This window comes from Pinus tabuliformis, chromosome 7, assembly GCF_031772625.1.
Source record: "Pinus tabuliformis cultivar Carrire ecotype Pingquan chromosome 7, CPIR1, whole genome shotgun sequence".
In the NCBI taxonomy this organism is placed as follows: Eukaryota; Viridiplantae; Streptophyta; class Pinopsida; order Pinales; family Pinaceae; genus Pinus; species Pinus tabuliformis.
The window spans coordinates 1,283,544,514-1,283,616,602 of record NC_142293.1 but is presented as its reverse complement, the minus strand read 5'-3'; the positions used below and the strand labels follow the sequence as shown (position 1 = coordinate 1,283,616,602).

Genomic DNA, 72,089 nt, shown 5'->3' with positions numbered 1-72,089 from the left:
TGTCCCTATTATGCTAGTTACATGTAGATTTTATGGTATCAACTATGAATGGATCTCAGCATGTTTTTACTTGTATATGAATGGATAATGTGTCTATGACCTAATAGATGAATATGCAGCAAATGAAATGAGGGAACAATGGTCTATAGCGATTCTCAGATAAGTATGAGATCCTGACACTTAATTTTTTTCACCCACCCTAGAAACACCCTCTGTGGATCCCTTTGAAAACTATTTTTTATTCCTCATTTTATTCTTTTTTATTCTTTCTTCTTTTTCTTCTTCATTTGAAATTGGTTTTGTGGTTTTCATTATGTCATTTTCTAGAGCACCTAGGGTTGGATACAATAGAATATTATGTGTTGTAGAACACCTAGGGTTGGATATAGTAGAAATAGGTAATTCAAAATTGTACACACATAGAGAAATGGTTGCAGATAGAGGTAACAAAATGATAGAGCTATAAAAGAATCTTACCACAAATAGGAAATGTAATGGGTAACGATCAACATGGAATTTTAGACCTAGCAACATATATGTGATAGACTCTATACAATGCTGAAGGCTATGGCCAGTACCACAAATTCATGGCTTTGAATGTTATTGTACTCATGACAATTTAATTTTAATTGTTAATAATTTATTCTTTGCCATTCAATTTCACCTTTTGGTTGAATTTTCCATCATTTCGTACAACTTAGGTGGCTTTGATTCCCTTTCTTGATTCAAACTCTCTCTTGATCTTGAGGTTCCTCTGTTCATTTAAACTCTCCTCAATACTACTCAAACTCCTTGCTTAAATGTCAAATGTTATTTTTATAAGGGTAATTAATATGTAAAGGCACTTCTATGTTAGTATGCCTAGAAAAATGTGCACATGGTTCTCCAAATAAAATCAATGATTTAATCAAGCTAATTCCTTTGAATATTTTGGATACATAATTGGCTTCTAAATATATTTTTTACTTTTTCTATTTTTCAGAGTTAGACCAAAATGTTTGAATTTTGATGTGGATGGTAGAAGGACCTAATTTGGAAACTTTATAATAATGTCATTAATGCCAAATAGAAGAAGGTTTGAAAGAGGAAGGTACGAAAATACCCAAATTCAAAAATTGAGCCCAATTTTGAAATTTGTACAAAGTTTGGCTATGAAGTAATGACGGATCCTCAATTCAAAGATTAGGCTTGATGTACAAATTAAGGTATAGATGAGGAACAATGTTTGAAAGAAGAAAAAAAATAAAAAATAAATAAATTGAAAAATGTATCTTGAAAGCAAAAGAAGAAAATAAGAAACATAACTCTAAATTTAAAATATAACTCAAATATAATTGCTAGTAACTAGGGCCCTAATTTTGGAATTTAGCTTGATTTGGAAATATAAAAGGACCAAAATGAAGAAGGAAGAATGATCTCCAAATTGGGCCTAATTTTGAAATAGGGTGGTGAATAAGGGAAGAAACGATCTTATTTGGAAATTAGTTGTGGTTTCAAAATTGGACGAAGGAAAATTTCAATAAGTTCAATGTTTGAAAGAAAGTAATCAACATTTAAATAAGTGTAAAAGATCAAAGAAAAGAGTTTGAGGAGAGGAGAGAAATTTAAGGAGTTTATGGACATGAAAGAAAGACCAAATTTGAGAATCAAGTTTTATAAGGAGATCAAATAATGCTATGATGGTAAAGGAAAATAAGGGTCCCAATTTGATAATTATGGATCAAGCTCAAAAAAACATGAATAGAAGAAGCCCAATTTCAATATAATGTTTGATATAAAAGAATTACAACAAAGGAAATTGAATTTAAAGGGATGAAACAAAATCTCATTTTATGAATAAATAGTAAGGAAATAAACAAATCAAAATTAATTAAGTAAAACAAGAAAGTTTGTCTAACTTAACTATAAAGACAAATAATTAAGGTGCAAGGTGAGACAAACTAAGCTCAAGATAACTTAAAATGATATCTTTTAGCAAATAAATCAAAAGTTAGGGTCCCCAAATTTTTCCTATGGGGTTTTTCAAGCTCAACATGACTTTACACTAGTTTTTTCTTCAATCAACTTGTCTAATTAAGTGCTTCATTTGGAAGTGAATCTCTTTGGTTGCTTATATTATTAATGATGAATTTATCCACTAATTAAAATAGAGTTGATTTCAATTAAATTTCATTTTGACTTCTATAAAAGTGAATCATGAAAATATTAAATTCATAGACCAGAAAACACCCTCACCACATGCACTTTCCAAACTATTAAAATTAAAATAATAATAGTAAGAATATATATATTATATATATAATTCAATTCATAGTAATAATGAAATAAGTCACAGTAATAATAAAATGAATCCAAATGTAACGAAATTCAATTCATAATAATAAAAAAATAAATGTGTATTAAAACAAAATTTATAAAGCCAAATTTCCCAGCAAATAACCATGAATACCACAAAGTGATAGGGGTATTTGTCTTCCCAAAAATATGTTTGTATACAATATACCAAATAAACACCCATTTGTACGGAAAAACACAAAAACAAATTAAAATGAAAAGAAAATGGAAAAAAGTATAAAAATAACTAAATAAAATGAGGAAGAAAAATAATCTGTAATGGCAGAAGGGATATGCAGAGGGCACACAATGTGTGTAGGTCACGACCCTTGGTGAGTGGAAATAAATGAAGATTTGCACAATAATTTTATATGTGAATAGATACCGACCCACACATATATATTTGTGGGATTCTGAATGGCTACCATGTCCTCCATGGGGCTCATAGACCTTTGTAGGATTTGAACCTTGACCCTATGATAGCCACAACCTCCTCAGAAATAGGGGGTTTTCAACAAGAATAATATGGTTTTCAAATTCATGATGAACTTGAGGGAATTAGAACAGGTGCTGTTCAATTTGGTTCGTATTTGCACCTTGTTGGTAAGCAGCGCTGCTTTTATTCAAGCACTCCATTTTTGGGATTCAAATGTGCTGGTTCAGAGAAAATGGAATTTTCATGCCGTAAAGTACATTATATCTATGGGTTCCAAGCACCTGCTTTGGTTGCACATCATGGGTTTCATAAGACATCATGGGGTTTGAAAACTATGATGTGTGTTTAAGAAGAAGAATACTAGAGGAACACAACAAGGTTTGTCTTGATGCAACATGGATTGTTTTATTCTTTGCAAAACATTATGGGGAGAACTAGTCAGGGTTTCTTTGTGTGCAACTTTTATTATTTATTTTAATAGATTTGAGCGAAAGGCTCATTTATTAAAGATAAAAGACTAGAAAGGAAAGCCTTATTATTTATATATTTATTCATTCTTAAGTTCAAATTCTATGCTTTCAAGGATTTTTTGGGGGTTTTGGGGTTTGTCGGAGTAGGGATTTTGGAGTGCATTTTGTAATTATTTTTATGGGGTGCTTGTGTGATGAACCCTCCCACAAGGGCTGCATATTATGCAGAAAGATTTGTGGAGAATGGAGCATCCTTCATTAACTAATCTTTGTCTCTGGCGTCTTGGTGGTTGATAGTACCCGCTGCCATTGGCCAAGTCGTTGAGGGTAGGAACACAAACAAGGGGGATTATAGGAATAAATTGAGAGGAAAATAGAACAATGGTGTTTACTCATCTCCATTGCTTTCAAACGAAGCCAAAAAGGAAATATTCTATCAAAACCATCAACATTAGTAGCATCATCCTCTTCATTCTCAGCATTTGCAACCACAAAGGAAGTTCGTTCCCAACACCAATTCTAATCCCAGGCTTGGGAATGCCCCCAAGCACATCAAAGGCAAGAAGGCTATTACAAGATGCAAACCTGAGTTACTATTGTTGGTGGTTATATCAAAGGATGGTTCCCGCATTTGGTCTATTATTTTGAGAATATTGATAAGGTCAATAGGCTTGTTGTATCTCTTTTTATGAAATCACTATGAGAAGAATGATTTACTCTTTACATAGTAGGATAAAGTATTGAAGGAAAATATGCATGTTACAATACAAACCTAAAAAATTAGAGGTTGATTTGAGATTTAATGTTTTTATATCATGACTTCAATTAATCATAGCATGTTAACATAAACTACTCCAATGTGGTTCTATGCCTCACCCATCCACAAGTGGCAAACGAAAAAAATGTTCATATAGATAGATTCATCAGGTCGTTATAATTCCCTATCGATAAAAGAACGTTGGTGGGTGGGGTGGCCTTTGGCTCTAATGGAAAAGAATGGTTGTGGTGAGAGGAGGAGTAGATTCATGAGGTAGGGGAAGGGCAGTGGAAGAAACGATGAGCAGGGATTTCTCTGTCTTATCCTACTATACGATATGGGCAAATCTATAAAAGTTATATCTTCTGACTGGTTGAATTATTTGATCTTTTAGTCCATCTACATGGACAAAAGAATTGCAAGAGTGAAGTAACCTTTGAAAATTACCACAATTTTAGTGAAGACACCCACTTTAATGTGTGGGTAAACTTTTGTCAAAATTGGTAAAATTTATATTCACATGTACCTACTACCTGCTTTACCGTTCGTGTAGAACATGGTAAATTGAGTCAAATTTATTTTTAATTATCAAGTATTCCCATTAAATATTTTAAATTTATGTAATTTTTACCCATTCTGCATGGATTAAAAATGTTTAGAATGTCTGATCATGGCCACTTTTGAGCAGATGTCTTGAATCAAGATCATATAAATGGAGTTTAAATGTTACAAAATGATTCTAATTTATGTACATCGTTTGTTCAGAACATAATCCTTTTGAAATTTCAATGGTTCTCCTCGATCATCTTCCATACGTCTGGCTTCAAGAAGCTTGAAAAAGTCAGGAGGCAATATGGCAAAAGGGATGAGTAGTCCAGGTAGATTAAACTTGTCCATGTCACTATCTTTTGGTGTTAGAGCTCACAATAGTGGATTGGAATCCAATGGAAATGCAATGAAACATTCAAAAGAAACTTATGTGATTTCAACTGCTATGAATTTTGTTCAAATGGGTCTGATTTCTATCCACTATCCTTCAATCACACACTCCACCTAGATTGCATGGGAAAGCTGCAATAAGTGTGGTGCAAACTTAATCCAACTACAATATCAGTTTTGAATACTTGAGAAAATTTTCCATCCAGCTAACTCGTTGTTAGAAGTGTATAGAGTTGTTGTGTAGACACATGAATTTATTAAAAGGATGAACACCATCATATCCAAGTTCATCTAGACCAGTCAACAATAAATTGCATCGCACAAGAGAGTTGGCTTATTTTCATGTTTCCTTGCGATCTTAAAGGGTGCTCCATTAGATATTTGAATCCTAATTTGCAGTATGTCGAGAACCTTTTCTTTTGTCATTTTGTATTATAGTCCCCTGTTAACATGTATTGAGATAGGCCTGTTCATGAAATGTAGATTAAAGTCCACAAATATATTTTTACCATTTCCGATGTATGAATGCTTTCCATTTCTTACCATAGGGATATATGTTGGGCAATTAACAATTGGCTATTGTGTTATTCTGGCCATTGATTTCAGAGGAGGCTAGGGTTTACCTTCAAAACCTAGAGTTCCATTAATTTGGTCCAGCTTTTGTATATTACATTGACATGGAATCTCTCAAGCTGTCTGAAAGAATTCAAATCTTTAAAATTGGAATTTTATTTCATGGAGTGTAGTTATATGATTAACCAATTTTATGTTGTTTCATATGGTTGGATGTTCCTAGTGAAGTTAAAATTGCAGTTACATTAATAGATTTTAAACGCTTGCATTGATTCTAGAAATTTTGGGACTAATTTAAAGAGATTTTAGTTTCATGTTTATCCTTAGGTCCATGCTTGACTTCTGAATTGTGCAGTTTGCACATTGATTTTAACATCCTACCAAATTATTATTCTCTTTTATTTGTACGGAGTGAGGACTATTACATTGTTGCATCTACATGTTTTAATAGTCTTGTTCTCATTGGCAATTGGCACTTTCCAGTATAACAATTCCTAGGTCTTTGGATCAATTTCAAGAGCTCCAATATGAGTTTAAATCACTAGTCCCCATGATTCCAAGACATATCCCATTTTCTTACCATAGGTCTTTTCCATCGAGGGATGGACAAATCACATAGGAGATCGTTGAAGCTTAAGGTTGCTGGGTATTGTGCATTGGGTGCTAATTACATTGGAGGAATACTTTTGGGAACCTACTTAAGTGTATGATGGGAGAAGAGGATAGATTCTCAATAAAAGATGCAAATCAAGAAATTTCAATTTTGATAATGCCAAATAAAAATAAATTTATTGACTCCACAATGAACTAATGAGTTCCATTTTAGAGAAATACCATGGATAGAGTGAGACCTATAGTGATGAGAAAAATAATCAAATGTTTCCCTTAACCTACAAGTTCCAGATATTTTATTGTGCCCCAGCGCGTGCCAGTTTCATGTAACAAAACTATCATCCTTCCGAAGAACATATATTTTGTCATTAGAACTAGCCTTGTGAAACCTACAAATCTCAGTTAAAGAACTTCCTAGATGACAAAGATTATTGTTGGTTTGGAAAATGCCATGGACTCTGATGTTGCAGCTGTTATTGTGCTTTGTCATCTATTTGTTTCTACTTCAAATGGAACTTTTGTCGTTCTTGTCACATCTGCATACTGGGAATCTAGTTATTCTATCATCCTTTTGAAGCACATACCATTTTGATATTAAAACCCACATTGAGAAACTTACAGATCTCGACTAAAGAACTGCCCAGATGACAGACTGTTGTTGTTTAGGAAAATTCCACTGACTCTAATGTTGGGGCTGTTATTGTGCTTTGTCATCTAGTTTTTTCTGCTTCAAATGAATTTTTTTTGGTTCTTGTCACATCAGCATACTGGGAACCTAGCATCTGGAACTCAAAACTTTGTAGAAGTTTAGACTATCCATTGTGGATAAAAGAAAATCACCTGGATGAGATACATGAGACACTTTTCTGTATCATCACTTGATAGTGTCTATCCATCCAAAAAACCATATTAATATACATATTTAGGATTGTTCATTCCCCTGAACCATATGTTTAGGGTTACCAAGGGAGCTCCAGGACCTGCTGTACAAAATGTTGACCCAACATTGGAACTATCTGGAAGGATCAAAGGTTGAAGATCAAACCAAGGTGGATAGCCAAAGTTTCGAATAGGTTTACTCACAAGTCTCCTTTTAAACCTTGGTTTAGGGATGGTCTTCTTGGAACTTATACTAGTGGTTGTCGATGTTGATGTTGTTGTACCCTAACATATCAGTCACTAACCATGATGATAAAGCCAAATATATCACAAGGTTCTACTGATATTTTTGGTTGATTGGTGTTTCCCTAAACTTTGGTAAAATAAATATCATCTCAAACTGGCAACTTGAGGATGCCAATGACAACAGTACTAACAAATACTCCACCCATAGGCAGATTTTACAAATAGAAATATTGAGAAGGAATATAATTTGAACATGTGGAAACAAATTGACTTTTCTCTTAGTACCAGCTGGAATATCTGAATTGAACATAGATCCATTCCCTTGAAAATGATGATCAAGTTTCAATTTCATCATCCCATTCAAATGAGTGCTTTATGGTCTCTGTACCATAGGGTTTGAGTTGTTTTATCTACCGAGTACACACTCTATAGATAGAAATATGCAAATATGGTTATACTCGCATGATAATTCACAAATAACATGTTGTAGCATTTCATACGAAAACTTTTAAGACAATTGGTTAGGCCAACAACAGACATTCCTATACCAGTTGATGAGTAATCAACAGAACTCGAAAAAATCCCAAACAAATTAGAGTGGAGTTGAATATGCCAACAAAGAATGGAGGTTCTTGCAGCCGACGATGTAGAATACCCATAAATCTGCAAAGGTAACTCCAATAGAGGCAAAGTGAAGAATTTTTGCTGGGGCTCTTGAGGTGCAGGTGGTGAAATAAAATTATGAATTCTTGCAGATGGAGTAGTGTTCTATATTGAATTTGAAGTAGTTGATCCCGAAAGCTTTTCCATTATAGTGGGACTAAAGGAAATTACTTCATCTTCTTCTTTACCTTTCACAGTGGCAACTCCTGCAGCATGGGACACTAGATTTTGTAATGAAGGAGCCTCTTCCTTTGTACAATTTGGTCCAATATGTTGTAGAAAATTTTCAAGTTTATTTAATAGCATTAGAGACTTTGGACATGACAACTTTAGAGTTTACCTCCATTTTCCAAGAACCTCTCTCGCAACGCCAAACTCAATCAAGTATGCATCAAAATATATTCCATACCTTCCATCTTCTATTGAATCTACAACATCCTTCCCAACTACCAGAATCCTATGGAATTGTGTTCTTTTTTTACTTTCTACCAAGCGCGTTGTCAGAATGCAACTTAGAGAAATATGAAGCAAGTTGTGCTGGGGAAAATCACAGAAATCCCCAGTTCAAAATCCTCCCCTAATGCAATACTCGCACTTCCACCTCAGGACATTTATCATTTTCCTTAAAAGGGACATATGCAATCTCACCTCTCAAACTATCTGCATGGGAGTCTTCTTAGTGAACATTTCTAGTGTCCAAAAGTTTGTTCAGAAAAACACCAGTCCTTATAGAAAAAATGACCTTGTACTGGCTTGCTTCTCTTCAATATCATCATTATTGGTTACAGTATCTGGTTTGCATGCCAACCTTCCATAAGTACTAGAATTGCTGGAAAAAATGATCTAGAGAAGATATCCTTGATATTCTCACATTTGCTAATAATAGACACTCCAAATTCAAAATCGCCAGTAAAAGCATTCTAAAGCATGAATCAATGTAAAGTTCCTACATGCAACAAACTTCAACTTTCACTTTTTCTAACCTTATGAGCTGTGATGATTATAGTTGTCACAAGTCTAGAGAACTACAAGCTAACATAGCAAATTCAAAAATGTCTTGTCAATCTCGGCAATGCTGACTTGTTTTATCTTCAGTATTTCTCCTCCTTATTTCTGTTTCTTAACATACAACTTCACATCCCTTTGTTCTCTCCCTCTCCCAACACCATTTGTTGGTGTCTACTTAGTCATATATGTTTCAAACACATGGAGAAACTGAGAATAATGTTGACCATCCTGGAAATATGCCAGTCAAATAGATGCCTCAATACATGCAAAGAAATAAGGCATTGGAGCAAACAATAAGCATGCATACACTATTCTTGGATAAAGGGAATGTGAGCAACATAATTTAGAAAGATAGATAAGGTAAAGAAAAGATAATTTTATTAGTGTCCAGTAAATGACCAAAAGAAAGGTAAATGGGAACAAAATAAACAATCAGTGATACCATTTATAGGGGTGCCCTAAATTACTCCGAAAACACAAAGAAAAAACAGCACGACCAAAGAAAACATGAATTAAATGCTACATCCAAGAGTGCAAGAAAGTATCTGGAAATTTGTAAGACCGGATGAGGAGGAAGAAGGTGAGGTGGAGGGGTATCCAACAAAGTCAACTATGAAGATGAACCTGATGCACTATTTAATGATGTCAGTTGGGGAGAGACCTGGGCTAGTAGGACCTAGTTAGATGATCCTATGAGGCATCTCAAAAGCATGACCAAATCTTCCCCTGAAAGTCAGAGCCAATGAAAGGAATCTCATGATGCAAATCTAGTTCAGGCCGGGTATCAATCCAATTTGTCAATTGTGCAGAGAACAAGCTTGTTAAGTTTCGGTGTGAAAGGCCAGATCAGTTCTGGGATGAGAAGCCATGAGAGGTCTTACAGACCTAGTGTTATTTTGTAAAGGGAAAATGAGACTCACCCTTAAGAATATAGTCAAGCTGATCTTCAATGGAGCTTCTGAAGGGAATCTGGGAAATTCTTGAGGAGAAGGAATGCAAAGAGACGGGGAAGATTTTACTTCTACTATATAGGTTTAAGGGAAAACTCCGATAATGTAACTGAAGCAAAAGAATGATCAAGGGGTTAAAACTAGCCCTTGAAAGAGGTTTTACCACCCTTGAAGTGAAAGGGAACTCAGGAAGAATATATGTGTCCCTGAGTTTTGGGAATGGGAAATGACAGGAAACAGGTCTCCAGAAATGGGTATGATGAGCATCCAAAAGTATGGGAAACTTTGGTGTAGTCTATGTAGGAAACTGTAGGAAATTGGGAAACACTAGAAAACAGGTTTCAGAAACAGGGACAACATTTTTCAAGCAATGTGTACCTAAAACCTTTGCTATAGTGCTCTTCTTTTAACTTGTATACCACTCGCTTTTGAAGAATTGGAACTAAGAAGAGTTTTTTAACTTTTTCCATGTTAAATGACCTTTATCTTACATGTATGGTTACACTCTATCAGCACTCTTAGTTTAGTGTTGGGGGTCTTTTTTTGTTTTTTCTTCATTTTGGAGCTTTCAAAAAATTGAAAAGCTACTGGAAACAACGAGTCATTTCAGAAAACTTGGAAATGTCCCTAGATGTTTCCTGAAACTACTGAAAACCATAAAAAACTATTGATCATCTTTCAGGTACTACTAAGTAATAATAGTTTCTAGTCATTGGGAAGTTTTGGAAACCATCAACAGTTTCTAGAAAACAATTCACTAGAAATAATCATGAAAGAATCAGACAAAGGGGTCTTGGTTCATTGAAGGTTGAGTGGAATCATTTTGGAAGCTCTCAAATTTAAGAATAGTTTCACATCAATAAAATTTACCCATTTCCCATGTTACAAGATGAGGGCAGTTGATTGGTTAGCTAATAAAGGGATAGACTTATTGGAAAAGGAAGGAATGTCCCAACTCCATACTCCATGGTGAGAATGCTAGTCTAATGGAGGGAATAGAATTTATTAATGATGAAAAACTAGATGAATATAATTATTAAAGATTACACATCCCCTTAAAATTATAAATAGCACTATTATCGAGCATCTTTCCATGCTTTTGTTCATAAAAAAAATGCAGGGATTGAATTGGTACCCTGCTTTAGCAGGAAGTGTGTACAGTGATTCTCATTGTTCTATTTGGACTTTGTCCCCTACAGTTATCTATCTACAGATTTCTCCTCTCAGCATATCCATCCCCGAGTTTTTTCTTTGCCTCAGAGAAATGGAAGATTACACGGATGACCCCTAGCTAGAGTCGTTGGTTCTGAAGAAATAAAATGAATTTATTTTAATTAATTGGAAAATGTAACTCACCAACTCAAGTGAGAACTCAATATTTAACTCTCATTTGAAGGGGAATTTTATTTTCACATATATAAGAGACTCGGTCGCTCCACTCTATTTTAAATAAGGGGCGAATTGAAAAAAATGAAAATATCTATATATATATGTGTGTGTGTGTGTGTGTGTGTGTGTGTGTGTGTGTATGTATATATATATATATATGTATATATAAATATATATGTGATTGATTTTAGCCCCTAACTACAATTCATATTGTATAGAAGACTAAGTGGAGATTGAAAAAAGTGAATGACTTGAAGTTTCGTAATGGTGTTTTTTGAGTGTATCGAAATAAACAAAAATGATGTGATGAATGAGGAGCAATCCAAATAGCAACTCACTCTTGTTTATTTTCAGTTGGCTTCACCCAAGAACCAAAAACCATTTATAGTTTAGTTAAGCACCAATTAGGATGGCTTAGCAAGTATAGTAAAGCAAGAAGGACAAAACCATACTTACATTTTTGTCTCTTTGGCTCTAAGAACAAGACACTAAGCACATTGATTGGACCATCATACCTCCTAAGATACATGTTTCAATTTCAAGCTAATAGCAATAGTTAACAACTATATGTTTAACCATTTGCTTGTGAAATATTATATATAGCTTAATTTTTCCCGTGACCTTCATGATTTATATATTCTACTCTATAACCACTTCATAAGAACTTTGAAGTTTTTTCCCATAATTCTTGTTGGATTAAGTGCCATATGTTCAAAAGATATGAAAATAACATATCACTTAATGTGTTTCTAGCTTACTACAACAAAATAATGTCCTTTTCAAAAGTGTCACAAGTTGGTACTTGGGTTAGTTATATGAACCATTTTTTAATATTTTTTAATTTGGTTTATTTATTCTTAGTTTTTAAATTGTTTTAAAGGATACGATCAAGATCCTCTTTCACACAACCATATATTATAATCGACCACCTATTATTGATAGTCTATTACAAACAATCACCTATTATTAGTCTAGATTTGCTGATAGTCTATTACTAGCAACCACTTGCTATTGGGACATAATAGGCAGGGAAAATTTTAAGGATGGAAAATAATCTTGAAGTTTAAAAACAATGGCGAATCACCCTAGTCCTTAATATGAAAACTATAAAATGTTTAATGTTGTATTTGTTAAATTATTCAAATTCATAATGATTTATATATACTCTCTATATAATATTGGTGATTTTAGAGGTAAAATAATTTTACAATGTAAAACTTGGGTAAGTTTTATAAAAAAAATGGAAATTGGAAAATTTGTTTTTTGGAAAAGTCATGGAAAAATAGCCCACTTGCGAATATTAGCCACTAAAATTTTCCATGATAATAGTCCACATCTCACTATTCAAAAAAGACTCTCTATTTTCCTTATACAACATATACACCTTGTATTATTTTTGGTGTTTCCTTCAACCACTTTGGATTTTCAAAATTGGAACAAGGGTCTCTTAATCCATTGATGGTTTTGTTATTTGGCCAACCTGTCCTTTAGCACCATTTTCATTTCCAAGACTGCACATCCTTTTGCATGTATTTCAACTATTTATATTTCTGCGTGCATTTGAACCGTGTATATATATATATATATATATATATATATATATATATATATATATATATATATATATATATATATATATATATATATATATATTCGAAGGGTCAAAAAACCCTAAAACACTATCAATGTGCCCTTGCACCTTTTGGTGAAAATACTAGTAACTTAATATTTGTTGAATGTTCTTTTTTCTCCCGATTCTAAAGATCCACTTAGACACTTACACATTTACTATAAATGTAGTTTTCAAGATTGCCATAACTCTTCACGTAATTCTTTAAAGTGTGCTAGCCGAATGGAAGAGTGCTTGCCTTAAAAGCAAAAGGTTGGTGGTTCGATTCCACTATTTGCTAACATGAATTAATCAAGGATTTTGTAGTTTATTTTTAATTAAATGTTTTTTATATCGATTTATTTCAATGGTGAGATATTTATGGATTCATTGTTTTATATTGTCTCTGGAGAGACAATAGCTAGTATTAAAGACATATTGTCTCTAATCCAAGTGTTGTCTCTAGAGAGATAAAAATGAAATTGTCACAAGAGAGACAAAAATGAAATTGTCTCCTAAGAGACAATAATTCTTGTGTTATATATTGTCTTTATAGAGAAAAATTTTTAAGACAATAATCTTTAAGACGATATTTTTGAAGACAACAATCTTTAAGACAATAATTTTGAGACACCCGCTTAAAGATAATATTTAAGACAATACACAAGTTTTTTTTGTCTCAAGTTAAGACAATTTACCCAAAAATTGTCTCAAATATTGTCTTAAAACCCCCCTTTATGTAGTAGTAACACGTGCCACACTACCTGTCTTACCTCCTCCATCTACGCATCCACCTTACACTGATCTCACAACACATCTACCACCATGAGCTCCCAAAGATGCTCTCATCATACCCCTAGCATCATGCCACCCTGCTTGGCACTCCCCACACCCGTATCCCTCGAATGCCATCTTATGCTTAATGCTGAAACCCCACTGATTGGGAGAAGCTCCCCTCTACATGGGCTAGAAACAAGAATTACACGACACAAGTCATATAGTGAATGCTAATGAAGATGTTGCCTGGATAGGATTGACAACGTTATGCAGAACCTCTGGACAAGTCGTGAACCAAAGTGCGTGAGACACCCACCCCAATTAAACACACAAAAGCCTTCCCCCCTGAACTGAAAACCACCACACACCTGCTAGGAGGGAGGTGAGGTCACCCACTAGCAAGAACCGTGCCAGCTAGACTGATGGTTCTTCCACTTCACTAATGGGGGAGCAACTTCAGAACAGGGGTGTGGCTAAAAGAACTTGAGGCCAAAGCACATATAGATGAGAGACAAACCTAAGCCAATTAGGAGCCAAAATGACCTCCACTAGACATCCCTACAACCTCCAAGTCTAATTGCTACTCACCTAGTGATGTGTCTCAAAATTTGAGGGTAAGACCTCAAAAAGAGAAAAAACGGTAAGATTACTAGTGGACAAAAGACCCGAAAGGAATCCCAAACATATAAAACACCCAGGGAAAAATCTATCATGCAATGTAGGTTTGGACACTAAGACCAACCATATTACCATGCAAATTTCCCTCAATCAGCTGACAAAAGAAGGGAACCATGCACAAAAAAAAGAACTTTAATATTTTGCTAACTTTTCATGGTGGAGGAAGCAGCGGTGTTGTTTTCTCCACCACCCCCAGACCACTCGAGGGCTGAAGAACTGAGAAAGAATAACATTTCTCATGCCAAAATCTACTAGCCTCCACACTATCAATGCAGTCTAACATTCCATAATGCAAAATTTCGTCATCAATCAACTTGACCAACACACATTCCCATGGAGGATGAATGAAGGCTCACAGATCGTCCCAATCCCCTCACCATACACCTTACAAAATTAGAGGACTTGTGATATGTTCTCCTTCTAGTCTTCTTATGTAAAAATTTCACATGTGTTGAACATGTCTCAAATTTCATCACACCCACAAGGGAGTCATCCTTTTTAACCACTATCTGGCATAACTCATTAAGTTGATTGTTTCGAGAACTAAAAGGCTAGTCATAAATAAATTCTTGACTTTGTTTATCACTTCCCCAGTTGGCAAGATTGTTGGCTACCTCATTCCCATGTCTTCGCGCATGTTTGTTGACTACATACTCAGAAGAAGATAAAAAGTAATGGATTTGCTCACCACTAAGCTCTAAGCTCTAGTTGTTGATCAACGTTTCTACAGGAGATCCATTAATAAGCTTTTGTAACAATGAGACAATTTTTTAAGTCTATGGAGGCCTACAGATTAGCTAGTCCCATCTCAGCAACCACTTGGAGCCCTTTCTCTAGAACTATAAATTCAACAAAATTATTTGTGGTACTACCACATGAAGCCATGAATATTTTCACCAACTTCTCGTTGTCGTTCTATATCAAGCCCCTGAAACCAACAAGGCTAGGGTTCCCCTTGGAAACTCCATCAAGGTTTACCTTAAAGAAATCAGGTGATAGCCAGATAAAAGTGTCAGTCGAGTTCCCCCTCATGGAGAGTGGGCAAGCGGACCTTGAGGCAATTAAGTTTGGACCTAGATATAGTTCCTTAAGGATTTCAATCTCATGACCCTTAGCTTTCCAATCCTCCTCTCACCAACAATTAACTAAGATGGATTCTTTGATATTACACTTTATCACTTCCCCAACCTGATCGGTCCTGATGACCTATGATCTAAACACTACTTGGGTCTTGCCTTTCCATAGGTTCCAAACAACGAAACCCTCATAGAGTCACCAAGATCTATTTACGATGGAGTTCTTGAAGAGATTCCAACATCATAATCCAGTGATTCTCTCAGACTATTCTTAGACTGATCAAATTCCCCAAATAATGTTACAATTTTATTCAAAAGGTCTAGTGCCAAAGAGAAACAATTAAGAAGACGACTCATTATTTCCTCTGCGCTAGTAGAAATATGACAGCAAGTAGGACCATAGAAGCCTTTTTTCAAAAGCTTATCACAAGTGAGAAGTTTGCCATGACCAATAAGATAGAGGAAAAGATAGACTTTTGGTGAGACCCATGAGTAACAAATCCCTTTCCAAAGAGGATCTTGCACTGGATCTGCTGAGGTGGAGGGAATGGAGTAAGCTTCCTTAAGAGAGAACATACCCCGAGGGAGATGACCCCATCTAATTTTATGAAGCTCTCCATTATTTAATATATGGTGTTTATGGAGAATCAAGGAAAAAGCCTCCCAAGTGTGAGGGGGGTCGTAATCCGGCCAATGCATTTGAGACCTCAATTCTCTCCATTTTTTGTCTTATTGTTATCCTCCTAGAAGTCTTTAACTCTCACTGCTCCTATATGAAAGGTGAATATTTTAATTCCCTAGAGATATTCTTCTTGATTGAGATTGGGGTGTTCCATCTAGGCCTCCTCCCAAAATTTGGCCTGATGACCATTCATGACTTCCTAGAAGTTGTGATCATGAATTTTGTCCCTATTCGCTTTTGGAATGTTCAAGATAGAAGAACCTCCCAGCAAGTGATGATGATCAGACAAAGGTGTAGAATTCGTAACAAGCCATATTTGTGAGACCAGAGTGTATTCCCAATTTCTTGTCCACCCTTTACCCATCTCCACCATAACTTGGCACCTATGACTTTTAATAATGTTTCTGGATCTTTTAGGCCGAGGCCACCATGGGTTTCTTGTCTACATAATTTTTCCCACGCCACCAAAGACCACATCCTACCCATATGCACTCCCAACTAGAGTAATCTCCAAATTTTGCAAATCATGTCCTTATAGATACTTCATGGGGCTGGAAGGGATGAAATATGATAGACTTCAAGAGCTTGGAGAGTTTCCTTCAAGAGATTTAATCTACCAACCGAATCCATAACCTTGAAGGATGAGCTAGAAATATTTTGATCCAGAAAATTCAAGAGATCGTTCTGGCAAGATGATCTTAGGGAGTTAGAGACCAAGGGTATTCCAAGGTAAGTTCTTGGAAGTGAATCAATGTAAAAAATGAGGGTCCTTGTAAAATACCTTTGGACCCTGTGATTGGTGTTGAAAAAGAAAATATTTGATTTTCCCCATTAATGACTGCTAGAATTCCTTGAGGAGGAAACTGAATTTCTTGGGTTCCCATAGAGCATGTTATCATCAACGAATTGTTGATTTGATAGAGGATAAGACTCCATAGATAACCTCAAGCCCTAGAGACACCAAAACTAAGAGGCTAATTTGATGAGTTTCCCCAAATCCTAAACTGCAATTATGAAAAGTAAAGTGGAGACGGGATCCCCTTGTATCAAACCCCTTGAGCTCAAGAAAGGTCTCGAGGTAGACCCATTGACTATAATTGAGTTGAATGGTGTCTCAATCAATGATTTTACCCAATCTATCCATGGATGAGAGAAACCAAAAGCATCAAGAATAGAAAGGAGATACTCCCAAATCAAATGGTCATAAGACTTACACATGTCAAGTTTAATAAGCATACCTAGAGATCTCGACGATTTCAAAGAATGGAATACCTCATGAGACACTATAATACCATCCATAATCTATTGGCATTCCACAAAACTTGTTTTCTCATGTCTGATGATAGTTTTCATTAGGGGTCTGAGACGCCAAAGTAGAATTCATGAAATTATCTTATATACAACATTGCAAAGAGAAATTGGCCACAATCCATTTGGGTCTACCGCGACACATTTATTTTGAATGATCATGTGGAAGGTGGCATTAAGTTTCTACCAGATGCTTTGGGATTGATGGGATTCCTCAACCAATTCATGAATTTCTAGCCCAAGGAAGCGCCAACTAGCTTTAAAGAAATCTAAGTTGAATCCATCAAGACGTAGAGCTTTATTGAAGGGAGAGAAAAAAATGAACTCTTCAAATTCTGAAAAGGAAATCTCTCTCATGAGGGCCTCATTCTAATTCGTTGAAACTAGTTGACAGATATAGTTTCTAACTCTGGAGATGGCCTCACTTCTCTCCACCCTTAGTTCTATGAAAAGAGTTTGGAAATGGGAGATCAGCTCCTCTGAAATCTCCTCATAATGGACAAGTCATTTTCCTCCCGAGCCATTGAGATAGAATATCTCGTTAACCTATTAATGCTTTAACATAGTTCTATGGAAGAAATTAATGTTGCACCCCCCCACTCTAAGCCATCACACTCTCGAATTTTTCTCTATAATATTTCCCTCTTCTCCCTTACCTTCTCCAGAGCGATTATGACTTGGACTTACTAAGATTCAAGAGACTTTGTCTGGCCTTATATGATAATCGTTTGTTGGATCGAATGCATGTTCTCCTCGAGGCACTACTTTTCTTTGGGAATATTACTAAAATTAGAATGATTCCAAAGTTTTATCCTTTTCTTGCGATCCTTTAGTTTCAGCTGGAAAGTTTCCTTGTGAATTCACCTTGATACCCTGATATCCTTCCACCATTCATTTATATTTGCTATGAAATCAGGCCTTTCAAGCTAGAATGCCTCATAGCAGAAAGGCCTATTCTTCGAGGCCATTCTCAACTCAATTTCAAGACAGACAAGCCAATGATATGATCCCAAACAAGGAAGAATATAAGCTTGAAGATAAATATCCTACTGGAGGATATCATCTAAGATGAGGAAGCGATCCAGACGTGATGCAATTTGGTGATCACCCCCTCAATTATTGTTCCATGTGAAGGGACCATTAACAAAATCTATGTCTTGTACTTTGAGAGCTTGAATAGTTTCCTAAAAGGAATGAGAAATAGGATCTAGTTGGCGAACTCCTCCTTTATTTTCGTCCAAGTCCTTGATCATGTTGAAATCACTTGAAAGGATCCAACTATCCTTTCCCAAAATTTCTTTTAACTTTTGTAAACTACTAAGAGAACCTGACTTTACCCCTCAAAGAGTAGGTCCATAAACCTCTGATAGCCAGATATTCATCGAGGAGCTAATACTTTAAAATTGTCTCCAAAGGGAGTTGGGGAATGTGATCTAGCACCCGAAGGAGATAGATCTGGTGTCCTAGATAATAGCCAACCCTTTTGAATGTCCCTTGGCATCTAGCACCATACATTCTACCGAGGACCGAACTCTAGTCATGATTTCACTTAGCCTCTCCTGCGTCACCTTGGTTTCTTAGGAAACAATGATATCCAATTTTTCTTGTTGAATTATATCTCTTAAGTACCTCAACTTACCTATCGAGTTGAGGCGCATTGTATTCCAAGAGATTACATTGATTGAGGAGGAAGTAGGGAGCCCTCATAATACTCCATGATGACATTGGCTAGTCCTCAGTTCAGAAAGATCGTCCCAACTTCTCTAATCACCTCATTGGTGGGTTTCCTATGCTTCTTTCTTTTCACAAACCCTAAATTGGACTCGACACACCTAGAAGATGACTCCTCATCATGGATCGCTAGGGCCAAGTGTCGAGAAGATTCCAAAATGACTTGATGTTTTTCCCATTCCTTGTAGATATGGTGGAATTGGCCTAATTTCTCTTGGGGGATATCGTTACATCGTGCCTCAGTGCAATTTTGTAGAAAGGCTAACAAGATTCATTAATCGGAATTGAGATGATCCCTTTTGACTTCATGCTCTAGGGCCTACTGAGTTTGAGCAAGGACTTGTTGAATATCCTTGCTATTTGAAAGCTCCATATTCATTACATATGTTGCATTTGAAGGGGACATGCACATACTCAAGCAGTTGGGACCAAAATTCATCTTGGTATTCAATATCCACTGATTTTGACAAGTGTTGGGAGATGTTCATGTAAGCACAGATTCTAGTAGAGGACAAATGCCTTTGGGGTTTTGTGATCTCAGAGAGTTACAGAAAATTACCAATGGAATTTCCAGTCGATTTAAATATTTCCATATCCCAGAAATGCTTTGGCAGAGAGTATAGCTGAATCTAGATCAGTGCTGCCATAAATTTTTCCTTCTTCAGATTATAACAGGGTTTCCAATGCCTCATGAATAGCGCCACACTCCTCATGAAATAAGGCTTTTTATCTAGAAATTTCTTTCAATCTTCTAGATAATCGAATCTCACAGTGAAGAAACCGTTTTCTCCTAAGAAAACATTGATTGGAGCTTTTGAATTCCATTTGAGTTGTATCCATCCGAGGATATCAAACTCCTTTGGCCAGATACCCATAAATTTGGATATTATCATATTTTCATCCATGTATTGCCAGGACTGTTCCAGAATGTTATTAGGGATCACTACATGTGTGTGCCCCTCAGTTTGGATAACCGTTGTGCTCCCAACACTGGTGAATCCACGTGCTTTCCTTTTTGCTACAATGTGCTTCTAGATGGACCCAAAATAGGATGATGACCAACAGTTACAGTGTTCTTGAAGGATGGGGTTGACATCCCTCCCTTCATGCGAGCTGACATATGCCCAATTAGCCAGATTTCAACTTCAGGGCAAACTCTAGCTTCCGTAAGCAAGATGAAATCTGATTTGACAACAAGGATTCAAAATTTTCCCTTAAACCTTCAAAACCCTAGCAAAGTTAAAACACTATTAACCAAAACACTTTAAATTTATAACTTTTATATTATTAATTTATGGGGATGATGTTATATTATTAAGAAACCATAAAAATACTTGTGATAAAAATATAATCATTCATATAATATTCACGTTTTCTTCTATGGTAATATCACTACTATTATTAGAACTCTTGTGTAGAGAAACAAATAATGATGAGAATACATTTCCTTTGTTCTATACATAGTAAATGAAGAAAAGAATAGTATGAAAAACAATTTTATGTGGTTTTTGTTTGATCTAAAGTTATTTAAAGAATCCCGAAAGAATGTTATATATTCTATAAATAGTAAATGAAAAAAAATAGTAAAACAACAATTTTAATCATAAAAATATAAACGAATACTAATAAAAATTATTTACTCAAATTAAACAAAGGTTATCCTTCTCATGTAGAGTAAGGAAACCTATAAATAAATCTTAACTAATAATACATGTAAAAGAAAATTTATATACATATATGTACATTACAAAAAAAGATAGGAAAAGACATGTAAGAAGGCATGATGCTATAAAATATAAAATGAAAATACTCAATGCAAATATAAACAAATTTTTTGTTCTCAATCCCATGAAACTTTATTCTATATATGTATATATCCATAGAGCTTATAATGTTTGTCTAACTCCATAATATTATTTATGAGTATAGAATGATTGAATATCCATAATGCATTTTGCATGCAAAGTCAAGGCGATGCAACTAAAACCAAAAAAAGAAACAAAAGACAAAAAAAAAGAAAAATTACTATGAAATGTTAGTATTAAAGGGTAAGCATACAAAATCTTGGATGATCACCAATTCCTCTTTTTTTAAAAGTTATGCCTTTACTATGGAATCTTTCTGATTGGCTGAAGAATAATAAAAGCTAAGATATAAAATATTAGTTAGCTGATATGAGATTGTCTTTTCCTAATAATTTGTGGTGACTTATATTAATTCAAGATTACGCTATAACTATCTGACATCCCATATATATAGATATATATATATATATATATATATATATATATATATATATATATAGATACATACATAGATATATATATATATTTGGAACTGTTTCACAAACTTTGTAATAATTTAGGATAGAGTTACTAAGTTTGAATTAAAATATAAAAAATTGCATTAAAAAATTGCCACTCGAGAAAAAATGATAATATACATGCCATGGTCACATGCCTTACTTACTATGTTATTAACTCTACTTCTCTCTATAATTTTTTTTTTCATTTATGTGTATTCCCATTCAAAGTATCGGTGGTTAGATATGACTGAAGTGGATTAAAGAACTGTATTTTGATTTGGGTCCCTGCGATCGTGTGTATCACAGGGAAGAGATCCATGCTTTTGTGAAACAATATCAACAAACATAGCCAAACCATACAAAATTTATATTAACTAACAATTTTCTAAATTTCATTCATTATCTTTATCAAAATTTTAATTTTTTAAATCCTTATTATCAATAATATGATGGTTTCACAAAGTCTATTTAATCATTTGATTTATCCTAGATAAAAAGTAAATTATTTTCTCAATATATCAGATGTCTCAAAAGACCATCTCATAATTAAAAAAAACTAGAAAATTTAAACCTTATGAAATAATTAATTTCTTTAAATTTACTAGAGAATGGAATTTAGAAAGTTACTTTTCATTATAATAACCATTACTAAGTTTGCACATTTACACATTTACACTTACATGTTAAAGCGTTGAAGAAACTGTTGGAAATAATACTGAGAAGGGCGCTGAATCAGTATTAGCAAGTCAATAATATTTCATTTCCATAATTAGATTTATATATGCTACTTATGTTAATTAAACTTGCGTGTATACGTAGATGTATATAAGGCAACTAGCGTATACTCTTCAAACTTATAACTTAGTTAATTAATCATATGTTGATCTTTAATTTGTGCATCATAACCATATAAATAGTAACGAGGTATAGTAAAATAGAATAGACAATCACACCCATGAACACAAGATATAAGGTGGAAACCCAATGTGGGTGAAAACCACCTGCTGCAATCGTCTCTATATTCATTTAATAGGAAACTTCCTTTTACAAATTTTTTACTGGTGCAGACTTATGACGGTACATAGGCTTCTACCTGCAGAAGGTTACAACCTTCTCTCGTTCTCCAGCTTCTCCTGGAAGGGAGCTACAACCCCCTAGCTCTTGTACTAGCTGTTGTGTTTACTAGTACGTAGTTGTAGGCCTACAGAAGGCTGCAACCTTCTCTTTTCTTCCAGGGACCACGTTTCATAGATTTTCAGACTGGATCGATCAATAACATCAATCAACCATCAATTATATCTGCATCAACCAATCTCCTTTGCACCAACAAAAACTAAATCAATCAATCACTTCTCAGAAAGATGTAACTAGAATACGGTAACAGTAACCAGAACCCAAGCCAGAACCCAGAACACTGCAACAACAAACACAAGTAGCTAAAGCACTTTTAATTAGGTATACACTACTTCAATGTGTCGAACCTGCATAGATACACACTTTCCTCAAGGAAAACCTGCGTACAGATCTGCAAATCAATTTTAAGATATATATGTTGTTTTGACATGCAGAACCAACATGTATACGTGCCTTTTCTAAGGTGAACCTGCGTATAGATCTATAAATGATTATTTAAACTTTGCAACAATTCAAGGCTTCAGTTATACCCATATCATCATATTTATAGTCTACAACATGTGCCAGTTATTTATATAAAAGCTCAAAACACACAAAGATACTTCACTTCAAGCTTTAAGATCTTGGCCCATCATTAGATCTTATCCTTCCTCAAGCGCTAAGGTTCATCCTTGATTCAGATCCAGCTGTGCACCATAACCCAATAACCTGTATTCTAGATCTTGCTCTTCATTAAATATTCAATGCGTGAGTGCCTTTGCCTAATGATCTTCTCCTCCTTTTATAGTCTTAGGCCTTACTCAATACCATAGACCAAAACCACTTAGAACCAATACCTTTGACCAAATACATGGGGTCAACACTTCGGACATGATACCTTGGACCAATACCATGGATCAAAATACCATGGACCAAATACCACAGACCAAAACTAAGTTTTCCAACATGTACGCGCCTTTCCTTCTGTGAAAGTGAGTGTGTATGCCATACACGCCTTTTGGTCAGCTAACCCATGTTTACATGCACCTTGGTCAACCTACGTATACCTTTCTTTCTTCATTCTGAGAGTCAAAACTATGATCAGTCATTTGAGTGAGTTGCCATCAAGGACAACACCTATGTCATAGTGCCAAATCTGGTCATAATGCCAACAATCTCCCCCTTTGGACTTGATGGAAATCCCAAGTAACTCTCCTGCTTTTTCATCAAGGACAAAGCGTTATGATCCCCTTGAGTACATGCTGAATGCTCTGATATGCTGAAGAGTGATGATTGAGCTCCATGCTCCCACCGTAAAATCAGCAAGGTCTACAAAAATATGTTCTAAAAGAAGAACATGACTCTATACATCATAAATGACCTTCCTATTACAAATGACTCATACATACATCCATCTCCCAACCAAGTGGGGATATACCCAGTTTGACTCATTCACCCAACGAAGTGGGGATATACAAAATGTTTATACATGTCAAAACAAGAACATTATATCATCCATATCATGCTTAGTGAGGAACCGAAATAGGTTGTTTCATGACCTTGAAATTAAAAGATATACATGACATAGAGACCAAATATCTGAAACAAGACATTGATAGTTATTAGTAACTATCATCAGCAGCATCTGTCAATCACCATCGAGACCAGCAACCATGATCTCCCCCTGAACATGTTCCACCTGCTTCAAAAACAATTGTAAATTTGTACCAAGATCTTCTAAGATATTGCCAACAATGCATTATTAGAAGTATATGCTACCCCTGTGCCAGATGATCACTGTCAGACCCATATCAGACTCCTTTCATCTCGAGTCTAGCCCATTATTTTTCTTCAAACTAACATATACGCGATTGTATCCACAATAACCTGCATATGTACACAGATACGCTTCATGAAACTCGCGTATAACCACTTTTCTCTTAAATAAATAAGTTTCAATAGCAAGATGATGCATCAACTACTCCCAGCTTCTGTCTGAGATATTCAAATGTCTCTCTGGTCAGTGGTTTGGTGAATATATCAACAACCTACTCTTTGGAGGGAACATGCTCCAATTTGACCTTTTGTTCAAGCACTTGTTCACGTAGAAAATGATATTTGATGGGTATGTGCTTGGTCCTAGAATGCATGACTGGATTCTTTGAAATACCGATTGCACTTGTATTATCACATAGAATGGAGATGGGTGGAGTACATGTGATCTGAATGTCTTGCAATGTTTGCATCATCCAAAGGAGTTGAGTACAACAAGATGCAACAGCCACATATTCTGCTTCAGCTGTAGATAATGCAATTGAACTTTGTTTCTTGCTGAACCAAGACACTAATCTGGAACCCATATGGAAAGCACCACCACTAGTGCTTCTCCTGTCATCCACACTTCTTGCCCAATCTACATCTGTATATGCATGAAGTGTAAGATTTGTATCCCTAGGATACCATAAACCAAAATTCTGAGTTCCTTGAAGATATTTGAAAATCATTTTGACTGCCTAAAGGTGTGATTCCTTTGGATTTGCTTAGAATCTTCCAACTATTCCCACTATATGCATGATGTCTGGTCAGGAACCTGTTAGATAAAGCAAACTGCCAATCATGGATCTGTAGTTTGGTTGATGTACTACTGCTGATTCATCATTTGAGCTGAGACTGTATCCCATTACCATGGGGGTACATACTGGTTTAGAATCTTCCATGCTGTATATTTTCAAGATCTGCTTGAGATACTTGTTTTGTGACAGAAAAATACCATCTTTCTTTTATTGAACTTGTAGACTAAGAAAATATGTGAGCTCACCAAGCAGGGACATTTCAAATTCTTGTTGCATTACCAAAGCAAAGTTTTTACTCATGGCTTCTTCATTGCTACCAAAAATGATATCATTAACATACAAAACAAGTATTAGCAATTTATTATTGTCAATATTTGTATATAGATTTCTATCAGCTAATCCTTTTGAAAAACCTTGTTGATGGAGGTATTTTTCAAGATGGTAATACCAAGCTTTTGGAGCTTGTTTTAGACCATAGAGAGCCTTTTTGAGTCTGCATACAAGTTTTTGATCATTTCCAAGAATGAATCCATCTGGTTGCTCAATATATACTTCTTCTTCTAAGTCCCCATTGAGAAAAGTAGATTTTACATCAATTTGGTATACTTTGAATTTCTGAAAACTAGAAAGAGAAAGGAACATTGTTATGGCTTCAAGTCTTGCAACAGGTGCAAAAGTTTCTTCAAAATATATACCTTCTTATTGAGCATACCCTTTACAAACAAGTCTGGCCTTGTTTCTAGTAACTTCTCCATTTTCATTCAACTTGTTTTTAAATATCCATTTGGTTCCTATGATATTCTTATCATGAGGTCTAGGAACTAATTCCCAAGTATTATTCTTTTCAATCTGCTCAAGCTCTTCATTCATGGCCTTGACCCAACATTCATATTTGCATGCTTCATTTACATTTTGAGGTTCGATGGAGGAAAGCAATGCTAGATAGCTTGAAGCTTCTGTAATAGTTCTTCTTGTCTGCACACCTACCTATTTCTGTCCCAAAATTTGAGTCTCTGGATGATTTTTCTGAACATACCTGGATGGAGTCTTTTCTTCTGCCATTATCTGTTCTTCTGGTGCTTCATTGGATTCTTCTTTGGAATTAGTTTGATTTGATGTGGAAGGATAATCCTCATCTTCTCCACAATCTTTCGTTTTTACCTTCTTTGGATTTTTGCATGCTTCATCAACCACAACATCAATACTTTCAATAATTTTCCCAAGTCTTTTATTATAACACTTATATCCTTTACTTCGAGAAGAGTAACCAAGGAGAATGCCTTCATCTTCTCTGGGTTCAAAGTTGCCAAGTTTTTCATCAGTCCTTTTGATGTAACATTTGCTTCCAAAAACTTTGAAGTATTTTACAGTAGGAGTCTTACCATACCAAAGTTCATGTGGAGTTTGAGTGTTGTTTACCCGAACATTTTATTTTTTGAGAATAGTGATGGCAGTGAGTGCAACTTCACCCCAGAAGGTTGTAGGAGTTCCAGACTCATCTAGCATAGCACGAGCTATTTGTTGAACAGTTTTACTCATCCTTTCTACCACTCCATTTTGTTGAGGAGTCTTTGCAGTGGAGAATTGCCTTTTTATTCCATGTTCTTCACAAAAGTTAAAGAATTCATTCGAGGTAAATTCCCCTCTTCAATCAGATCTGAGACATTTGATTTTGCGATCTGATTCATTTTCAACTAGGGCTTTGAAGGCTTTGAATTTTTCAAATGCTTAATCTTTATGCTTTAGAAGCCCTATCCAACACATTTTGGAAAAATCATCAACGAACAATATAAATTTTTCCTCTCCACGAGGTGACTTTTTCCTTGATGGACCACATAAACCAATATGAACAAGTTCAAGAGGCTTACTAGTTCATCCTTCCTTTTCGGGGAATTGCGGCCTAGTTTTCTTACCAAATTACCATGATTTGCATAATGTATTTTCTGGAATGGTGATATCAGGAAGATCACGAACAGCCTTGAATTTACTTGCTTTTCTTATTTGAGAGAATCTTAGATGCCCCAATCTTCTGTGCCATAACCAGTGTTCATCATTTTTTCTTATATAGCATTGTTGTTGTCCTCCCTTGAGTATATATAAGTTTTTTGGAGTTCTTATACCTTTGATGATGGTTTCTCCTGTATCAAGCTCACGAACAACACATCCATTTGATCAAAATACTACTTCATTTCCTTGATCACACATTTGACTGACACTCAACAGGTTATGCTTTAGACCATCAATAGACATAACATTCCCAGCTTTAACTTTTTCTTTTAAAAGAATAGAGCCTTTACCTTTTATGACAACAGGAGTGTCATTTCCAAATGAGACCTTCTTTTCCTTTTCTAAGGCATTATATGACTGAAGTTTTTCTTTATCACCTGTCATGTGTTTCGAGCATCCACTGTCAATGTACCACTGATTTTCTTGTCCTTCTGCATATAGGGCTATACCACATCTTTCTGTTTGTGGTTCTTTCTTTCTCCATATTTTGGAATTTAATGCAGTTTGCTCCTTCTGAGATGTTTGCCAAAATTTACTCTTGCATTCAAATTCTTCGTCACCGAAGTTGTTGCAGATAGGGCATTCTATTTCATTTTCAGGAAGAGAAATGTTATTGTAGGTCTGTTTCATGATCCCCGTCACATTCCTTTGATTTCATTCTTCTCTAGTCATGATGGTCTTGTAAGCAACACATTGAGCAGCTTTGTGTCCAAAGTTATGACATGAAAAACATTGGCCATTAAAGAAGTTCCTGCGATCATCAAATCTACTGACCTGGTGATTGTAGTTGTGATTGATATTTATTCTTGAGGTAGATTGAGTATGATTTACCTGAGGTTTGTAGCTTCTATTCATCCTTGAAGTAAATTGAGCTTGATTTACTTGGTGATCTGCTTTATGCCTTTGTTGTCGATTGTCAAAATGTTCACTGCTCTTTGCTGCATCAAGATAGCTTTTAGTGGAGGTTGACAACTTCTATGCTTAGGATGCTTCTTCAGTATATCCAAGATTTGTCTTTATCAGAGGAGAATGTTGTAATTTGATAATTTCATTTAAGGTTTCTGATCCTTTAGCAAATCTAAGATTGAGATCTTTTGTTTCCTTAATATCCTTTCTTAGACCCACAATTTCACATTCTACATTTGCATTATGTTTTTCTCTTTCAGCAAGTTGGAATGTCAAAGTATCTATAATCATATTCTTTTCTTCTAAATAGACTTTGAGTTTAGATATTTCTTCATAAAGGTCATCTTCATCTAAAGAATCCAAGAAATAATCATCTTCAAAAGCCATTAGAAGTCTATAGTCATTACTATTTTCATCTTCATCACTATTTGATAAACCATCACTATCTTCATGAGTATAGTAGCTCTTCTTACTCGCACTTTGTTTTCTATTCCATTTTGTTGATTCCTTAACTTTATCAAGCTTATCTTTATGAGGACATTTGGTAGCATAATGACTGACTCTTCAACAAGCAAAACATTTGAAAGGTAGTTTACCTCTAAATCTCCCGGAACCCCGTTGAAGGTTCTTGATAAAGTTTGCTTCTTCTTCTCCTTCTGAAATATGTCCCGATTCATCAAATTATTCTCTTCCTAAAGCTTTGAATGCTGCTTCTCTCATATCTAATGGACCTCCTTTTCTGATTTCAAAAGAAGTTAGGATTCCGTGTAGTTGTGTCATAGTAATAGTCTGAAGATCCTGCTTTTCTTCTATGGCAGATACTTTTGATTAAAACTTAGTAGACAAGGATCTTAAAACCTTTTCAACTAAAGTAACTCATTTTATCTCTTTGCCCTATTTCTTCATGCAATTAACAATCTCATTTATGCGTAAGAAGTAACTATGGTTACTTTCATCATTGTGTATTTTAAGAGTTTCATATTGAATTTTGAGAGATTGCAGTTTTGCACGTTTTACCTAATTGTCTCCTTCACAAACTCCCTAATAATGTATTGATAGCCTTGGCATTGGCTTCATATTGCTTCTTATCTGCCGTATCTATAGGAATTGCTGATGGAAATGTATATCCTCCTCTCATGATTTCCCATACATCTGTTCCAAGATATTAAAGATAGGTTGTAGTCCTTACATTCCAATATAGGAATTTGCTCCCATCAAAGATTAGTGATCTAATGGATCCCTCTCTTTCGTAGTTACTCATGATGATAGATCTTCCTTCAAGCGATCAAGCTTCTTCTGAAGGACCTGCTCTGATACCAATTGTTGGAAATAATACTAAGAGGGGGGGGGGGGGGTGAATCAATATTAGCAAGTCAATAATATTTCATTTTCATAATCAGATTTATATACACTACTTTTGTTAATTAAACTTTCATGTATATGCAGCTATATGTAAGGCAACTAACGTATACTCTTCAAACTTATAAATTAGTTAATTCATCATATATTGATCTTTAATCTGTGCATCAAAACCATATAAACAGTAACCAGGTGTAGTAAAATAGAACAGACAATCACACACATGAACACAAGATATAAGGTGGAAACCTAATGTGGGTGAAAACCACCTACAGTAATCATCTCTATCTTCCTTTAATAAGAAACTTCTTTTAACAATTTTTGTACTGGTGCATACTTATACCAGTACGCAGGCTTCTACCTGCAGAAGGCTACAACCTTCTCTCGTTCTCCAATTTCTCCTGGAAGCGAGCTACAACCCCCTTGCTCTTGTACTAGTTGTTGTATTTACTAGTATGTAGGTGCAGACCTACAGAAGGCTACAACCTTCTCTTTTCTTCGAGGGACCATATTTCATAGATTTTCAGACTAGATCCATCAATAACATCAATAACAGTAACCAGAACCTAAGTTAGAACCCAGAACACTGCAACAATAAACAGAAGTAGCTAAAGCATTTTTAATTAGGTATACGCTACTTCAATGTGTCGAACTTGTGTAGATACGCACTTTTCTCAAGGCGAACCTGCGTATAGATCTGCAAATCAATTTTAAGATGTATATGATGTTTTCATATGTAGAACCTACATGTATACGTGCCTTTTCTAAGGTGAACCTACGTACAGATATATAAATGATGATTTAAACTTTGCAACAATTCTAGACTTCAGTTATACCTAGATCATCATATTTATAGTCTACAACATGTGCCAGTGACTCAGATAAAAGATCAAAACACACAAAGATACTTCACTTCAAGCTTTAAGATCTTAACAGATCATTAGATCTTATCCTTCCTCAAGCGCTAAGGTTCATCCTTGATTCAGATCCTGTTGTCCACCATAACCTAATAACCTGTATTTTAGATCTTTCTCTTCATTAGATATTCAACACGTGAGTGCCTTTGCCTAATGATCTTCTCCTCCTTTTACCGTCTTAGGCCTTACTCAACACCATGGACCAAAACCACTTAGAACCAATATCTTGGACCAAATATCTGGGTTCAACACTTTGGACAGGATACCTTGGACCAATACCATGGATCAAAATACCATGGACCAAATACCATATACCAAAACTAAGTTTCCCAACATGTACGCGCCTTTCCTACCGTGAAAGTGCTTGTGTATGCCATATGCGCCTTTTGGTTGGCTAACCCACATGTACACATGCCTTGGCCAATGGGGAACCTGCATATACCTTTCTTTCTTCATTTTGAGAGTCTGAACTGTGATCAGTCATCTGAGTGAGTTGCCATCAAGGACAACACATGTGTCATAGTTCCAAATCTGTGTCATAATTCCAACAAAAACATCCAATTATGTATATTTATTTCCATCTTGATCCTATTCATTTTTTTATGAAAATTCTTGATTAAATTAGGGTGTGTAGTAACTAATGCTAAATATGTTATTTACACTAGTATGAAATATTTTCATTGATTTAAATTTTAGGTGGTTTTGCTATGAATCTTAACAATGAAAAATCATAGCATAAATATGTAAAAATCATGGCATAAATATTGCAACTACATCCATAAATTACGACAAAAAATCTAGGGGAGTTATTACATGACACATGGGCTACAATAAGACCTTCAATGTTATGGTCCAATTAAATGTTTTGATTTTTTTTTTTTTTAATAATATTGAAAAATAAATAATTGTTTCTCAAAATTAAACAGTATAACTTAAATTGATCAATGCTAAGCTAATATTTGCCAAAAAAAATATATATATATTTCTATTATTAGAATCTTAACTCAAACTAATAATGAATCAAAAATTTAAATTACAGATACAATCCAAATATTGATAACTTTGTAACTTTATTACAATTGACTCCTAAAAATAATTGACTGCTAAATTTTTTTTGAGAAATCAAACTAGGGTGGTAGGGATTTCCATAAATATTTTTGAAAATTAATGCTCCATATTTTCCTCTATACCATTTCCATTACTTCTCAACCTTATGCGCCATTTCTATTACTACCTAATGAGTCCACTTTTTGAAAATGTTTGTGAATGCTCAATAGAAAATCATTGAGTCATGTATGACACTTTAGAATCACATATTTGTGCTATATAATGTTAGAGATCTATAATGGGTGGTTGCTTCATGTTCTCTTCTTATTTATCTAAGATTTTAGATGATACAACCCGAGCATCCTTAGAATTTGATGTTGTGGTATTCACTACCTATATGTCATGTCTGTTAACCTTATGGCTTGTTTAGAGGATACTATTCCAATTCGTATATTGATTTTCATTGCAAAGATGGTGGAAAATGTGGGATAGGAATATTTTCAAAAGTTTCCACATCTGTTATTGGTATATCTTTTCTTTGTAAGTTATTGGATATTGATGGAAAGATATATATTATGATTTGTTAGATAGCTAATCGTCGAGATTAACCTTGGGTCAGTTTGGGTAGTTATTAGAGTCCAAGAACTCTTGAGAACTAATTCAGTTGTTTCCTATATGTATTTATATGTACAACATGTACATAATTCTTTGATATTGATTACTATAAATTTGATTTGGTTTCCAGTCTCGTGTGTCTTATAGTAGTATCAGAGCAGGTGAGATTCTCTGTTGAATGAGAGAATGGTTAATTTTCTCTATCAAATTGAATAAAACTTCAACTTCAGAGGTTAATATTAATGCATGGAGGGCTTGGTGCATATTTGAATTAAAAGTAAAAAAAACATGTGGAATCTATGTTGAAGCAAGAAGTAAAGGCTTTGAGGATAATTGTTGAACATGTGGAGAGCTTGGTGCATCTCTGAATTAAAAGGGAAAAAAATAATGTGGAATCTATGTTGAAGCAAGAAGCAAAGGCTATGAGGATAGTTGAGTGCAAAATAAGGTTAGCCGAGTGGGATACCCAAACTATTGAATCATTTGAAATCTTAGACCAACAAGTAACTGACTATGCGAAGCTTGTAGCAGAGAGAGGTATCTCAGACCAGGGAGTAATAATTTCTAATGTGAACATTATTTTTTTGAGAAAGTTGTGAATTTTTTTTTTAAATTGAGAAAAGAATAAAAAATACCTAGGAGTAAGGATGTCCTGAGGATGTTCACATCTAAAATTCACTATTAAAAAGATTATAAAAGGAGCCAAGATAAAAAGTAGTTTTAATGTGAAGTAAAAAAAAAAATTATGTAGAAGAAGACAAGATAAAATACGTGGTAAGGATTGCCTTTCTTCTCTTATTTTCATTAAATGGATTAATTTTGATTAATGGCAAGTGGAGAAAAGGAGCTTCTGGGGAATGACATCAAGTTTTTATTTTGTTTTGTTGAAGTTTAGATAATAGAGTTTATCAATATAAAATAAAGAAGGGAAAATGACATTGTGGTTAGTGAAGTTTATATAGTTAGTTAGTCTATTAAAGGTCTTATGTTCAAATCTTTATAGAGACAATTTTGAAAGATATCTTTTTATAGCTAATTTTGGGTGATATCTTTGGAGGTTGTGAACATGATTTCAGTTTTTATGGGTTGGAGACCCTGAGCATGTCACTATATGATAAATTATCAACTCATGCATATTGGATATAACTCAAAAAAAAAAATAGATTTCATGGTGTTCATTGTATGGAGAAGAGATCAAATTTATTAATTGTGTAATTGTAGCTATATGGCATTATTCATCTCTCTATTCTTGAATTTCATTTGTAAATGGTTGCATTTTTGGTTGAGCCCGACACCTGACTAAATCGTCATAAAATTGTTTTTATTGGGTGCATTTTTGGTGGTACCTGACACCCCTTTTTTCAAAGTTGATTGCTGGATAACATGACCAAATTCGATGATTTTCTACAGTTGTTGAACAATTTAATGTCATCTACTATTCATAACAATGTCCAAGTAAATAAGGAAACACTTTTTGACATCGAATCATGTTTGTAAAATGTGAAAAGAAAATTGAATTCTTGGAGCTGAAGTCCTAGTTTCAGTGAGAAGAATTGTAAAAGAAGAATTATGAACCTGTTGTTGTTTGGAATAACAGTTTATTTGAGCCTGATCATCAGCCAGTAAATGATCAAAGTAATGCAATGGTTTCAAAAAGAAATTTGGATGCAACTGAAATTTCTTATAAGAAGCTTTTTATCCCCAAAACTTTCATAAGGCCATGGGAGGATATTAGACACAATAAACACAAAATTTGTTTGGGCTATAAGAAATATATGTTGGATGCATCTTTTCACATTCCAAATTTTGCTAAACTGACATAATGCCAAGGTGCTGGTTTTCTTCATGGTGTTGTTTCCAGAACAAGTTGATAGATGCCAACAGTGTAACAGAGTTGGACATGTAAAATATCGGTGTTATGATATTCACTCATGTGAGGATGGTGGAAAGAGAAATCATCATACAAATAGATGTTCCAAAAAGAGGACAACTGCAAGAGAGAAGGTAAATTTCGTATGGATATCTTCTTACGATTGGATGAAAACAACTAACAATATTTACAAGTCATATCAACGAATATGTTCCAGAGTGATGACTAAGCTTGTAGTGATGAAGAGTACTTCTCACCCTGTATCCGAAAAGGGGGGAATTGTTGATGGTATGCTACAAGTTTGAGTTTGAGATGTCCAACGAGTCTGAGTCTAAGTTTAGTTGATCAAATTGATTAAGAACATCCATGTTTGGAATTTTTTGAGGAATTTCTGTGATAGTTCTAGAGTTTTTGGTCACCTTAAAACCACATTTTTGGTTGTTCTGTGAACCTCTATGAAGGTTCTAGAGTTGGTGTTGGTTGAGACTTTGATTTCTTCCATATTGGTTTGTAGTTATCATTAAAAACCATTTCTTGAGAGACATTAAGCTCTTGGATGAGATGCATATTTTTATTATGAGCTATCGTTCTTGGAGTTTGGTATATCTCTTCGGATTAGGGGGGACTGTTAGATAGATAATCCTCAGGATTAACCTTGGGTCAGTTTGAGTAGTTATTAGAGTCCAAGAACTCCCGAGAACTAATCCAACTGTTTCCTATATGTATTTATATGTACAACATGTACATAATTCTTTGAGATTGATTAATATACATTTGATTTGGTTTCCAGTCTCGTGTGTCTTACCTGATTCACTATAATAATAATTTTATTTTTTGAAATAATAATAATTTCTTTTTTAGGAGTAAATTTAAATTTTATTCTCAATTTATATTAGGTTGTTTAGTTATGTACTATGTTTGAAACAATAATTCATAGTTGACTGATTTATTTTTAGTTGTACTTTTGTCTAGTTTATAATTAAATGGTTGGGAGTATGTTTTTTTTCCATCAATTTAAGATCAATTTCAAGTGATATCTTTGAAATCATATGATAAGGCTCAAGTCTTATAATATGGTGAAGTCAAATATTTTTTATAATGATAGTTTAAAAATTTGATCTAATCCTTCTATTACCTCAAACAACGACCAATTTATTTGAAATAAATTATGGACATATTCGTCCAGAAGTAAAATGGTGGCACCTAGAGATTTGGAATTGGACATTCCTCCAAAGATCAAGTGCTTGATTTGGTTGCAGTTAGAAAACCGAATCATAACTTGGAATAATTTCTCACATCGAGGGTTTAAAGGAACAAATGTATGTGTTCTTTGTAAACAAGGGACTAAAAAAATAGAGCATATTTTCTTCCAATGTGACTTATATAATGCTCCATCGAAAGAAGTTCTCATGAGCCTCAACATTCATGTTACAAGCCACTAAGTTATCTTGAGACTTGTATTTGCTAGTGGGACCATCACATGTGAAACCACAAATGCCTTCCTATCTATGTGGTCTGGGGAATCTGGAATTTCCTCATTAGCATTCAATCTATATTTCCCTATATTATTGGTTTTTATAATAGCTATCAAATGTAGAATATTCCTATATATACATGCCTTACAACTACTCCCATAGCTTCCTTTGCGGATAGTTTTGGATTTTTCAGTAGAGCCTAGCATAATGGAATATGTGGTAGAGGTTCTTTAATAAAAATCCATGGAAATGTGATGGTGCAACATTATGTCAACATGGGGAAAGGTTCTAATACAAAAGAATATTTAACATCCTATTGGGCCCTCCTACTGGTTGTTGCTTCTATCAAAGTGGTTTCAATGCATATTCAAGGATATTCACAATGTCTTGTGGGATGGCTTAAAGGGTTTCATCAGTTAAATGTGTTAGATCTTATCTGCTGGAAGGATAGAATTAAAGCATTGAATTTCCACTTCTAGGGGTTCTTTCTAGCACATTAATAGAGAACTAAACTGTAGGGAATATTCTTTATCTGAAAGAGGTCCCCAAATAGATGAAGGCACAATCCTGGTCGAGAAATATCAATATAACCAACTTCATTGGAGAAGGTGCCTTTCGGTTCCCTCAAATAATCATCTTATGAATCTCCATCTCTCTTAGTTTTTCTTCTTATATGCATGAATTTTAGTGATATTCTTCTTTGATATTTCCTTTTGTCAATGAATTCAGTGCTCCATGTGGCAGATATGTGCACTCTTCAAGATTTTCTTTCCTAGGCTCATCGGTGCTCAAATTTTGGTAGTTACTTTTTATTTTTTTGTTAGTTAGAGGTTTAGATGGTTTCTTTTTAGAAAACTTATTTTCAAGTTTTTTCTGATAGAGTCCGAAACCTTTTAAAGTTTTCATATTTCATACTAATACCTGTACTTCTCTTCTTGAGCAGAAAGAACAATTTCTCCTTTCCTAGAAAATTATGGGCATAGATGAAATTTGATGAAAATTTACTATTACTTATGAATTGAATTTCAAATTTCAATTTCAAATTGTAATAATCAATCAAACTAATTGGATTTCAAATTCCAATTCTACTTCTTATTAGTAATTAAGAATAATAAACACACTTCAAAACCTACCTTGGATATGTTTCCTTATAGAATCTTGAGATCTTAAACCTCTTTTCTCTTTTATATAAGTGGGAAGAAGATGAACTGTTAAAACTAATTTTAAATATTAAACTATAGAAACTAATACTTTATATAATCATTAAAAACTTAATCATAGGCTATGCCATGTTTCAGTTTAATCTTTGAAAGTGATTATAACATAATATTTCATGATTAATATATATAAGTATAAATGATATCATTTTTCTAACAAGATATGTGGTAAGCGAATGAATTGTTGGATTATATGGTACATCTACTCTTAAAATAAAAATTAAATATATAGGATATAAAATAAATTAGATTCTTTTTTATATCTATAACAAGTGGCTCAGTAAATTCTAATATGAAATGCTAAGATAAAGATCAATTTTAAAGATATACCTTGATTTTCATTCCTTACATAAGGTTCTTGGTATGAGCATCAATTACATTGATGAGATAGCTCGATACATCGACTACCAATTTGAGACCAAAATTTTACTACAATACAATCCCATATCTAAAGGATAATTTATACATAAAAAAATTCTCATTCATTCCTTGGCCACTGTCTCAAATAGTGCATCATTGGAGAGTTACACCTTCACTTCATTCATCTACATTATCAATATAATAGTTAGTTACTCCCCAATCTAAATGATTTTTCATCTCAAATCATGAGTCCAAAAATAGATACAAGAGACACATTGGTGATTTTATTGATAAAGGAGAAATAGTGAATGCTAGATTCAAAAACGTTAGACTATTTTTTATACATGTTACATTATCCACTAAAAGATATTAATACAAATACTTTTTTTTTATTATTATTATGTAGCTTCCGTCCATATATCTATCTTGTAATCGGTAGTGGTCTCAAAATTTTCATGAAACTAAAAATGGCACAAACATATATCTTGGAGATGATGGTGAACATGAAATTAAAGGGTATAATGTTGTTTCAGTGACATTACCTAGTGGATTTGTTAAACTAATAGACAATGTCATGTGTGTGTTGGGTATTAAGAAGAATCTAATATTTGTTTGTATTATATTGTTTTGGAGTTTGAAGTTTGAATATTTAAACTCACATTGTGGGGTGAAAGACATGTAGGTTCACTTCCAGGGAACTGCAACAGGGGTTAGAAATTTAGATTTGTACAAGCTCAATGTAACAAAAAAATGTATATACGAAATGTATCTCAGTAGTGAGGTGAATTTCATTACAAATTCGTCCATAATAAGCTTCCCGAATCTAGGATCATGAAATTCCTTTTCCTTTTCATCATAAAATTGTTCAGTTAGGTATGTATCTTTAAAATGACTTTGGAAATATTCCAATGTTGCTTCATGTTCATTGATTTTCTGTATTGTCTTCGCCTCTTCCCACCATAAGGTGGCTTTTCCTTGTAGTTGGTAAATTTCCAACTGAGCCTTCAATTTGTGGTCATATTCATAAATATAAATACACTTGTTCATATTAATGAGACAAGCTTCAATGACCTCTTCTTGCTCACCATCAAATGCTGGAGGTTTAATTTTCTTAAATTCACCCTACAACTCAAATTTCAAACTTTTAGGTCCTTTATTTCAAGAAACATTATTAGATTCTTCCTCATTATTTTCTTGATTTCCTTAAGATTTTAGATTATCATCTCTTTGTCTATGTGTCTCATCCCTATTTGCATGGTGAGGGCTTGGAATAGGGTGTCTATGGTTTTGTCTGTAAAAAACGCTCTTCATAATCTTATCTTGTTCTTGAGTTGGTCTTTCATTATCAAGCCTCAATCTTTCCATATCACTTTCTAACTATTATATTGTTTTGAACAATGCAAGATTGGTGGTTTGAGATTCCTCCCCCAAGTTGACCCACATATTTGCGTTAGCTTCTATAGTTGGCACTAGGCCAACTCCAACCATTGGCCTTATTGGTTGTGTATGCCCAACTCTCCCCATGATGTTCCTTTTCTGCTCTTTGTTAACCAAAATTAATTATAATAATTGCTTATCACCCAAAGGGGCCATAGTGTTGGAACTTGTCTCTAATACCACTTGTCACATACCTTTAATGACAAATCAAAAATTTAATTTAAAGATCAGTAATTAAATGTAAAAAAGTAATTATATATATATATATATATTAATGTTTGTATTATATGAATTACAATACATTAAGATTATTCTTTTTCATTGAAGAGCTTATGCACTAAATTTATCATGTTTTCTAAGGGTCAATCTTTTGATTGACTCATCAAGCATTAGGTCTCGTAACTTAATTAAACATAAGATATGGTTAGGATTATGGTGTTTATATTAGTAGGTTGTGTTTAATCGACCTTGGTATTTTTGGAGATGGTCCCCGTACACTCTAGATAGTCTATTTGGACCGTTCACTTAGTAGTTTCCACCCCAAGATCTTCCACTAAATCGATGACTCAATGGATCCGTGATCAATTCATGATGTCGATTTCCTGGAGAGGTTGAAGAGAAACTAACCTACCCTGCTCTTGTTGTTTGGTCTCATTTTCATGCATTCTAGTTGCTTTCTTACTCATTGCTACTAGCGACGGTTTTATGCCTAGGAAAATGTCTAATTTGACACCTTTACCATGGTATTCAAGGTATCTTCAAAGTTATCTGCTAGGTTATTTTAGAGCATTTTTTTATCGAGGGTTTCTTCATTCTACTAATTTTTTATTTTTTTATTTTTTTGTTCATTTTCTATTTGGTTCCAAACCCCTAGTCAAGGTCGTTATTGTTGCAGGTGCATTATCTTCTTGACCTCTTATCCGAAGAGTTACATGGTTGCCTAGAACCCTTGTACAAGTCTCCAATCTCGAAATGGTCATTTGGGGTTTGTTCCATTTCCATTTGACCTTTTTTGAAAAAAAAATCGCATTTATGGAATTTCTGTCCCTAGACTCATGTTTCTTGGTGGGGTTTCCTCCCGAGAAAGTTATTTGTACTAGGTCATTTTCTTTTTGCTATCCATATCATTCTTGCCTTTTGGACTTCACAGATTATATAAAAATTTGGCACTTTAATTTAATATTAGTGTTGTGCTGTAGGTAATCCTGTCAGGCTCTATACCCATCCATCCTTGCTCAACTTTGGATGCCAAGAAAATTACCATAGCCTTCTCATTTGGTTCTAGGTGTAGTTTATGATGTTAAAAGTGTCAATTTGTCAAGCATGAACCCATGAATGCTTGTTTTTTTAATATACTAAGTTATGATATGATGCTTAATTTTGGTTCTTCCAAAAGAGGGTCTATGTATCACTTCAAATGACTTATGTAAGGGTATTAAATTCCTGGTGTCTTTTTTAGATGGAGTTGTAATAATTATTTAAATTATAAGTCGTGGCTTGGAAGGGAAAACATGAGCGAAGATGCGTTAGAACATTGAAGGAAAGTTAGCAAGCAATCCAAGGTGATGGTTAAACCAATGACATATTTCAGAAAGATTCATACATACATACACAGATAGCTATACATGCATGCATAAGAAAACCAATACATATATCATTTAGAGTAAACCAAATAGCATAGAATACAATACAACATATGCATCAAATGTGCTGGATCTTGTTATATTAAGAAGTGTAAGTTCCAGTTGTACAATACATCCATGTCCAACAACTAGTTATGATAATGGAATGATACAGCCACAATTGCCTGCTCATCCAAAGAGATATACTAGCTCTACGTAGTGGAGAAGCCAAGGCTCATTACAATACTATCCAAGCTCTCTCCAAGATAGCCTTATCGGAATCTTGACTGGCCAAAAGACTTTATAATGAGTTATGAGCTTCAACACCAATCAGATTACTTAATTGAAGAGGCTCTTCTGATAGTACATGCAAAGATATTTGAATTGGTGAGATTTCATGAAGAAGCTAATTTGAAGAGTTGTCTTCATGCAAAAGAAAAGATGATGAGGGGTGGGAAGAGTTCTCTATGATTTTACTGTTTTCAATTTCATCGTTGATAGTCACACCACCTTGCGCCAATCAAGGGGATAAATCATCGAATGAAGAAACAAAATAACATGGAGTATCTCCATCACAAGTGGATGTGTTGCGAATGGTAGGACACAAAGGATAGCAAGGTGAGGGGGAATTTTTGATATGAGCCTCTTCTTTGACTGAACCAGATTGTAGATATAGATTAAAATCTTCATGAGGAAGTGATGGATCATGTGATGTGCTTGGGAATTCATCACGACACATAGAAATAGAATTATCATAATTGTAATGATTACTTCCTAAGGCTGGGGGTTGATTGAAAAAATTGATTGTATTGGATTTTCCACCGAGATTATAAGATTGAGAGTTTCAAGAATGGAATCTCATCGTTTTGACACAAAATATTTTTAAATAGAGAAGAAAAACTGATAGTGTTGTCACCTTTCTGCTCCTTTACCTGCATAATGTGACTTCCTTTTACCTTATCACAATTTGAGCCAATACCCTGAGAATCAAGAGAATGTGAATAAATAGCTAGTGAAGAAAATTGATCAAGCGGATCATGGTACAAAGAGTTAGGATTTGAGGAAGATAGAGGATACAAAAAATCTAGATCATCCTTGAGAGTAGAGTTGTGAACGGTGGCATCCTCTTGAGGAATGGAGGAGTGAGTCTTCATTGTAGGATTCTTGAGCCATTTTGGAATTTTCTCCATTGAAGCGAGAGAAGAATGAGAAGATGGGCTAGAGATTTGATTCATAAATATACTAGTTTTACGATCACTGTAAGGAGGTACCTATTTTGGGACTGAAAAAGGAGGACACGAAGAAAAAGGGGTAGTAAGCTCCTCCTATTAAATTTGAGGTTCCTCATGATCCGAAGCAATTGGGGAAGAAGGTAAAACATGAGGTTCAAGATCATCGTATAAGGAGACATGAACCAAGTGTTGAAAGTCTTGTGTCAAAAAATATGATTTTAGATCCTTTTCAAGAATTTCGCAATAGAGGTGAAGGAATTGATCGAAAAAATCCTCAAAAGATTCATCAGGCTTCATTTTTAGACAACAGATTCTTTCACAGAACTCTTGGTGGTTATACTTATTGAAAGCTTGATGCAGTATCCTGCTAAACTGAGCATATGAAGGGATATAGGTAATGGGTAATGTAGGACACCATTAACTAACACGACCTTCGAATGTGAGGGTGAGTAGTCTAGTTATGACATCTTCGGAACATATTCTGTGTCAAAGAAAAAGGCATATAAATTTCCATAGATGTTCACCAAAAGTTGATTCACCCTCACCATCGAACTTAATCTCGGATAGGTCATTAATCACTTCAGCAGGATGGAACAATTAAGCTCTTTAGAAAAACATCTCGGGATTATGATTTCAGGAAGAGCCATTTTAAATAACAGACTCAGACTAGACTCTATGGGCACAACCTATCATCTGGCCCTTCTTCTAGCACCATTTTGTTAACGGTACTGGAAGTCCATCAACCAAGGGATATCCTCGATATGAAGTACCAATTAGACCTCACACTATTTGGCGTTGGAGTCCCATCAGGGATAAAGGCCCAGTTGCCAAATACTCAAACATTTTCCTTGACGCTATCTTTCATCACAAGAGAGTAATGCAATGGTGTCTTCGAAGAACAAGGTGGGTGTGCTTGGTGAGTGTGTAGTGCAACCGTGTCTAGCTTATCGTACTGCAAAAATGGGGGAGAAAAGTGAGCCTCCAAGTGGGAGGTAATGGTACCACCCAGGAAGAGACACACATGAACCATAAGGGTTTGTCCAATATCCAATGGAATAATCCATAGTGGATGTGATAGTCATTACAACTAACGAACAAGGGAAGATCCACCTAACATACATCGGAATAGTCCACAATAGATGTGACGGTCATTATAATTGCTAAGTAAGGAAAGGTCTATCTATTATCCTGTGGAATAGTGTGTAAGGATGAGACAATAGTGACAACCATAACAACACATTCCCAACAAGATAAGCACCAAAACAACTGAAAAGGCTTCTGTAATTAAGAAAAAGTTCTAAGACACATATCTACATCGTACATAACTAGCCTTAGTAGTGAGACATTGGATCCACTAATTGCTCCTCAAAGAACTAACTAAAACTCTCTATGCTTTGTGGGATGAGCCAAGGCAAAAAAATCATTTTCTCATACAATGAGGGCATATATATAACCGAGGGGTGATGCTTGACCCTTGTGACTCTTTGATACCCTCATTGTATGAGCAAAGGAATTTTTCACCTTGGCTCCTCCCATAAAGCATAGAGTGTTTCATCCAGTTCATTGAGGAGCAAGGAGTGGATTCAATGTCCCGCTACTGGGTCTACTGATGTACGATGTAAATATGTGTCTTCAAACTTTTGTTTAATTTGAGAAGAATTTTCAGGCCAACACATTTCCATGCATGACTTATGGATGTTTGTAAGACTACTTTGAGATCATTTATATTTCATGTTTGTTTTCACATGTATTAAGATAGTTGAAAAATTCCAATTGTTTTAGTGCTTATCTTGTTGGGAATGTGCTATAATGGTTGCCACTGTTGTCTCATCATTATGGACTATTTCGCGGGATACTAGGGTAGACCTTTCCTTACTTATCAATTATAACGATCGTCACATCCATTATGGACTATTCTACAAGATGTTAGGCAGATCTTCCCTTGTTCATTTGTTGTAATGAATATCACATCCAATGTGGACTATTCCACTGGATGTTGGACATGACTTTCTAGTTCATGTGTGTCTCTTCCAGGGTGGTACTATTAGGTCCCACTTGGAGTGTCACTTTTCTCCCCCATTTTTGTAGTAAGAGAACCTAAACACGGTTTCGTTGCACACTCACTAGTTAAACTCACCTTGTTGTTCAAATACACCATTGCATTACTATCCTCTGCTGACAGCTAGATCTAAGGAAAATCTTTGAGTATTTGACAACCAAGCCTTTATACTGGATGGGACTCTTAAACCAAACAATGTGAGGTCTAATTGGGACTTCATATCTGGGAGATCCCCTTTGTTGATGGATTTATAGCACTGTTAACAAGTTCCAAAACCTCAGTGAAGGTTTTTACTATTGCAGGGGCATTATCTTCTTGACCTATTCTCTGAAGGGTTAAAACATTTCCTAGAACCCTTGTACAAGTGTGCTCTCTCCACATGACCTTTTGGGATTTCCACCATTTCCATTTGAAATTTTCTAAAAAAGGTCCTCATTTATGGAATTTATGTCCCTAGACTCATTTATGGAATTTATGTCCTAAGCGAGTTATATATACCAAGTAGGTTTTGTTTTTTTACTATCCATCCCGTGCTTGTCTTTTTGACTTCATAGATTATATACAAAATTGGCACTTTAATTTATTATTGGCATTGTGTTTCAGGTAATCAGATTAGGTTCTATACCCATCCATCTTTGCTCAACTTTATATGTAAGGAAAAGGATTGTCACCTTCTCGTTTCGTTCAAGGTGTAGTTTATTTTGTGGTTCCCAGTTAAAGAAGAGAATCTTCCGGCCTTGTTTTTTAGAAAAGTCTAAATAGGGTTAGAATAGTTACTGCTATTTGTTTTCTATTTCGAAAGTTCTAGGATGAATTAAGGGAGAGATATAATTTTGTTAGGCCCCAATTGTGGAATCAATTATGATATTAAAAGGGTCATTTTGTCATGCATGAACCCATTAAAGATTTTTTTTTAATATACTAAGTTATGATATGATGCTTAATTTTGTTTCTTTCAAAAGGGGCTCTACATATCACTGCATATGACATAAATACATGTATTGAAATTCTGGTGTCTTTTGTAGACGGATTTGTAATAATTATTCATATTATAATTTGTGGCTCCAAATTCTATGGTTGTGTCATCTATTTTGTGTAAGCATCTCGATGCTCGCATGCCTATTTTTCTTTAAATTATTTACACTTGTTGGAATGCATATTTGGTTCGACATGTATAAGTTTTGGTTGAAATTAGTAGTTTATTTGTCACCATATCTCTGATTTTGGTTATACCATTAAAGGATCCACTTATCTTATAGTTTTACTAGTTGTTAATAATATTTGTCTCTTAAGAGTTTCATACATAGGGTCGTATTCATTTCTTTTAATTAAGAATTTAATTACCTTTTTCATTGTTTCTTAGTTTTTTATGATTGTAAAATACCAAGGCTTACATCCTCGACTCTGGGAAGCTTAGGGACTATTTCCAGGTTGCCAAATCCCTTGCTTGACTTGGATACTAACCCAATCTCCTTCCAGTAGTCTATATAGTTTTTAAAACAAAAAATAAAGTTGACAACGCAAATGTAGGCTAGAACAACTTGTCCACATCTTATTTTTTGTTTTCTTTAATCAAATCTTTGGTTTGGCCTTGAGGGAATAAGACTATTTACCAAGTTGTTTCTTATCCAACAACCAGGTTGGGAAACTAACCCATCTCCTGTTGTGGCACCCTCACTGTTTAACGGTCCCAGAGTACCCTACCCATTCTGATTCCATTGATTTGGATGTTCAGATCAAGTTCCCCTTCTTGCAAACATTTCTGCTATGCCAGTCATAGATAAAAATATTTCTACTATATAATAATCAGAACATAAAGATATCTATTGTTTATAAAAATAACATAAATATTTATTTTAAACAAAACCATGTTACCATTTCATTATTAAGAACAATTATAAGACCATATTTTTGACACTTATGTGAATCTATATTTGTCCTGATATACCACAAACCACTAGGAAAGAAATGCTCCACCCAACCCTGAGATCAGTCTCTAATACATCTCCCCCTAAGCTTGCTTCACACTGAGAGTATTTTCTAGAATAATAGACAATATAAGAATGTTCTTCCGAGAGGCTATCTGATTGCAACAAAAGTTAACCATGATTAAAAGTATGAGCATGCAAGCTCTAAATAGACTGTAATGTCCAACTAGGTCTAGAGTGTTTCATTGTTCAAGTCTCCTTCAACTTTATCTCTCTACTTCTTCTTCTTTTGTCTTCTCTCTCCTCCTACCTCAGGTTTCGAATACCCTCTTTGCCTTCTTTTTCTTTGGAATTTTTTATTTCCAATGGAGCAGCTTGAGTAGGTAAGTACTCACCCATAATTGTCCGACTACCTAGTGCGAGCTTTCTTTAGCATTGCTTCCTTATCATGGTCCTATATATATCTATATATATATATATATATATATAGATATATATATATATATATATATATATATATAGATATAGATATATATATATATATATATATATATATATATAGATATAGATATATATATATATATATATATATATATATATATAAATATATATATATATATATATCTATATATATCTATATATATATATATATATATATATATATATATATATATATATATCTATATATATATATATTGTTTTGTTTTATTTGCATAGATATATATATACTTATAGTTTATCTTTCTCGGACCACAATTAAACAATATTCTTTTAACTCCGTTAAATCCAAATTTACAAGGTTACCTGGAGATATTACATAGGATATTGTAAGTAGGTGATCAACCCCAATATTGAGAACTAGAATTATCTTTTTGCCTTTACCAGTGTTAAAGAGAAAATGAACATTGTGAAGATAGGAACTAATTCTCATGAGCTTCAAAGTGAAATTGAGCATTTGTCAATTTCTAAAACATCTTGGAAAATATAGTGTCACCATTGTGATACTAAGACTATACTACCAGCCTTCTTGATTTACTAATGACTTTTTCTCTTCTTTTCAATCATAGAAATAAAATATTAAAAAGTCTCAATTAATTTCTTAATTTTTTTAAAGTTAAATAAACAATATTAGTCCCAATAAAAATTAATCATCATCAACATAGAATACAATAAGATAAATACAACCAGAAGGCGGAAATCACAGCGACAGGCTGTGTTAAGAAGTCCAGTTCGGCCATGGCGGAGCACAATAAATCTTTGACGGAGAATCTGGTGGACAATCTCAGAAATGGAAGTGCAGAATTCGAGATTGCGGGTTCAGAGGCGTCTTCATTATCTAAGCTGGCACTGCCATTCGCATCCATTGCGTCTGTTTTTGAGGCTTTTACCAGTGCTCAAAGCAGCGTTAGCTCCCTCTTCTTCGCTCGAATGGAGTCGCCGCAGCATGGCACACCTCCGGCTATGAAGAAGATAGAGCATTTTAGCGTGCAAAGGGTTCGGGGAGACGGTCACTGTATGTTCCGAAGTTTGGAAACCTTCAATACACCTGACAAGTTGGACGAGGGATGCAAGAAGACGAGTAAGCCCAGCAAGGGTTTAGTCAAGACCAAGTTGGATTTCCTGACCCAGATACGGACGCCTTCATATTTCAAATCCAAGGAGGATGCGAGACAAGTGTTTGACGAAATGCCTCACCGAGATTTGATCTCAGAGAGGGACCTGATCTCAGTCTTTGCAAACCCGTGTGAGATGCAATGGTTAGAGGACGTATGGCCTTTGCTCGGCCCTACAGAATATAGAGTCGTGAGTTTCAGTGGAGCCTCGATTCCGTGCAAACCAAACTTACCAAGGAAAATTGCATGCTGCCCTGCGAAGGAAAAAAAGGAACAGGTCAAGTTTGGGCCCTCTGCAAGCTGTGCAGGCACCAGCCTCCTCTTGTCTCAGACTTGCAGAGGAAAGCAGAAAACAGATTTCTCTGCATCTTTCCAGATCCTGATTGTGCTCCTCTCTGGCAAAACCATGCTACAATGGGTGAGCTCTTCAGATCTAGTGTAGGACCTCAAGCAAATCCTAGAATACAAGATGGGGATTCCCTCGGCATCTCAATGACTCCTCTATGAAGGTAAACAACTGGTGGATATCCATCCCCTTTCTTTTTACAACATTCAAAGAAATGCTTCCATCATTTTTTCCCTTCGCTTGAGAGGGGGAGCTGTTGGACAGTCTTCTTCAGCTGCAGCTTCTTCTTACAAAGATGATGTCCACGCTCAGAATCCCAAGGAAAAAACTCCACCAGCTCAGGCTCCAAGACCTTTTTTGGTGGATAAGCTGGAGGAAACCCCCTCCATCGAAATATTGCATCCTACGATGGACAGGCAATACCAACTGTTTGCAGAGCTTGGCATTATTTGTAGGTTCAATGGGCTATGTCCATGCACAGCAGATCTTTACCAATGGATTCACTCTAATTGGACCAAAAATTGCAGAGTTCTTTTCTGCTCAAAAGGTTTCTTCATTGTAGTGTTTTCTTGCAGCAAGGACTACCGGAAAGCATTAACTGAAGGCCCATGGTTCTGAGACTCAGCGGGGTTATTCCTAACCCCTTGGTTCCCGGATTTTGACCCTTCCACAGCAACTATCACCAAGCTCCCCATCTGGGTCAGGATCCCTAACCTCCCGGCACATTTATGGCACTTTGTTGTGTTTCAAGGAATAGGCAACTCTCTTGGACGTCATCTTGATACAGACACCTCCAGAGGGGAAAAGGGCATATACACCTACGCCAGAATCTGTGCAGAAATAGATATAAGCAAAGGTCTACCTGATTAGATTATTCTCGAAATTGGAGACTTCCATTGGACTCAGACCTTGGATTTCGAGAACACAGCCTTTCGCTGCCGAATTTGCCATCTTACAGGGCACCTTTAGAGCTCGTGTCCTTTGAAGCCTGCCCAAAAAAAGAAAGCCAACTCTAAGCCAAAATCCAAAAGCTGGAAACCTCATGTTCCTCCCCCATTGGATGTTTTTGGGTCCAGCTCAGAGGAAGAGGATGAGGATGAGGAAGTCGAGGAAGACATGGACGCAACGCTGGCACAGGATGCGCCCTCGTTTGGTCCTAAGGAATCCACTGTCCCTCCTAATTCTTAGAAAATAACTCATGAATCATCTCCTTCGGATTCAGACAAGGAGATCTCTCCTTCAGCCCAGCTCAGTTTACAAATCATGCCAGCCCAGCAGAGTAATCTTGGTTGGGTAAAGGTTGGTAAAAAGAATGGAAACAAAGGCCGAACAACTGATTCTACCCACGTTGAGTAGAATCCGTGGTGCTGCTCTTGTTTCTCTGTTCTTCTGGTTTCGTCTTGCCTAGCACTACTCTATTCTTAACTTCTCTTCAGGGCCGAGGTGGATAGTCTATCCTTTCCGGCTGCCCGGTCTCTTCGAGTTTCTGAAGTTGTTTCTTTTGGTGTCTAGTGTTTTCTCTATCACGTATTCTGATGATTGTGTCCTTCTGACAGTTAGGGTTATCTGCCGCCCTGCGCGGTGTGCTGATCTTAGTTTTCAGTTTCTCTGCCTACTTTTTAGTCTCCTGTAGACAGGCCTACTGTTAAGCGGCCCGTAATCTACAGGTGCAGAGGTTTTGTACTATATTTTCTTTTGTTAATACCAAATGCTGACTTACACAAAAAAAAATAATACAATAATTTTTAACATATACGACTAGCTTGATGTTATTGTAAATTCCTCTTCAAAAAATTAGTATGTCCTCTGGAACACGGAAGAACAACTAGGGTTTTCAGGCTTCTGCAAGTGTTTACCTCCATGGAAGGGTGCAAAGGAGGGAGCTCCACTTCCTCCTACAAGCAGGACGTGGCCAGCCGAGGTAAGAAACCAATAGAAAATGTTAGAGGTCCTTTAGAAGAAGGGAAAAGGAACATGGAAGAGGAGTAAGATTGTACCAAATCAAGGGAGAATAATAGCACAAAAGAAAATGAGGAAGAAGAAAAGGAACATGGAGCATAAAACAAAGCACAAAAGGGACCATGTAAACCCAAAGCTGAGGTCACACCCAGAGTAGTTTTCAATGATCCTGGTCTATAGGTGCACGAGGACCACATGCGAACATATGATATCATTTGTAAATTCATGGGATTATGGCCCACTGAAAAATCTTTACGAAGATGGATTAAATACCACTGGAAACCAAAAGGAAGCATAGACTTACATATTGGGTCAAAGGGATTCTTCACTGTGGTCTTTACAAATATTGAAGATAAACATAGGGTGTTTGAAAGAGGGCCCTACTTCTATGTAGCAACATGCCTCTACATGCGGCCGTGGATGATGAATTTTGTCTTAGAGCAAGAGATTTTTACTTCGATCCCAATATGGGTAAGACTCTACTCCCTACCTCTTGATTACTGGCAAACAGAATCGTTATCTGCCATAGAAAATAAATTAGGGCATTTTGTCAAAGCTTCTGAGGCCACCAGAAGGGGAAAATACACTTTCTCTGCAGGAATATGTGTGGAGATGGATCTCTCTGGAGCTCTACTGGATGAGGTCATCTTGGAAGTTTTTGATGAAGAATGGGTGTAGACAGTAGATTATGAACATATTCCTTTTAGATGCTGCAGATGCCATGAGCATGGACACTTATTCAGAGACTGCACTCTCAGTAAAATAGAGAACAAGAGTAAAGCTAACACAATGAAATACATTGAAAGCTTTCAGAAAGTGGTACATAGAGCAAAAGGGAGCAAAAGGGGGCCAAAGGAACATCAAATAGAAGGGCAACAGCCCAGTCAGAACAGGTTCCAAGTACTCGAAGAAGAAGAAGCGATAACAAAAGTAGATCAGGTAATGGAAGGAAGTCCAGTGGAGAAGAAGAAAGAAGAAGATAGTGAACAAACACCAGATATCAACAAATGAAAAGAGACTATGATGAGCGACGCAGAACTTGAGATGGACTAGGAAATGACCCAGAGTGAGATGGAAATGGAGGACCATGAACTACAGGACATTCTTGATAGAGAACACCTAGATTTGGAAGGGTTATTGAAATAGGGAACCATGGGAGGGGTAGACTCATTATCTCAAGAAGAGTTCAATAGAGTACAATAGTTGTTCGTATGGAAAACTTAGACTAAAGGGATGGAAAGGCAAAGAAACAATGAAAGGCAGGGTAACGAAGGTGTGAAAACTATGAAAACCACACCAGGGTTAGCAGCTCGAAACCTAGGAAAGAAAAGACATAGGGAAAAGCAGAACGAGCTATTGATGGAATGTGGAAAGCTAATGACAGATTCAGGTAAGATGAAAGGCCTAACCAACTACTCCTTCACAAATCTTTAATAATTAAGTTCACATCTTGGAATATCAGGGGTCTAGCTAGTAAAAGAAAACAAAGATTACTTAGTAATAGAATGAAACAAGAAGCTCTAGATATGATCTTCATCTAGGAAACTAAATGTTCCATTCAAAAAATAAAGGAGATACATAGAAAATGGCTCAATCGATTTGAGTTTTTAGAAGTCAAAGCAGAAAATATAGCAGGAGTAATACTCACTCTTTGGAACCCGCAAAAGATTGGCATAATAGATGCTGAGGCATCTAGGAATTATTTATCAGTGGTTATTCAACCTGTGCAAGATAGGGAGACTTATCTGGTCACGAATGTTTATGGCCCTTAAACAATGGATGATAAACTCAGGTTTCTACAGTCTCTTGTGGATCTCAAAGACAGACATGTAGGAATAGCATGGATCATGGTTGGGGACTTTAACATTATCAAATCACTTTCGGAGAAAAAAGGGGGAAGCAGAATTTTAAGCAAAGACTCTTCAGCATTTCAAACTTTTATAGATAATATGAAGCTAGTTGACACTAATACGAGTAATGGTCTCTTTATTTGGAACAATAAAAGAGGAGGAGAGTCTCAAGTAGCCTCAAAGTTAGACAGATTCATAATCTCAGATGACCTTATGCTCATCGACAAGGAAATGATAGCGAGAATTCTCCCCTTTGGAGGCTCAGATCACTGGCCGGTTCAACTTGAGGTTTAAGGCATTGGTACCACGAGGAATAGACCTTTTAGATTTGAGAATATCTGGCTCACTTAGACAAATTTCATCAACAACATTGCATATTGGTGGTCAGAAGATTTGCATATTCAGGGTACAAGAATGTTCCTTCTACACAAAAGAATAAAGCACATCAAGCTTAGGCTTCAAGATTGAACAATAATGTATTTGGCAATATTTTTGAAGCAAAAAAATCTATTGAAGATAAAATGCAGGAACTCAACCAAGCCCTTATCATGGATGGCTTTGAGAAAGCCAGAAATGATCAAGTCACAAAACATCATCAAGAATGGGAGAATTTTTGTAAACAAGAGGAAATATTTTGGAGACAAAATTCTAGAGTTCAATGGCTAAAAGAAGGAGATCGAAACACTAGAGTTTTCCATATATCCACCATGGTGAACAGATCTCATAATAGGATCTCTTTGATCAAGGATGAGGGAGGTCATCTTCTTAATTCCCATGAAGAAATAGAAGTTGTGTTAGTTCAAAACTTTCGAGGTATAGCAAAGGAAACCATTTCAGACAGAGAAAATTTTATCAGGGACTTAACAACACAAAAACCTAGGCTAGTATCTAGAGAGGATAATTTCAACCTTAATAGGCCAGTGAATGAAGAGGAGGTTAGTGAGGTCATCAAATAAATGCAGAATAGTAAAACACCAGGCCCTGATGGTTTCAATGTGGATTTCCTTAAAGCTTGCTGGAATATTGTTAAACAGGATATTCTGAATGTAGTGGAAGATTCCAGGATGAATAGAACTATTTTGAAGGTGCTCAACACCTCCTTCATCTCCTTGATCCCCAAACAAGACAATGCTAAGACTGCATATAGATTTAGACCCATAGCTTTGTGCAATGTGGTATACAAGATAATATCCAAGGTTGTTGCCAATAGACTCAAGCCTCTTCTTCCTACTCTAGTTTCTGTGGAACAATCTAGTTATGTGGAGGGCAGACAAATTCTCAATAACATCATTCAACCGCATGAGGTGGTGCACTCATCGACAATAAACAGGAAGGCTGGAATGATCATGCAATTGGACATAGCCAAAGCTTACGATACGTTGAATTAGACCTATATCAGGAAGGTCCTTATTGCTTTTGGGTTTGATCATAACTAGGTAAGATGGGTCGTGTCCCTGGTAACTTCTTCCAGCTTTTCAATTTTGGTTAATGGTTCTCCCTCCAAGACTTCTATTCCTTCAAGAGGCCTCAGGCAGGGAGATTCGCTCTCTCCCTTTCTCTTCATCCTCATGATGGAAGGACTTGGTTGGTCCATCAAGCATGGGAAAGAAGTTGGTAAGATCAAGGGTCTCCAACTTTCTAAGACTGGATAGGTCTTGACTCATCAACAATTTGTTGATGATACCTTGCTGCAGGCAATCACCACGGTCAAAGAAGCACTAGCGTGTAAACAAATATTGAGTGACTTTGCCATGGCTACAGGTATGGAAGTTAATCTCTCAAAATCTAAGATTTTTTTCTTTAATACCAATACTGCTATTCAGAGGAATATCTCCAAAATTCTGGGCTTTCAAAGGGATGTCCTCCCTTAAAAATATTTGGAAGTTCCTCTAAGTACGAAACCTTTGCACAAGAGAATTTGGGAGCCGGTGATTAATAAGATGCAGGATTAGATTAGGAAATGGACTATTAGATCTTTAAACTTGGCTGGTCAGTTGGTGCTTACAAAAGCTGTTCTTCAATCAATCCCCGTCTTCATGCTATCAGCCCTCCCAGCTCCAAAAGGATTTTTGCAACAATTTAGAACCATTCAAAGAGACTTTCTTTGGGGTAAGGGGAGGAAAGAAAGAAATGGGCCCTGGTAGACTGGGATAAAATTTACAAACCTAAAAACCATGGGGGTCTTGGATTGGATGATTCGGAGGTTCTAATCAAAGTTTTAGGGGCAAAATTATGGTGGTTTTGGGTAAAAGACCCAAAGGCTCAGTGGGCTAGTATATGGAAAGAAAAATATGCCAGCACTTGGAAAAATAACGATCACATAAGTATGTCTGGAAGCATTGGAATAAGGCCTAGGAGAACAGAGGCTTAGTACAAAAAAATAGCTTCTAGGAAATCAGAGAGGGAGATCTAGCTTTATTTTGGGAGGATAAATGGCAACAAGAACCTACGCTGTTAAGAGAGGACTTTTTCGACCTCAAGAGAGAGACAGACACCAAAGGGTTATCTAAGGTAAAATATTTTCGAGATCAAACCAACAGTGCAGGAAAGTGGAGAACCTGGAGGAATTATGATTACAATGATGATAGCCCCTTGAAAGAAAAATCATAGGCACTTATGAAAATGTTGGAACAAAGGAAGATTTTAGTGACAGGGGGCATGACCAGCTTAGATGGGGCAAAAATAATGAAGGTACCTTTAATCTTAATGAGGTAAAACACATACTCCTTGAGCTGGATTCCCAAGTATCGGATAGGATTTGGCAGAACCTATGGAGGCCTCAAGGTTGGATGAAGATTAAACTCTTCATGTGGTTGGTTCATCATAAGAAAATTTTGGCTTGGGATAACATTCAGAAGTGGGGTGTTCTGGGGCCTTCCAGATGCCAGCTCTATGAAGCCCAAGAGGAAACAATGGAGCACATTCTAAATAATTGCATTTTCACCTCCAGGTTGTGGGATAATTTTGCCACCATTTTCCAACAGACCGACAAGGACAAAGGGAGTATCACCAATACCCTAAACAATTAGAGATGAAACTTTTCTGATTATGAATTTCTTGGCTCAGCTTGGGCTCTTACGCCAGGATTCATAATATGGAATGTCTGGAAAGAAAGGAACAACAAAATCTTCAAAAATGAAAAGAGTCCCTCCCAATGAACTTTTGAGCAGATCTTAAGGTAGCTTAAGGAGACAGTTGGTACTATTGTGTGAACTCCCCCTAAGAATCCACCATCAGAAGATGAAATGTAAATACTTCTTTAGTTGGGAATGTAGGGGCTTATTCCTAAGGGCCTATAGAGGAAAGTAATGAAAATGGATACTGAGTAGGATTACTGGCATCCTCCCCCTCAGGGTTTTTTGAAATACAACATTGATGGGACTTCGAAAGGCAACCCGGGTACTGGTGGCTTTGGAGGGGCATTAAGGGATGAAAATAGAAGTATTCTTTCATATTCCATTGCCATTTAGGAAGAACCACTAAGAATATGGTGGAATTAATGGCTCTGGAGCAATGCTTAGAATTCCTGGAGCAAGATAATTGCCAAAATGTGATTGTTGATGCTGATTTTGAGTTAGTCATTAACTTGATCAAGAGAATCAGCTGTGGCATGGAGCCGGAAAGAGTCTTAAAACAATGGAGGCTGCTCCAGGTCTTTCAACGGATTCAACTTCACCTCTTGTGCCTTTGTACAATAATTTTTAACCATGTGCAGAGAATGGCCAATAAATTGGCAGATATTCTGGCCAATCAAGGGGTGCTCTATACCAAACGCAGGGTCGTGCTGAGTTGGCAAGAGATGCCTCATAATAGACTAAAGGTGCATTGTGTCATACAATGAGGGCATATATATAACCAAGGGGTGATTCTTGACCCTTGTGACTCTTTGATAACCTCATTGTATGAGCAAAGGAATTTTTCACCTTGGCTCCTCCCATAAAGCATAGAGAGTTTCAGTCAGTTCTTTGAGGAGCAAGGAGTGGCTTCAATGTCCCGCTATTGGGTCTACTGATGTACGATGTAAATATGTGTCTTCAAACTTTTGTTTAATTTTATAAGAATTTTCAGGCCAACACATTTCCATGCATGACTTATGGATGTTTGTAAGACTACTTTGTGATCATTTATATTTCATGTTTGTTTTCACATGTATTAAGATAGTTGAAAAATTCTAGTTGTTTTAGTGCTTATCTTGTTGGGAATGTGCTATAATGGTTGCCACTATTGTCTCATCATTGTGGACTATTTCGCGGGATACTAGGGTAGACCTTTCCTTACTTATCGATTATAACGACCTTCACATCCATTATGGACTATTCTACTCAATGTTAGGAATATCTTCCCTTGTTCATTTGTTGTAATGAATATCCCGTCCAATTTGGACTATTCCACTGGATGTTGGACATGCCTTTCTAGTTCATGTGTGTCTCTTCCCGAGTGGTACTATTACCTCCCACTTGGAGTGTCACCTTTCTCCCCCATTTTTGTAGTAAGAGAACCTAAACACAGTTGCGTTGCATACTCACTAGGAAAACTCACCTTGTTGTTCAAATACACCATTACATTACTCTCCTGTGCTGACAGCTAGAGCTAAGGAAAATCTTTGAGTATTTGACAACCAAGCCTTTATACCCGATGGGACTCCTAAACCAAACAATGTGAGGTCTAATTGGGACTTCATATTGGGGAGATCCCCTTAGTTGATGGATTTATAGCACTATTAACAAGTTCCAAAACCTCAGTGAAGGTTTTTACTATTGCTGGGGCGTTATCTTCTCGACCTCTTCTCCGAAGGGTTAAAACGTTTCCTAGAACCCTTGTACAGGTGTCCTCTCTCCACATGACCTTTCGGGATTTCCACCATTTCCATTTGAAATTTTCTAAAAAACGTCCTCATTTATGGAATTTATGTCCTAAGCGATTTATATATACCAAGTAGGTTTTTTTCTTTTACTATCCATCCCGTGCTTGTATTTTTGACTTCATAGATTATATACAAAAGTGGCACTTTAATTTATTATTGGCATTGTGTTTCAGGTAATCCCATTAGTTTCTATACCCATCCATCTTTGCTCAACTTTATATGTAAGGAAAAGGATTGTCACCTTCGCGTTTCTTTTAAGGTGTAGTTTATTTTGTGGTTCCCAGTTAAAGAAGACAATCTTCCGGCCTTGTTCTTTTAGAAAAGCCCTTATAGGGTTAGAATAGTTACTGCTATTTGTTTTGTATTTCGAAAGTTCTAGGATGAATTAAGGGAGAGATATAATTCTGTTAGGCATCTCGATGCTTGCATGCCTATTTTTCTTTAAATTATTTACACTTGTCGGAATGCATATTTGATTTGACATGTATAAGTTTTGGTTGAGATTAGTAGTTTATTTGTCACCATATCTCTGATTTTGGTTATACGTTTAAAGGATCCACTTATCTTATAGTTTTATTAGTTGTTAATAATATTTGTCTCTTAAGAGTTGCATACATAAGGTCGCATTTGTTTCTTTTAATTAAGAATTTAATTACCTTTTTCATTGTTCCTTAGTTTCTTATGATTGTAAAATACCAAGGCTTACATCCTCGAATCTCAGAAGCTTAGGGACTATTTCCAGGTTGCCAACTCCCTCGCTTGACTTGGATGCTAACCCAATCTCCTTCCAGCAATCTATATAGTTTTTAAAATAAAAAATAAAGTTCACAACTCAAATGTAGGCTAGAACAACTTGTCCACATCTTATTTTTTGTTTTCTTTAATCAAATCTTTGGTTTGGCCTCGAGGGAATGAGACTATTTACCAAGTTGTTTCTTATTCAACAACCAGGTTGGGAAACTAACCCATCTCCTGTCGTAGCACCCTCACCGTTTAATGGTCCCAGAGTACCCTACCCATTCTGATTCCATTGATCTGGATGTTCAGATCAAGTTCCCCTTCTTGCAAACATTTCTACTATGCCAGTCATAGATCAAAATATTTCTACTATATAAAAAACAGAACATAAAGATATCTATTGTTTATAAAAAGAACATAAATATTTATTTTACACAAAACCATGTTACAATTTCATTATTAAGAACAATTATAATACCATATTTTTAACAGTTATGTGAATCTATATTTGTCCTGATATACCACAAAGCACTAGGAAAGAAATGCTCCACCCAACCCTAAGATCAGTCTCTAATACAACATCTCCCCCTAAGCTTGCTTCACACCGAGAGTAGTTTCTAGAATAATAGAAAATATAAGAATGTTCTTCCGAGAGGCTATCTGATTACAACGAAATTTAACCATGATTAAAAGTATGAGCATGCAAGCTCTAAATAGGCTCTAATGTCGAACTAGCTCTACAGCGTTTCATTGCTCAAGTCTTCTTCAACTTTATCTCTCTACTTCTTCTTCTTTTGTCTTCTCTCTCCTCCTGCCTCAGGTTCCGAATACAGTCTTTGCCTTCTTTTTCTTTAGAAGTTTTTATTTCCAATGGAGGAGCTTGAGTAGGTAAGTACCTCACCCATAATTGTCCAACTACCTGGTGCGAGCCTTCTTTAGCATTGCTTCCTTATCATGGTCCACGCATAAGCATTATGCAAATAAAACAAAACAATATATATATATATATATATATATATATATATATATACTTATAGTTTATCTTTCTCGGCCCACAATTAAACAATATTCTTTTAACTCCGTTAAATCCAAATTTACAATGTTACCTGGAGATATTACATAGGATATTGTAATTAGGTGATCAACCCCAATATTGAGAACTAGAATTATCTTTTTGTCTTTACCAGTGTTAAAGAGAAAATGAACATTGTGAAGATAAGAACTAATTCTCATGAGCTTCAAAGTGAAATTGAGCATTTGTCAATTTCTAAAACATCTTGGACAAAATAGTGTCACCATTGTGATACTAAGACTATACTACCAGCCTTCTTGACTTACTAATGATTTTTTCTCTTCTTTTCAATCATAGAAATAAAATATTAAAAAGTCTCAATTAATTTCTTAATTTTTTTAAAGTTAAATGAACAATATTAGTCCCAATAAAAATTAATCATCATCAACATAGAATACAATAATTTTTAACATATACGACTACTTGATGTTATTGTAAATTCCTCTTCGAAAAATTAGTATGTCCTCCAGAATGCGGATGAACAACTAGGGTTTTCAGGCTTCTGCAAGTGTTGACCTCCATGGAAGGGTGCAAAGGAAAGAGCTCCACTTCCTCCTACAAGCAGGTCATGGCCAGCCGAGGTAAGAAACCAATAGAAAATGTCAGAGGTCCTTCAGAAGAAGGGAAAAGGAACATGGAAGAGGAGTAAGATTGTACCAAATCAAGGGAGAATAATAGCACAAGAGAAAATGAGGAAGAAGAAAAGGAAAATGGAGCATAAAAAAAAGCACAAAAGGGACCATGTAAACCCAAAGTTGAGGTCACACCCAGAGTAGTTTTCAATAATCCTAGTCTGCAGGTGCACAGGGACCACATGCGGACATATGATATCAATTGTAAATTCATGGGATTATGGCCCATTGAAAAATCGTTATGAAGATGGATTAAATACCACTGGAAACCAAAAGGAAGCATAGACTTACATCTTGGGTCAAAGGGATTCTTCATTGTGGTCTTTACAAATATTGAAGATAAAGATAGGGTGTTTGAAGGAGGGCCCTACTTCTATGCAACAACAAGCCTCTACATGCGGCCGTGGATGATGAATTTTGTCTTAGAGCAAGAGATTTTTACTTCGGTCCCAATATGGGTAAGACTCTACTCCCTACCTCTTGATTACTGGAAAAAAGAATCGTTATCTACCATAGGAAATAAATTAGGGCATTTTGTCAAAGCTTCTGAGGCCACCAGAAGGGGAAAATACACTTCCTCTGCAGAATATGTGTGGAGATGGATCTCTCTGGAGCTCTACTGGATGAGGTCATGTTGGAAGTTTTTGATGAAGAATGGGTGCAGACAATAGATTATGAACATATTCCTTTTAGATGTCACAGATGCCATGAGCATGGGCACTTATTCAGAGACTGCCCTCTCAGTAAAATAGAGAACAAGAGTAAAGCTAACACAATGAAAGACACTGAAAGCTTTCACAAAGTGGTACATAGAGCAAAAGGGAGCAAAAGGGGACCAAAGCAACATCAAACAGAAGGGCAATAGCCCACTCAGAACAGGTTCCAAGTACTCGAAGAAGAAGAAGCAATAACAAAAGTAGATCAGGTAATGGAAGGAAGTCCAGTGGAGAAGGAGAAAGAAGAAGATAGTGAACAAACACCAGATATCAACAAATGAAAAGAGACTATGATGAGCGACGCAGAACTTGAGATGGACTAGGAAATGACCCAGAGTGAGATGGAAATGGAGGACCATGAACTACAGGATATTCTTGATAGAGAACACCTAGATTTGGAAGGGTTATTGAAATAGGGAACCATGGGAGGGGTAGACTCATTATCTCAAGAAGAGTTCAATAGAGTACAATAGTTGTTCATATGGAAAACTTAGACTAAAGGGCTGGAAAGGCAAAGAAACAATGAAAGGCAGGGTAACGAAGGTGTGAAAACTATGAAAACCACACCAGGGTTAGCAGCTCGAAACCTAGGAAAGAAAAGACATAGGGAAAAGCAGAACGAGCTATTGATGGAATGTGGAAAGCTAATGATAGATTCAGGTAAGATGAAAGGCCTAACCAACTACTCCTTCACAAATCTTTAATAATTAAGTTCACATCTTGGAATATCAGGGGTCTAGGTAGTAAAAGAAAACAAAGATTACTTAGTAATAGAATGAAACAAGAAGCTCTAGATATGATCTTCATCTAGGAAACTAAATGTTCCATTCAAAAAATAAAGGAGATACATAGAAAATGGCTCAATCGATTTGAGTTTTTAGAAGTCAAAGCAGAAAATATAGCAGGAGTAATACTCACTCTTTGGAACCCCCAAAAGATTGGCATAATAGATGCTGAGGCATCTAGGAATTATTTGTCAGTGGTTATTCAGCCTGTGGGAGATAGGGAGACTTATCTGGTCACGAATGTTTACGGCCCTCAAAGAATGGATGATAAACTCAGGTTTCTAGAGTCTCTTGTGGATCTCAGAGATAGACATGTTGGAATACCATGGATCATGGTTGGGGACTTCAATATGATCAAATCACTTTCGGAGAAAAAAGGGGGAAGCAGAATTTTAAGCAAAGACTCTTCAGCATTTCAAAATTTTATAGATAATATGAAGCTAGTTGACACTAATACGAGTAATGGTCTCTTTACTTGGAACAATAAAAGAGGAGGAGAGTCTCAAGTAGCCTCAAAGTTAGACAGATTCATAATCTCAGATGACCTTATGCTCATCGGCAAGGAAATGATAGCGAGAATTCTCCCCTTTGGAGGCTCAGATCACTGGCCGGTTCAACTTGAGGTTTAAGGCATTGGTACCCCTAGGAATAGACCTTCTAGATTTGCGAATATCTGGCTCACTCAGACAAATTTCATCAGCAAAATTCCAAATTGGTGGTCAGAAGATTTGCATATTCATGGTACAAGAATGTTCCTTCTACAAAAAAGACTAAAGCACATCAAGCTCAGGCTTCAAGATTGGAACAATAATGTATTTGGCAATATTTTTGAAGCAAAAAAATCCGTTGAAGATAAAATGCAGGAAGTCAACCAAACTCTTATCATGGATGGCTTTAAGAAAGCCAGAAATGATCAAGTCACAAAACATCATCAAGAATGGGAGAATTTTTGTAAACAAGAGGAAATATTTTGGAGACAGAAGAAGGAGATCGAAACACTAGAGTTTTCCATAGATCCACCATGGCGAACAGATCTCATAATAGGATCTCTTCGATCAAGGATGAGGGAGGTCATTTTCTTAATTCCCATGAAGAAATAGAAGTTGTGTTAGTTTAAAACTTTCAAGGTATAGCAAAGGAAACCATTTCAGGTAGAGAACATTTTATCAGGGACTTAACAACACATAAACCTATGATGGTATCTAGAGAGGATAATTTCAACCTTAATAGGACAGTGAATGAAGAGGAGGTTAGTGAGGTCATAAAAGAAATGCAGAATGGTAAAGCACCAGGCCTTGATGGTTTCAATGTGCATTTCTTTAAAGCTTGTTGGAATATTGTTAAACAGGATATTATTAATGTAGTGGAAGATTCCAGGATGAATAGAACTATTTTGAAGGTGCTCAACACCTCCTTCATCTCCCTGATCCAAAAATAAGACAATGCTCAGACTCCAGATAGGTTTAGACCCATAGCTTTGTGCAATGTGGTATACAAGATAATATCCAAGGTTGCTGCGAATAGACTCAAACCTCTTCTTCCTGCTCTAGTTTCTGTGGAACAATCTAGTTATGTGGAGGGTAGAGAAATTCTCAATAACATCATTCAATCGCATGAGGTGGTGCACTCATTGACAAGAAACAGGAAGGCTGGAATGATCATGCAATTGGACATAGCCAAAGCTTACGATAAGTTGAATTGGACCTATATCAGGAAGGTCCTTATTTCTTTTGGGTTTGATCATAACTAGGTAAGATGGGTCATGGCCCTGGTAACTTCTTCCAGCTTTTCAATTTTGGTTAATGGTTCTCCCTCCAAGACTTTTATTCCTTCAAGAGGCCTCAGGTAGGGAGATTCACTCTCTCCCTTTCTCTTCATACTCATGATGGAAGGACTTGGTCGATCCATCAAGCGTGGGAAAGAAGTTGGTAAGATCAAGGGTCTCCAACTTTTTGAGACTGGATAGGCCTTGACTCATCAACAATTTGTTGATGATACCTTGCTGCAGGGAATCACGATGGTCAAAGAAGCACTAGCATGTAAACAAATCTTGAGTGACTTTGCCATGGCTACAGGTATGGAAGTTAATCTCTCAAAATCTAAGATTTTTTTCTTTAATACCAATATTGTTATTTAGAGGAATATCTCTAGAATTCTGGGCTTTCAAAGGGATGTCCTCCCTTAAAAATATTTGGAAGTTCCTCTAACTACAAAACCTTTGCACAAGAGCATTTGGGAGCTGGTGATTAATAAGATGCAGGATTAGATTAGGAAATGGACTATTAGATCTTTAAACATGGCTGGTCGATTGGTGCTTACAAAAGCTGTTCTTCAATCAATCCCCGTCTTCATGCTATCAACCCTCCCATCTCCAAAAGGAGTTTTGCAACAATTTAGAACCATTCAAAGAGACTTTCTTTGGGGTAAGGGGGAGGAAAGAAAGAAATGGGCCTTGGTAGCCTGGGATAAAATTTGCAAACCTAAAAACCATGGGGGTATTGGATTGGATGATTCAGAGGTTCTAAGCAAATTTTTAGGGGCAAAATTATGGTGGTTTTGGGTTAAATACCCAAAGGCTCAGTGGGCTAGTGTCTGGAAAGAAAAATATGCTAGCACTTGGCAAAATAATTATCACATAAGGATGTCTGGAAGCATTGGAATAAGGCTTAGGAGAACAGAGGCTTAGTACAAAAAAATAGCTTCTCGGAAATCAGAGAGGGAGATCTAGCTTTATTTTGGGAGGATAAATGGCAACAAGAACCTACATTGTTAAGAGAGGACTTTTTGGACCTCAAGAAAGAGACAGACAGCAAAGGGTTATCTAAGGTAAAATATTTTCGGGATCAAACCAACAGTGCAGGAAAATGGAGAACTTGGAGGAATTATGATTACAAAGATGATAGCCCCTTGAAAGCAAAAGCATAGGCACTTATGAAAATGATGGAACAAAGGAAGATTTTAGTGACAGAGGGCATGACCAGCTTAGATGGGGCAACAATAATGAAGGTACCTTTAATCTTAAGGAGGTAAAACACATACTCCTTGAGCTGGATTCCCAAGTATCGTATAGGATTTGGCAGAACCTATGGAGGCATCAAGGTTGGATGAAGATTAAACTCTTCATGTGGCTGGTTCATCATAAGAAAATTCTGACTTGGGATAACATTTAGAAGAGGGTTGTTCTGGGGCCTTCCAGATGCCAGCTCTATGAAGCCCAAGAGGAAACAATGGAGCACATTCTCAATAATTACATTTTCACCTCCAGCTTGTGGGATAATTTTGCCACCATTTTCCAATAGACCGACAGGGACAAAGGGAGTATCACCAATACCCTAAACAACTAGAGATGAAACTTTTCTGATTATGAATTTCTTGGCTCAGCTTGGGCTCTTATGCCAAGCTTCATAATATGGAATGTCTGGAAAGAAAGGAACAACAGAATCTTCAAAAATGAAAAGAGTCCCTCCCAATGACTTTTTGAGCATATCTTAAGGTAGCTTAAGGAGACGGTTGGTACTATTGTGTGAACTCCCCCTAAGAATCCACCTTCAGAAGATGAAATGTAAATACTTCTTTAGTTGGGCATGTAGGGGCTTATTCCTCAGGGCCTAGAGAGGAAGGTAATGAAAATGGATACTGAGAAGGATTACTGGCATCCTCCCCCTCAGGGTTTTTTGAAATACAACATTGATGGGACTTCGAAAGGCAACCTGGGTACTGGTGGCTTTGGAGGGGCACTAAGGGATGAAAACAGAAGTATTCTTTTCATCTTCCATTGCCATTTAGGAAGATCCACTAACAATATGGTGGAATTAATGGCTTTGGAGCAATTCTTAGAATTCTTGGAGCAGGATAATCGCCAAAATGTGATTGTTGAAGCTGATTTTTAGTTAGTCATTAACTCGGTCAAGAGAACCAGCAATGGCATGTAGCCAGAAAGTGTATTAAAACAATGGAGGCTGCTCCAGGTCTTTCAACGGACTCAACTTCACCTCCTGTGCCTTTGTACAGTAAGTTTTAACCATGTGAAAAGAATGGACAATAAATTGGCAGATATTCTGGCCAATCAAGGGGTGCTCTATACCAAAAGCAAGGTTGTGCTGAGCTGGCAAGAGATGCCTCATAATAGACTAAAGGTGCATTGTCACAGCCAGGAGGATGAGGATAGGATGGTGTTTCAAAACAGAGCCACGGAAGTGGGGTCTAGATGATTTGGTTTCATTATGAAATGTTGGTTTTTTCTGCAGTGTGGTCTTTTGTGGGATGCAAGCCACTATCGGCCTCCGCAACCCTGGTAAGTACAAACACAAATGTTTCAAGTGGCAGTTGCTCGATAGGCTCTGTTGCTCGGATGGTCGGCTAGATGGATGGATAATCATCTTACCTTGGTTCATGCACTGGCGTAGAGGGGATTGTGTGACCCCCAGTTGGACCCCAAATCCCTTTAGATTGGTCCCTTTTTCTTGTTCGGGTCCGAATCTTCATTTAAAGGGTGTGCTTGTTTCCAGACTGAATTGAATCTCGTCCGTCGGATCTCTGTGGGAAGATCGTATAGTCTAAACAGTGTCGGTCTTTTGAGGGTATTGCAGTTTTGTTTGTAGGGCTCAGGGTTTCTGCCTTTAGCTCGGTGCCCTCGGCTTTAAGAGGATAGTTTTTCCTTGGCCCACAGTTCCTCGCAGACTGTTGTATTCTATATAATTTGTTTTCTGATTTAATGAAAAAGAAGGTACAACTCTTGCTTCAGCAAAAAAAAAAATAATAAATAATTTTTAAGATATACATATGTATATTCAAATTTTTTAATATGTTAAATTTAATACCAAATTTTATTTTCAAAACTTTATCTATCCATTTTTAAATTAATCAAATTAGAAGAAAAACGACAACATTACATGTATACATTGAAACGGTCTAGAGTTGCAACGAAATTAGACTTCTAACACAAGGAAATAAGATAAATATTCATTCTTATGTTATTGGAAATATAAGAAAAATATTATGAATGAAATTTTGATATTTTGATATTTTATTTAGATGTTACACTCTGTTATGATTATATATATATATATATATATATATATATATATATTATATATATATATATATTTATATATATATATATATATATATATATATATATATATATGACTTGAGGGTGTACTGAATAAATAAGTTTTTTTATCTATATTAAATAAAAATAAATGACAACAAAATTTAAATTTTAAAATACTTTTTTCATATGATTTGTTTTTATAATTCATTTATATATATATATATATAAAATAAAATTTGCTTTTCTAATAACTATGTTTATTTTTATATTTTATTAGGGACTTAACAACACATAAACCTAGGCTGGTATCTAGAGAGGATAATTTCAACCTTAATAGGCCAATGAATGAAGAGGAGGTTAGTGAGGTCATCAAAGAAATGCAGAATGGTAAAGCACCAGGCCCTGATGGTTTCAATGTGGATTTCTTTAAAGCTTGTTGGAATATTGTTAAAGAGGATATTCTGAATGTAGTGGAAGATTCCAGGATGAATAGAACTATTTTGAAGGTGCTTAAAACCTCCTTCATATCCCTGATCCCCAAACAAGACAATGCTCAGACTCCTGATAGGTTTAGACCCATAGCTTTGTGCAATGTGGTATACAAGATAATATCCAAGGTTGTTGCCAATAGACTCAAACCTCTTCTTCCTACTCTAGTTTCTGTGGAACAATCTAGTTATGTGGAGGGCAGACAAATTCTCAATAACATCATTCAAGCGCATGAGGTGGTGCACTCATTGACAAGAAACAGGAAGGCTGGAATGATCATGAAATTGGACATAACCAAAGCTTACGATAAGTTGATTTGGACCTATATCAGGAAGGTCCTTAATGATTTTGGGTTTGATCATAACTAGGTAAGATGGGTCATGGCCCTGGTAACTTCTTCCAACTTTTCAATTTTGGTTAATGGTTCTCCCTCCAAGACTTCTATTCCTTCAAGAGGCCTCAGGCAGGGAGATTCGCTCTCTCCCTTTCTCTTCATCCTCATGATGGCAGGACTTGGTCAGTCCATCAAGCATGGGAAAGAAGTTGGTAAGATCAAGGGTCTCGAACTTTCTGAGATTGGATAGGCCTTGACTCATCAATAATTTGTTGATGATACCTTGTTGCAGAGAATCGCCACGGTCAAAGAAGCACTAGCGTGTAAACAAATCTTGAGTGGCTTTGCCATGGCTACACGTATGGAAGTTAATCTCTCAAAATCTAATATTTTTTTCGTTAATACCAATATTTCTATTTAGAGGAATATCTCTAGAATTATGGGCTTTCAAAGGGATGTCCTCCCTTAAAAATATTTGGAAGTTCCTCTAACTGTGAAACCTTTGCACAAGAGCATTTGGGAGCCGGTGATTAATAAGATGCAGGATTAGATCAAGAAATGGACTATTAGATCTTTAAACTTGGCTGGTCGGTTGGTGCTTACAAAATTTGTTCTTCAATCAATCCCCGTCTTCATGCTATCAGCCCTCCCAGCTCCAAAAGGAGTTTTGCAACAATTTAGAACCATTCAGAGAGACTTTCTTTGGGGTAAGGGGGAGGAAAGAAATAAATGGGCCTTGGTAGCCTGGGATAAGATTTGCAAACCTAAAAACCATGGGGGTCTTGGATTGGATGATTCAGAGGTTCTAAGAAAAGTTTTAGGGGCAAAATTATGGTGGTTTTAGGTAAAAGACCCAAAGGCTCAATGGGCTAGTATCTGGAAAGAAAAATATGCCAGCACTTGGAAAAATAATGATCACATAAGGATGTCTGGAAGCATAAAGGGCTCACACATTTGGAATAAGGCCTGGGAGAACAGAGGATTAATACAAAAAAATAGCTTTTGGGAAATCAGAGAGGGAAATGTAGCATTATTTTGGGAGGATAAATGGCAACAAGAACCTACGCTGTTAATAGAGGACTTTTTGGACCTCAAGAAAGAGATAGAAACCAAAGGGTTATCTAAGGTAAAAGATTTTCGGGATCAAACCAACAGTGCAGGAAAATGGAGAACTTGGAGGAATTATGATTACAAGGATGATAGCCCCTTGAATGCAAAAGCATAGGCACTTACGAAAATGTTGGAACAAGGGAAGATTTTAGTGACAGGGGGCATGACCAGCTTAGATGGGGCAAAAATAATGAAGGTACCTTTAATCTTAAGGAGGTAAAACACATACTCCTTGATCTGGATTCCCATGTACCAGATAGGATTTGGCAGAACCTATGGAGGCATCAAGGTTGGATGAAGATTAAACTCTTCATGTGGCTGGTTCATCATAAGAAAATTTTGACTTGGGATAATATTCAGAAGTGAGGTGTTCTGGGGCCTTCCAGATGCCAGATCTATGAAGCCCAAGAGGAAACAATGGAGCACATTCTCAATAATTGCATTTTCACCTCCAGGTTGTGGGATAATTTTGCCACCATTTTCCAACAGACCGACAGGGACAAAGGGAGTATCAACAACACCCTAAACAACTAGAGATGAAAATTTTCTGATTATGAATTTCTTGGCTCAGCTTGGGCTCTTACGCTAGGCCTCATAATATGGAATGTCTGGAAAGAAAGGAACAACAGAATCTTCGAAAATGAAAAGAGTCCCTCCCAATGCCTTTTTGAGCAGATGTTAAGGTATCTTAAGGAGACGGTTGCTACTATTGTGGGAACTCCCCCTAAGAATCCACCTTCAGAAGATTGAATGTAAATACTTCTTCAGTTGGGCATGTAGGGGCTTATTCCTCAGGGCCTAGAGAGGAAAGTAATGAAAATGGATATTGAGCAGGATTACTGGCATCCTCCCCCTCAGGGTTTTTTGAAATACAACATTGATGGGACTTTGAAAGGCAACCTTGGTACTGGTGGCTTTGGAGGGGCGTTAAGGGATGAAAACATAAGTATTCTTTTCATCTTCCATTGCCATTTAGGAAGAGCCACTAACAATATGGTGGAATTAATGGCTCTAGAGCAATGCTTAGAATTCCTGGAGCAGGATAATCACCAAAATGTGATTGTCGAAGCTGATTTTGAGTTAGTCATTAACTCGGTCAAGAGAATGAGATGTGGCGTGGAGCCGGAAAAAGTCTTAAAACAATGGAGGCTGCTCCAGGTCTTTCAACGGATTCAACTTCATCTCCTGTGCCTTTGTACAGTAAGTTTTAACCATGTGCAAAGAATGGCCAATAAATTGGCAAATATTCTGGCTAATCAAGGGGTGCTCTATACCAAAAGCAAGGTCGCACTGAGTTGGCAAGAGATGCCTCAGAATATACTAAATGTGCATTGTCACGACCAAGAGGATGAGGACAGGATGGTGTTTCAAAACAGAGCCACGGAAGTGGGGTCTAGATGATTTGGTTTCATTATGAAATGTTGTTTTTTTCTGCAGTGTGGTCTTTTGTGGGATGCAAGCCACTATCGGCCTCCGCAACCCTGGTAAGTAAAAACACAAATGTTTCAAGTGGCAGTTGCTCGATAGGCTCTGTTGCTCGGATGGTCGGCTGGATGGATGGATAATCATCTTACCGTGGTTCATGCACTGGCGTAGAGGGGATGGTGTGACCCCCAGTTGGACCCCAAATCCCTTTAGATTGGTCTCTTTTTCATGTTCGGGTCCGAATCTTCATTTAAAGGGTGTGCTTGTTTCCAGACTGAATTGAATCTCGTCCGTCGAATCTCTGTGGGAAGATCGTACAGTCTAAACAGTGTCGGTCTTTTGAGGGTATTGCAGTTTTGTTTGTAGGGCTCAGGGTTTCTGCCTTTAGCTCGGTGCCCTCGGCTTTAAGAGGATAGTTTTTCCTTGGCCCACAGTTCCTCGCAGACTATTGTATTCTATATAATTTGTTTTCGGATTTAATGAAAAAGAAGGTACGAATCTTGCTTCAGCAAAAAAAAAAATAATAAATAATTTTTAAGATATACATATGTATATTCAAATTTATTAATATGTTAAATTTAATACCAAATTTTATTTTCAAAACTTTATCTATCCATTTTTAAATTAATCAAATTAGAAGACAAACAACAACATTACATGTATACATTGAAACGGTCTAGAGTTGCAACGAAATTAGACTTCTAACACAAGGAAATAAGATAAATATTCATTCTTATGTTATTGGAAATATAAGAAAAATATTATGAATGAAATTTTGATATTTTGATATTTTATTTAAATATTACACTCTGTTATGATTATATATATATATATATATATATATATGACATATATGACTTGAGGGTGTACTGAATAAATAAATTTTTTTATCTATATTAAATAAAAATAAATGACAACAAAATTTAAATTTTAAAATACTTTTTTCATATGATTTGTTTTTATAATTCATTTATATATATATATATATATATATATATATATATATATAATAAAATTTGCTTTTCTAATAACTATGTTTATTTTTATATTTTATTAAAATATTATATTTCTATTATAATTATTTAAACATATATAAATTTACATAATTTAATTAAATTATATATATATATAAAATAAAATAAAATTGCTATATGATTTTTCAATAAAACTAGTTTGTATGGTTATTTAAAAAATTTCACAAGATAAAGCATGTTTAAATACACAATGTGCCTCTATCACTTAAAATCAAGTTTCATGTTTCTTTTATATATTTAATTTTTATATTTTATTCAAATATTACACTTCTAATATATATATATAAAAGAGATCAACAAAAATTTAAGTAACTTTGGGCTCATATTCTAGTAATGTTTCTAATTTATATAAAATTATTTTTCTTCATAATATTTTTAGTTTGTATTTGTTTATCTTTATATTCACAACTTTGATATGTTAATTTTTTATTTATGTTATACACATTAAAATTATATAAATTTATAGCATAAATAAATAATAGAGTTGCATGTCTCTCTTCATTTTTATTATATAAATAAAATATTAAAGAATATCAATTAATCTCTTAACTTTATAATAAATAAAATATCAAAGAATATCCATTAATCTCTTGACTTTTTGAAGATTACACGTGCTAAAAATATATAAAAATAAAATATTGTCGGGTGCATGAAACTTTTCATTTGAATTTTGATGGCGAGTGTGAAGTCCCCACATTACATGTAGACGCGGAGACGAGCTAGGGTTGCAATGCAATTAGACCGTCAACACAATTAAATAAGATAAAATTTGGATCTTATGTTATCAAAAATATATATAAAAAAAATATGGTCGGGTGCGTGAAACCTTTCGTTCGATTTTTTTTTTAAATGGCGGTTCCGTTTGGAATCTATCTGCTTTTCTTCTAGTATTCTCTCATTATCTGTGTGACGCTATTGGAACTTCCAGGCATGGGAGATTGTAGGGAACCGAAGCTGCTGCTTTCGCCTAGGTACGTACGTATTCCATGGGATGGAATTTGCTTATTTTATATATATATTTTATTTAGATAGGAATACCATATTTATGGTTTAAATAAAGAACTCATTTATTCTTATTATTAATGACAAAAATATAAAATATATTGAAAGAAGGGAAAAGTATTGAATACGTAAAAGTGTATCATACGTGCTTTCCTTTCCTCTGTTTATAAAATTATCCTTACAGGAATACTTACCTTTCCATGATATTATGAGAATAAATTATTTTTTTTGTTTGAAATTTATTTTTCGCAGTTTTAATACCTTTCCATGATATTATGAGAACAAATATATATATATATATATTTTATGCTCAGATTGAACCACTCTTAAATTCAGGATAAGAGCAGCTTATGTGAGTGCTATAAATAGCTGTAGACCTTCTCCCTTTCCAAACATAGGGTTCAGTGCTTAGTGCTTAGGAAGGGTGTGTGCGAGATGGCTTTTCATCATTTGTGTCAGTCTCTAGCTTTGCCTGCAACATTCACAGTCGCTGATGGAGGGCCTCCCGCAGCAACTGTTCTGTGTCTACTCTGGTCTTTCTTCATGATATGGTTTTTGCGCAAGAGAAGAACTAGTGCCACGCTGCCACCAGGACCCTATGCATGGCCCATCATAGGAAATCTCCACCAATTAGTACTGCCCGCTCACCGTTCTCTTAGAGGCCTTGCTGACAAATATGGTCCCATTCTCTTTCTGCGCTTAGGCTCCGTCCCTACCGTCGTCGTTTCTTCTTCTGAAACGGCCAAAGAGTTTCTCAAAACTCATGACTTGATTTTTGCCAGCCGACCCCCAACAGCCGCTGGGAGATTGATGTTTTCCAACTCTAAAGATGTGGTGTTCGCTCCGTATGGAGATCACTGGAGGCAAATGAGAAAAATATGCGTGTTAGAACTACTGACTGCCAAAAGAATCGAGTCCTTCAAGAGTGTGCGAGAGGAAGAGGTGTCTGCGATGATCTCTTCAATTTGGGAGGAGAGTGAGAAGGGAAAAATGGGCGTGAATGTGACCAAGGCCGTCTCCACTCTCACCTCCAATATTGTTTGGCGAATACTGGCGGGGAGGAAATTTTCTGACAATGATTTGGGTGGCGATTTCCAAGGGTTTAAAGGCCTGATGACAGAGTTGACAGCTACAGTGGGAGAGTTCAACATTGGGGACTTCATTCCGTATTTGGATTGGCTCGATTTGCAAGGTATCAAGCGCCGCATGAAGAAAATTCATAAAACATTCGATGAATTTGCGGAGAAAATAATAGACGACCATGTTAATGTGAATCGTCTCCCGAAAGAGAAAGAGGCCGTAGACGCAGAGCCTCATGTTCAAGACTTCGTGGATGTGCTGCTCCACATGGCTAAGGCCGACACCAAAATTACACGGGAAACCATCAAGGCTGTTGTGCTTGTATGCCTCGACCCTCATTCTTAGGCTGTTGTGCTTGTATGCCTCGACCCTCATTCTTAAACTTCAGTCATTCATCATTTCTTTTGCACTAATTGGATTTGTATTTGTGCAGGACTTGTTCGGCGCTGGCTTGGACAGAATATCAATTTCGTTAGAATGGGCAATGAGCGAGCTGCTCAGACATCCCCGTGCAATGAAAAAATTAAAAGAGGAAATCGAATCGGTCGTTGGCCAACACTGGAAAGTAAAGGAGTCCGATCTAGCAAACATGAAATACCTCCACTGTGTGGTGAAAGAGACTCTGCGACTATACCCAGCGGCGCCCTTAGCCATTCCTCATGAATCTGCCGAGACTGTGACAGTAGGAGGATACTTTATCCCTAAGAAAACAATGTTGATGGTGAATGTGTGGGCTATAGGAAGGGATCCTAAGGTGTGGGGGGCAGATGCTTCTGAATTCAAGCCAGAGAGATTCATGGTCGACGAACATGTCAATGTAACAGATCC

General features: G+C 35.9%; 1 protein-coding gene across 1 annotated transcript in view; it reads left to right on the top strand.

Moving 5' to 3' along the window:
- Positions 1-70,534: 70,534 nt before the first annotated feature.
- Positions 70,535-72,089, top strand: part of LOC149252195 (cytochrome P450 750A1-like) — a 2,045-nt gene continuing 490 nt past the window's right edge. The window contains exons 1-2 of the mRNA XM_089456622.1: positions 70,535-71,582; positions 71,695-72,089. The exon at positions 71,695-72,089 is cut by the window's right edge and continues 490 nt beyond it. Of these exons, the coding sequence (XP_089312748.1) occupies positions 70,617-71,582; positions 71,695-72,089 (1,361 nt within the window). The 5' untranslated portion in view covers positions 70,535-70,616. The remainder of the gene's footprint in view (positions 71,583-71,694) is intronic.